This window comes from Lissotriton vulgaris, unplaced genomic scaffold, assembly GCF_964263255.1.
Source record: "Lissotriton vulgaris unplaced genomic scaffold, aLisVul1.2 SCAFFOLD_4612, whole genome shotgun sequence".
In the NCBI taxonomy this organism is placed as follows: Eukaryota; Metazoa; Chordata; class Amphibia; order Caudata; family Salamandridae; genus Lissotriton; species Lissotriton vulgaris.
Window position 1 is genome coordinate 27,380 of NW_028246038.1, and position 71,670 is coordinate 99,049.

The 71,670-nt window shown below is 48.3% G+C and overlaps 1 protein-coding gene across 1 annotated transcript; it reads right to left on the reverse strand.

Moving 5' to 3' along the window:
• Positions 1–582: 582 nt before the first annotated feature.
• On the reverse strand, positions 583–35,027 carry LOC147666161 (uncharacterized). The gene is made up of 5 exons (XM_086949257.1): positions 34,826–35,027; positions 32,287–32,391; positions 2,208–2,267; positions 1,462–1,527; positions 583–716 (listed from the first exon to the last, which is right to left on the reverse strand). The coding sequence occupies exons 1-5, from the start codon at positions 34,847–34,849 to the stop codon at positions 654–656; spliced, it is 318 nt and encodes a 105-aa protein (XP_086805383.1). The 5' UTR covers positions 34,850–35,027; the 3' UTR covers positions 583–653.
• Between the last annotated feature and the right edge of the window lie 36,643 nt (positions 35,028–71,670).

The following is a 71,670-nucleotide window of genomic DNA, read 5'->3' on the forward strand; positions in this document are numbered from 1 at the left end:
CTGGGCTGAAGCCCAGTTGCGTATATCCGCTAGCTTGAAACTGTCCCTAGCTTGCCACCCCTTCCATGTGCCTGGACCATTACATAATACCCATTTAGGATCCACATTCGTAACAACGCTTGCCAGGGCCAGACTGGGAAACCAAAAGCAGCGCTGGCAAACATGCTCCAGGTAGCACTGCTCCCTTAGTCTTTTTGTGGAATCTCCTTCTGTCCCTCTGGTCGCAGAGCTCTACCTACACTCCCTCCTCTTGAAGCCAGACCTTGCCTTTTCCAATTAGCCTCAGGAAGCTGGGAAGTTAGAGGCACCAGGACTCTCAAAAACAAGCCTCCAAGGGCCCCAGAGTACCGAGGAATGTTCAGTGGGAATAAAAGGCCTGTCAAGCAGACTCCTGCCCCCCCCCCCCCCCCCCCCCCAACAAATATCACTGATGAAATCAAGTATATGGAAGGGATTTTAAGTGAAATATTTTTATTAGAAAAATAAATTAATACCTAAATAATCAGCCCTTTAAAAGGGCCTGCTATACCACTGGTTTATTAATATAAATAAAAGTATATATAATATGAGAGTTCCAACAAGGTCATGTCTGCTGTGGTCCTAGAACAGAACAAAACAGATGTCCACAGTGCAAAACAACAAATGTGTTAAAATCAGCAAAGTGCTCTCAGTTTTGCTTTGATTGCAGCCTCGTTAGCTCCTTTCACTGTAGCAACCTAAGGAAAAAAAAAAGTGAGAAAATAAGCTACAAGCTATTGTAGACACCAACATCACAGCTCAAGGACAGGACAAAACATCCTCGTCTCAAATGTTAAGAGTAAACTGGAGTATGAAAACCCTTGCGATACTATTAAAAGATTAACAGTGCTCTTAGCAGCTCACTTCAGGGAGTGAGCGGGCAATTTTCTTTAGAGAATACCATATTACAATCCCTCACGGAAAAATTGGTATGGTAAAAAAAAGCTTAACCCCCCCCCCCACTCCCACAAAAAACCCCACACAATTGTACACCTTGCCGCTTTTCAAGGTTGTTCAGCCCTTACACATCCGAATGGAGATCTGTAAAATTTATAATTTTCTAGTGATTTTCTCCCTGTGAAAGAAAGCAGCTTCTTTGCATAACCGGTCAAGCCCAGCGGCCTCTGAACTATCCATGGACTCAAATTAGTGGAAAGGGACCTCCAAAATAACCCCCCCCCCCCCCCGTCCATTTAGTACCATGGACGTAAAGGGAGCAGTTCATAAAATGCTGATGCCATGAAGGTCCAAGAAGCTTAGTTGGTCTCTAACCAACGTTAGAGCTAAAGAGTCAGAAACCACAATACAGGTATTTTAGTTTCCATGGCTTATTGTGTGGCACTTAATTCCAGTTTTCTACAAGAAACAAAGGGTTCAGCTGATAGCAGGGATCTTAATTTGCTGTTTAAAGAGCTTCAAATTGTGATAGAAATCCACACATACCTTCTTAAAATCCTTGATGAAAAGGAAGGTGGGCATTGCTTCTATTCTGTATCTTTCGGCCAACACCTGTTAGGAAGACACAATATAATTCAAGCACATTAGTTTAATGGTAGACGTAGTTCTAACTGAAATGACAGTTTTACGGGAGTGTCATGCCTTCTACACACAGCAAAGCAAACCACGACTCCAGGCGAGAGTCACCATCTGCACCTGTAGAATGCCACACGTTCAGATGCAGTTACCACCGTACATTAAATTAGGTTAATGGAGGTTGACGCTAATGTATCTTCGAAGTACATGCGTATATTGGCCACACATTTTACAATTAAGTCGTGGAGACTGCCAAGTCAGCCAAGAAAAGGGGACTCAATGCTCAGGTTGTAGAAACAAAATGTAACCCTCTCGTTAATTCAGCCAGTACCTGTGCAGGGCGACTAAAAAAAAAAAATTAAAATAAGGTGCTTTTCGGAGGTCTCCTCAAAACTGCTCTGCTCAATTTGGGAATGCAGAGAATAATTTCTAAACCAAGACCGCGAAAATGTTAAATTAAAGAGAATTTTAAAACTAAACGCAACCTTACTTTGTTCTAGCCTGCGTCAGATCTCTCTGGCTAAGGGCTAACAAGTGGCAACTCCAGGTTAAGGGATTTCAATTCTTTTTTTGTGGGTTGGGCGTGGGGCCTCCCATTTTCGGAGGATTACGTTTACTGACCACAGTATCAGTGTTAAGGGTTCCGTTTCACTTACCGGGCTGTCATCAACGTCCACTTTCAGAAATACTACACCACGGTACTCCGTGCTGAACTTCTACAGAAAGTATATAATGAAAAACAAAGTTATGCACGTCATGGACACTCCCACCTGCTAAGAAGCATGCGTCAAGCCACACTATACACTTCATACCTTTGAACACACAATTTCATGTATGGCATTTATTTACCGGCAAACACCAGCACGAAGTAGGTTGCAGACGGGACGAGTAAATCATTTCAGAATACTAGGAAACAGACATGCAAGAACCGATGCAGACTTAAGACTATCCGAAATTTAACCAGTTCAATTAAAAAGAATTCATGGCAATCAGGCCACAGTAGAAAGGGCCCTTTTAAGGTGCAGCCTCTTTGTGCCTCTAGTTGTTAACAAATGAGTATCGAAGTTTTGACTTGGGCGCACTTTGAGCATTTGCATCAATTGGGCCTCCTTGTCCCGCTCCAAGTACATGTGTGAATCGACCCTTCAGCTAGCTGATAGTACCTGGTGACGACCAATAACAGTGCACTACAGAGGACATGCCTATGAAGCGTAGAGTCAAGTCCTCTCTGATCAGTACCCAATCCATCAGTGGGCTCTACCTTCTGGTGTCCCCCACTTGCAGAAGAGTAAAATGAAGGTTTCACGATGGAAAACATTAGTTTGAGGTTCTGCAGGACACAGGAAGGACACCATTGGAAGTACTGAAGAAATGTTTGGAAATCTTGCCCCCTTAAGTGTCTATAGCAGTGTTTCCCAAACTGGGGTCCATGTACCCCCAGGGGTCCGTGACACATTCCCAGGGGGTCCGTAGGGCAACAATAAAAGTGTCAAGATAATGTCAGTGATTAATGTACCTGCTGGAATGAGAGCAGAGTTTTTTTTCAGTGGCAGCTTTGACTCGACTAATGTAGCACAGAGGGTTAATGTGCCTACTGCAAAGAACGTATAACATGCATTTTAAAAAGCAGTATTTTATGTGCTTAGGTACTGCTTTTGTCACAGATTCTTTTGTTACTGTGCACTTCATAAGTGACAATCGTAATGTAGCAGAGGGACCTATAAAGTGTCAAAGTGCTGCTTGAAAACTGCATGGTACCAGTTAGTAAATTATGTTTTTTCCCCATTTATTCATTATCCTGATGCTGCTAAAAAGATTCGGGTGGAAATACATTTTTTATGTTAAAGTCAGTGCTAGCCACTGTGTTATGTTCTGAATCTTGAGTTTCAGACCAAGCACTCTTTAAACATTTTATATACACACTGATTTACATGTATGGTTCAATGTCTCTATGCGTGTGATGTAAAGTGCTCTGACGTCCTACAGTGGTAGGAGAGATGCTATAAAACAAATGAAATACATGTGACAGAGGGGCTATTTCTTCAATGTAAAATACTAAGGGCCAGATGTACGATCCGGTTTTATATGCGCGAACGGGTTTGTGAACCCGTTTGCGCATGCAAAAACCTATTGGGCCATGTACATTGCCTATTTAGCGAGTCGCAATTTGTTCGCGACTCACTAAATAGGTTTTTCAACTTGCTATTTGAAAGGGGCATTCCCTTCCAAATAGCGAGCATCAAAACCAGGTGCAAATGTTTTGCGGTCGCAAAACTCGCAATTACCACCTACTTCAAGTAGATGGTAATGCATTCGCAAATGGAAAGGGGTCTGCAAATGCATGCAAAATTATTTTTTAATGGCAGGCAGTGGTCCCAGGGACCTCTGCCTGCCCTTAGAAAATAAAACGAAAAAGTTTCATTTTCTTTTTTTTAAATGCATGGTTAACGAGCTGCATTTTTTTTTAACCGCTTTATTTAAAAGCAGTCCCAGACATGGTGGCCTGCAGAGACCAGCAGGCCACCATACCTGGGAGGACCTGCATTCCCAATGAGCTCGCAAATTGTGAGAGTCTCATTAATATTAAAGAACCTCACAATATGCGACCCCATTGGGAATCCCAAACAGTGTTAAACACACTGTTGTACATTTCATTTAGCGACTCAGAATTTGCCACTCGCAATGTGTTGCCAATTGCTAAATTAAATGGTCGTACATCTGGCCCCAAAATCCTTAGTACTTTGAGTATTTATTTTGTGTGCACAAGTGTATTTTTTTTTTTAATTACTGTTTTAATATTTGAAATTTAACTCGTACAAATTGCTTGGGGGTCCCGGCTTCCAGTGGTGACTCAATGGGGGTCCTCAGGAGTCAAAAGTTTAGGAACCACTGGTCTATAGCACAAGAGTATGAAGGTTTGCGTCAATGTAGCAAGTGTTTGATGAGAGCAAAAAGTCCTCGAAATAGAGAAGTTAAATTCAAAATATTGATAATTAGCATGGGTGGATAGATCTCTGCATGTATTACAGAATTCTTACAACCTTCAGGCTATGGTTTGCAGCACCTCTTATCCAAAACACATCTTTACCACCTTTTAATGCAAGTAACTGTCACCACAACTAGTCTAGGATAGAGCAGCCTTTAAGGCATGCTGCCACGAGTCTCAAAGGGTTTAAACAAACTGAGGACCTGGCAGATTATGGATAATTGTCCTACCTCCGTACAAAAAAAATAAAATCCACTCACAAGCGTGGCCATAACAATCACTTAAAAATATATACAAAGCGTTAAAACACCTTGGCTAAAAGCCAGAAACTTGCAATTCTGTAATTACACCAGTTATTTATGTGTCAAAGGAAGTAAATTCCACAGACTTATCTAGCATATAAAGTGCAGGGCATAGTGGCAACACAAAATTGGTACAATAAAGTGCCTACAGCTTCCATCACAGGATTTAACCTTCAAGTTAAAAACTAATGATTTCAGTCTACTAATAGCACTTTAGAAACAGATGTTAACAGTTTGTGGAGACTCTAGTGGTTTCATATACACTAAGGATCTAGAAGTTCTAATCCCTGTTAACATCGTGTAAATTGACAATATTTGTTATAGATATAGATAGTAAAATGAAACAGGATCACATGGACAGATCAGAAATTGAGGGCTCAAGTTGACCAAGCAGGAAACCAAGCTCCCGCATCACTAATCCTAACCTGAACCTGGTGATGAGTTTCCCACTTAAAGTGCAATCAATCCACTCTAGTTTTGGCTCCAGGAATGGAGCAAAGTGAATGTCCATATACTTTTATAGGCCGTTTATTAAAATTGTGGTCCTACCTCACGGCTTTGGACCTTTCCTTAAATGTGGATTTAATCCAAGGAGCCAGCAGGTATTGGCTCGGTTGCTTCAACTTGACTTCACATCTAGGTCGTTACTTGCCACAACAGTTTTGCACACCAAGCAGGACTGGTGCAGGGCTTGGAAGGTCAGGAGAGCGACAGATGGCGCTCTGCCAGCTCAGTGCCTTATGAGACTACTCCCACTGCCTGCTTTAAGCAGTCCAGGAAAGCTCATGTTGCTCCAGAGGAGTCCACCGTGGTCTTGCGCTTTACCATGTTAAACAGAAATCAACACGGGGGATACATTTTTTTTTTTTTTTTTTTTTAAATCGTGTGATCTGAGAACAGGGCCACCATTGACAGGAGCACAGAGTCTAAATGCAAGTGGCCTGACAGGGAACAGGGACAACCTTTTGGACTTTCTAGTGATCTTTTACAAATCGGCCATTGTCTGAGAGCCGTACGCTCTGTAAAAAAAAAAACCAATGGCATCGTTTTGTAGTGTAACATTGATAATTGCAGGCCTGTAGGCACAGTTTGTAAATATGCTTTAATTGTTATTTACATACATAACGTAATTAGACTAAATGTGAAAAAAACATGTTTTTGAATCTTACACAGTCATGCATCAAACAAACAAAGGTTGGACGAAAAAAGTAAAAATAAACTGAATGCTCTTTGCGACATTCCTATTCTCAAAATGAAATTGGACTAATATTGAAATGTACTGGAGACAGGCTGCAAACACACAGCTGTAAGAGCAGATAAATGTCCACTTTCTAAAAGTGGCATATCTTAAATAGTAATGTGCACTCTATCCTTACCAGTAAAAAGGATTTATCATTGCCATTCCAAAGTTATAAAACATGCATCTACTACTCCTTTCTAACCAGGAACTCCACCTTAAAAGAGTGTATTAAGGAATTGCCAATGTCAATCTATGAGAAGAATAGGCATCACATTAGTGAAAAATGAATGTAGATGTTTTTCACTACAAGGACATGCAAAACATAGTACATGTCCTACCTTTTAGCAACATAGCACCCTCCTCCATGTGCTACATAGGGCCTACCTTAGGGGTGACGTATGTATAATATAAGGAAGTTTAAGGCTTGGCAAGGGGATTTTAATACCAAGTCAACCTGGCAGTTAAACTACTCACACAGGCTCTGCAGTGGCAGGCCTGAGACATGTTTAAAGGGCTACTTGTGTGGGTGACACAATCAGTACTGCAGACCCACTAGTAGCATTTAATTTACAGGCCCTGGGTATATGGTTTAACACTGTACAAGGTATTTACAAGTAAATATAAAAGGCCAATTGTGTATACACCAATGTTCACATTTTTAAGGGAGAAACAACTGCACTTTAGCACTGGTGAGCAGAGGTAAACTCCTCAGAGTCCTAAGGCCAACAACATTAATCACAAAAAGAGGAGGTAAGCAGGCAAAAAAGTTTGGGGGAAGTCCACCCTAAGGCTGACAGGTCTAACAGTATGGTGTAGGATTCTGTGTGTCTGTTTGAGTATTGAAGTCAGTCAGACCCTTTTTGGAAGTCCCAGGTTTAGCAGGGCACTAGAAGGAGAGCGAGAATAGTTTCTCAAACACTAAGTTTATCGCCTGCATTCCTGAGGCTGGAGGGTGGAGAAACCCTCAATGCTTCACAAAGTGTACAACGCAATACAAAAACATGTGTGGTCTAATCTATGAGAAGTGCTATTGCAGCTGGATGGCAAGTGTAGAGTGCACTCAAACCACATTATCTTGCATAGGAATATAAGATACCCTACAAGATAAATTTGCAATAAGAATTATCCTTGTGTGGGATGTCACAAAAATTAGATTTACAGTGTTTGTGTGTAAGAGAGATGCTTACCAATGTAAAAAAGCCTGCTGTGAGACACAAATGAGATGCTCACAGAAGATAGATATAGTTAGATATGCAGAATGAATTGTGTGGCAAAGCTCAGATATGAGGTGTTAGTGACGAACACCAGAAACAATGTTTGTTTGTGAAGCTTACACACGAATACAGTGGGTGGAAGGTCACAAATGAGAAGTGAGAGGCATGCAGTAAAGCACAAAAACGCTGTTATATGAGAGGCTCACAAAAACTATAAAAATGACCAAACTAGCAAATATGCCTCATGGTAGGAATCAAGAAGGAGTTGGCCTAGATAAGGACCCCCTAGAAGTGCAGAGGGCTAGGAAGAATTTCGTTTTATAATCCCATGATGGCAGGACTAGTGAATCTAGAGTTAGGGAAGATCTCTTTGACAATTGGACTGGAGCAGGATACTCCCTCCTTACCAGGAGGGTGATGACATCCATAAGTGGGATACTGCTTTAGAGAGGGCCTGTAAAGTTCAGAAGATTCCTCCGGGCAGTGGGCAGCTATCCTTTGGCTCTCCTTTGCAAACAAAGGTAGAGAAAAACTTTTGACTGTAAAAGGGAGAAAATACAGCTTTTCAAGACTAGTGGAGTGCCCCTTGGGTCACCTACTTAGTTGACCTAGGTACTCCAAGAAGCCCCCACAGGGTGCATCATGTGAATCACCTGAAAATGTTTATTGATCAGGTTTACATGAGGATGCTCATGGTCTCGGATGAGGGTGAGGAGGAAGAAAGTGACCCTCTCCCTGATCTTCTCTCAGGACCCTGTTGATGGATCAGTTGAAGGAGTAGTGTTGGCAGACACTTTGATCAACAGCAAGCTGATTACAGAAATATTCTCTATCGGTTTCCTGGTCTCTTTCTCTGAGAACCAGTCAAACCACCTGGTGTAGCCATGAAGTGGACACAGGTGACAGTCTGCCTCTGAAGAGCACCATTTACAGACAGCCTGACCATGTCAGAAATTGCATCAGAAAAGAATCCCTAAAGATGCTGGAGTTGGAGGGGGTCATTGAGCCTTCATATAGCCCTTAGGCTAGCCCTGAAACCATTGTACTAAAAGCTCATATCCAGGATGATGAGAGAGATTAGGTTTTGTGTTGACTATAGAGGTCTCAATGAAGTCACTAGGACTGATGCCTATCCAATTCCCGGGACAGATGAACTGATTGATACGTTGGACTCAGCCAAATGTGTCAGTACATTTGACCTCACTGCTGGTTATTGGCAAATCAGACTTTATGAGGATGTCAAATCAAAAATAGCATTTTCAAACCCCAGTGGGCATCATCAATTTATTGTGATGCCTTTTGGTTTGAAAAATGCACCTGACACATTTCAGAGGCTGGTGAATAAAGTCTTAACAGGACTGGAAATTTATAGAGCAGCATATCTAGATGATATATCTGTCGTTAGCTCCACCTGGGAGGATCACCTGGTCTACCTCAGAAATGTACTTGAGGCTACTCGAGGCCCTGCAGAAGGCAGGCCTCACTATGGAGATCACAAAGTGCCAGATAGGGCAGAGTAAAGTTGTGTACTCAGGCCACCTTGTAGTTGGAGGCCTACTTCCAAAATTGGAAAGCAAAATTTAGACCATCATGGACTGGGTTGCTCCCCCTACTCAGACTCAGGTCAGAGCTTTCTTGGGCCTGAGTGAGTACAACAGAAGGTTTGTTAAGGGCTATGGATCCATAGCAACACCCCTTAATGATCTCACCCCCCAAAGAATGCCTAAGAAAGTTCAGTGGACAGTTAGCGGTCAGAAGACATTTGATGACCTGAAACAATCCATGTGCTCTGCTCCAAATCAGCAATGTCCGGTGCTAGAAATATGATCCCCTATGCTTGGGGGCTCTTTAGGAGACCCCCATGTACTCCCAGTAACAGTTTTAGGGTCTGCCAGCAAGCTAGTGCTGCTGCCAGCCACAGACATGATTCTGCCCTCCTGCCACTAAGCTGAGCCAAAACAGGGGAAGGTAGAACAATAGGTTTTCTGTCACATGAATTGTGACCTCCCAGACAGGATTTTGTGTATTGGGCTGGGTTGGGATCGCCTTCCAGGCATCCAGACTGTTATGAAGGGCATACTTGAGTCCCTCTTTGCATACTCAAGTTTGAGCCAGTTCAGGAACCCTTGTTTCCTGCTCTGGCAAGAAACTGGAGAAAGGCCCAAGGACAGGATTATCCCCTCTGTCCAGCCCCTCCACTAGGAGGGACCATGGTGAAGTTCTAACGCTTTCTATATGGTACCAAAGTTCTCCACTGTGGGAGGGTCCTCATACTCATCGTAGAACAAGAATCACTTCTGAAACCAAGACAACACTCTTCAACCGTCTGGATACTTGAACTTCGTTGGGCTTTGACTGGAACCGAGACTGCATCAAGGAAGAGACCTGCTGCTCCTGGTCTTGCGGTCAAGTCATCTGAGTCGTCTGTGCTTCATCCAGGTTCTCCAGAAGGCCTGTAGGCATCAAGGACATCCCTTGCATCTGCAGGCACTGCAACAAAGCTGACTGGTCTGCTGCTCCTGTTGTTCGGAGGACTTCGCAAGGCCCAGCAACACAGGTGGTGGTTCTGAAGCTCCCTCGAGGCCTGACCTGCCTTCTCTGCAATTTTGACAGTATCCCTCGTTGGAGCCGCTGGGACTGAACCCCTGTGCACCCAGTCTACTTGCCATTGCCAATGCTTGTTATATTCCAGAGATCTTCGAGCAACAAGAAGCTCAAGCCTCCAGTTCCTCATCCGTTGAAGATCAGCATCCTCATTGCATCATCTGCAACCTGGGCCACCATCTTTGCTGAGCTGCCTGAGGTCTTGTGTGTCCTTTCAATAGGAACTGTTTAGTCTATTTGATTTGACCATGTGATTGTGATGTTCAGTGTCAATCCCTAGGTTAACCACCCCTCTATGTATATCTCTTGGACCCTCTAACTAGGGCCTTTATATCTTGAGGCAGGGTACTCTCCTTTTCTATTCAATGGTTTTTCCCCCCTATTTCCTGCCATATCCTTAAGCTGCCCACGGGGAACCCCCTTCGTTGTTCACTTGATTCCCAGCCTTGAGCTGTGGGGGTTAGTCGGGTTCTTCTGATTGAATGGACCTAGAGATAGTGTATCTGAAGTATGATTAGTTGTGGATGAGTGTTAGGATAGTATATGTGGGTTTGAAGATTGATACACGCATGACCTATATCTAAAAAATAACTGTGCCCCAATAAATTGTATAGAAAAAAATATCAGATCTACTACCTAAAGTTCGCCTAAAGCTGCCTTACATCAATTCCTGCCGTAATAAAAACTAAAAAGAATAAGAATGGAGTCTATAAAAACGTTTGGCTTTACGGACGATGACTTCGCTAAAATGCTTGGCCTCCCAGTGGATGGCAATCAAGACTTTACTGTACCAAAAGGACTTAAAGGAGACTGGAATAAACTGCTAAATCTCCGAAAAAAAATCTAAAAGAACAGAGCTACATGCAAAATTCATGTTAGATTACCTACGAGCTGGCACCATCCCCATTGGGCTCAGAGTCCGGAACATACCTGGAATGTTCATCGAAATCAGACAGTTCCTGGAGCGATGGGCACTTATTTCCAACCGTTGCACCAGGGACTGGATGATGCTGATTGTGGAAACGGCACGGACCGTAATGGAGATTCTAGAAAATGAAATCAAAGAATGGAGGATAAGCTTAAGGAGGGGGATTCAGTGGATGAGGGGAAAAGGAAACTGGAAGAAATCCAATTTGAACTGGAATCCTTTTCTGACTACCTGCTAAAAAGAAAAACAGAAAAACTAAGAAAGGACGTTCGAATGTTCTCACAGGAAAGGGCTTATCCCTATTTAGGGACTAACTTCTATAGTGCCCAGGAAGAAAGTGCTCCCCGAGGACAGGCACCGAGATGGGGACAAGGAAGAAAAGTCACCACCTTTTCTGAAACACAGACTCCGAAGGGGATACCCCTGAGGAATATGACCCTGGTTATGAACAAGAACACAACCCTAACCCAGGACACAACCCCATCAGAGGAAATAGAAGAGGAGGATATGACCGTAACTATCAACCAAACCGTTTTTAGGGAACCGCCGGGGCAACACCCGTCCCCCATCGAGAACCCCGCAAACAAGGAATTACCATCAGGGTCGCGGCCAGCCCCAAATGTATGTGCAGACCCGCCATCAGCAATATTGGCGAACATAAGGGGGCTCCCTGTGTTCAACGAAACAGTAGATCCTGAGGCTATCCAACTTCTTTCTAGGGGCCTCTCATTCGTGCCATCATCCAACTTCAACAAATTTGAATTAAATAAAGACTTACAACTATTTTTTAGGAAGATACGCCTCCAGAAATTTTTCCTGGAAGCGCCCCCCTCTAACATTGAAAATAATAGATCTGGTTGTAAACCACCATCCTCTTTCACACCATCCTTGGGGGTGGTAGGACCTGAGGTCAATGTATTTGAAAAAACCGTCATGCATAAAATCACCAAGATGACCAAATATGTGCCCCTTCCAAAGGACAACTTATCAGCCAAAGAAAAGAAGGCCTTAAAGGACTTAGAAACTAATAAAAATATCACAATCAAACCTTGTGATAAAGGTGGAGGGATAACACTGTTAGACACAACTGATTACAAGAGGAGAATGAATGAACTACTATCATCCTCTGGACACTACACTCGGGTGACTAGGAATCCCGAAAATGCCTTGAAAAAACGGATATTGACAATGGTCCAAAAAGCGGTCAGTCGGGACCACATCTGTGAAGCAGAGGCAGAATACCTTACTCCGTCCAATACCAAAATACCCATCATAGACGGTTTACCCAAAACCCACAAGAACAGCACTGATCCCCCTATGCGACCGATAGTCTCGACCATTGGCTCTGCCACCGAGCCATTATCAAAGTATATCGATAAATTTTTAAATCCTATGGTGACAGAACTACAATCATATGTACGGGACACTGGACACTTTATCCAGCAAGTCGAGGGTATTCAATTCCACGAAGAGTCTGAAGTTATGGTCACATTGGATGTGGAGGCATTATATTCGAATATACCACAACAAGGAGCATATGATGCCATTGAGACTGTACTCTCCAGAGATACCACCATAACAAATGCTGAATTCATCTTACAATGTCTCAAAGTAGTATTATTTGATAACTACTTTGAATTTGATAACACCCTATATAGACAGGCATCGGGTGTCAGTATGGGAGCAAGCTGCGCACCTAGCATCGCCTGTCTGTATATGGGGGAATTCGAAAGGACAAATATCTTTAATGAGATGGCCCCCTTTTTCGAGAACGTCATGAACTGGAAACGGTTCATTGACGATATCTTTTTTATTTGGAAGGGGGCAGAAGAACAATTGACTGAATTCATTGAATGGCTCAATATGGCGGACACCAATCTGAAATTTACCAGCCACACCAGCAGATCTAGAATCGAATTTCTAGACATCTGGATTGAACATCAGAACAACACCATCAAAGTATCCCTGTACACCAAACCGACAGCTCGCAACACCTTGCTGCAATATGCCAGCTTCCATCCACGCAGCCAGAGGGACAGTATCCCTTACAGTCAGTTCCTTCGGATTAGGAGGAACTGTACTGACCTTCAAGATTTTCTAACCCAGGCTGACATACTTCAGGAAAAGCTGCGGTTCCGAGGATACCCCCCGAGATTGATCAGAGAGTCTTTTAAACGAGCCAGATACACCAACAGGGAAGCAATGTTCACGGAAAAAGAATCGGAGAAACTAAACCAACTGGTGTGTGTAACACGTCATTCCGAGATGAACCATAAGATCAGACAGGCTGTGAATTCAAGCTGGCACATCTTAAATCTGGAAAGCGAAAAACACACCTAAGACGACCTATCTTTGCTTTAAAAAAAAAACCAGAATTTGAAAAATCATCTGGTAAAGGGGAGAATACAAGAACCCTCAATGAATAAACAGACTACCATGACAGGAATGGATCCAATATATGGCAATCACAAGTGTGGAACATGCCATATTTGCCCTCAAGCCATTATAGGTGATACTGTCATCACCAACACACGCACGATCTCAGTTAGCAGGAACACCACGCTAACGAATTGTCGCACCAGCAATATCATCTACCTCATACTGTGCCCGTGCAATCTCCCATATGTTGGAGAAACTGGAAGAGAATGCCGGGTACGGATAGGGGAGCACAAGTCAAACATAAGAAATAAAAAAATGACAGCCCCTATTGTGGCCCACTGGCTGGAGAAAAACCACAAGGATATAGAAATTCGCTGGTTCATCTTGGAAAAGATAAAGGCCAACCCTGGAACTGACCCAACATGTCTCCGAAAAAAACGGGAGGTCTTTTGGATCTTTTTCCTTGACTCTGTAGAAAAAGGACTGAATGAGGAATGCCCTTGGCATCAGGCTTTTTTGTAATAACAGTATGGGACCTCTACGCCAAAAAATGATGAATCTACATCTTAAAATTCGGCTAAGCTAATCTAGGGTCACTTTCCCCATTAATACTGGCATGATTAGTGACAAAAGTATGACTAACAGCTATGGGAAAAGTTTTTACCCAATCAAAACGGGAGACTCCGAGGCCATCTATTAGAGTCTGATTCAGAATACACTAACTGGGGGTGAACTTAAATGGCTGTCAATCTATCAGAATAACTCGATCCTTGGAAGAATGTGCACCGATGTCTAATATGGGGATGCACTTAACCTCTGTGAGTGAGAAAAGCTTATATATTAACTGTAACTATTTATGGCTCGACATCAATCCTTGGTCCATCAGCGACTTCCTGAAGGAAGATCTAACTATTATTATATATATAAAAATTATGAAAACCCTATAATTGCCTATTTGGCACCTTTATATATGAATATATATACTATCAAACTATATCTATATCATACACTTTATGCCTCAAAAAATCGTATCTCCATGAAGAAAACGAAAACTGACGATCGGTTTTAGTAAGATGGCCGCTACAGCGCCTCAAATGATATCTTAAACAGCGTTTTCATCCACTGTTTGGTATACTCAAGATGGCGACTGAATACAGGGTGGAGAAAATAGTCCGTCTATTCTTTTTATATAAATCAGGAACAGCTGATTTGGTATGTCGAGTGGGCGCGAAAACGACGATCCTCGATAAGGACGCCGGAAACTGCCTCTGAGAATCTTATCTTCGTTTATCGGCCGACAGACCGGGTCGGCGGAATCCCAACTTAAGGAAAACTGCCCGCGAGACGAAGGTAAGCATTGAAAATCGAGCGCTCTATGATTACGAAACCTGTCTAGAGAGACCAGTTTCTTAGCATTCTTTATGCTCCCCTGTTCCAGGTGCAGCATCAGCCAGTCCCTCACTGAGGCAGCTCTATCATTCTGGGACTACACCGTATACCTATACTACCCATGACAGGAAAATGACATAGTGCAGCACTACTGGAACCCCCGTTTAAGAACAAAAAGAAATCTTTCTATAAAAAGGTAAATAACGGGGATAAAATAGATATGTAATATGAAACTGCAGGAGTTGGGCTCTGTAGTTTTACTGAATTGCCATCCTTATCTGTAGGAACGCCAGAGACAAATGTGCCATTCAGCGCCGGTTTTAACATTAAAAAGGAGAACTCCAGCCCTACGAGCCAACCTCCCCGGTATGTACTGGTAGCCACAATAGCATGGCGGAACAGCGAGGCGTGGTGTTAAGTAACCTTCCGAAATACGTTATTACACTATAGTAAGAATAATTAACCACTATCTTGGCCATGATACGTTACTGATTTAGCTTTGCTCTCTTTGACAGGCTCCTTTGTTGCCTACTATCATTTAGACCCTAGAGGACCGCCTAAACAGGAAGGGGGAATAAAGATACCACGCCTAGGTGCCGACCGACCCTGGTAGGTATCTCTAAAACTTATAGCACTAGGTATGTTAGGCAATAACAAGCTCCTTTAAATATTCTAACCCGGTAATCACGATCTCCGTAACCAAAAGAGATCTGTAGAGATGGATACCTGAAAGACCTCTTTGATACCCTATGGCTATAAGCACAGATACCATAAAGGATATGGACTAACAATAAAAAAATCTGACCTGTTTAGAAGCACCCCGAAATGTTGACATAAGAGTTAATCTAATTATCCCCCTGACAGAATCTGAACGGCCTGAAGCTTGGCTTCGGATACTACCAGCAGCATCGGCGCCCCTATACCTGCTAGAAGTCGCGCGATGCCTGATATTCTTGAATAATAAAGCTAAAACCAGGTAAAACAAAGAAGTGAAAAGCCTAGAAAGAATTAAACAACTGTGGGCATGGTTATACTAGACTACTTGGTCTTAGCTGGGATTTATACTAACACATAATGACTAGCTGAACTACCTGTTGACTCTGGACTCGGTCCTTAATTTATACTACAGAATCATGCGTGTACAAAAGAGAGGAGTGCTGAGAGAGACTATGAACTGTCTTGATATGTATGATAAAAGCAGTTTATAGACCTATGTGTGAGTAAAGAATCTGTGTGGTATTGAATGTGCTCTTTGGTCCATACAGTCAAGGCTATCATGATGCCTTTTAGATTTCACCTGTCGGGGAATCTATCTTAGGGAGTGTCTCTAGAAGGTTTGGCACTGCATGGCAATCAATGGTCAGGTGTAGGAGCATTGCTCCAATGTTTATCAGATGGACAAAATAACAGGCTAAAGTCTCTCTAAATGTCTGAAAATATATAGTAACCCTTCTAGGATGATGAATGTTTAATGTTAGCACTGAACTGTAATCTGAAAGGTATATGTACATACATGAAAGTAAAATGCATGTTTTACTCCTTATTTTGCAGAATTTTATCTTTGTGCCCGTCCCAGTATACTGCCCCTTGCCCTGACGAAGGTGCGGCCTCACTGGCCTGTCACCGAAACGCGCGTCGGCGTATGTCTCCAGGAATACGGTTATTGTCCACACCACATCAGGACCCGTAGTTAAAACCACCTATCTGGATTAACATCTTGACATATCCAGCACATGAACCATCGTTGTGCTATACTCGCAAGGAGTAGGAAATTGATTGGTAGAATGAATGATGTATGGTACTAGACTAGTTAGAGTAAGGAAGGATTGAGTGTGAATGATATAGTGTGTGTTAAGTACTGGCCGTTACTGGGTAGGACAAATTTCCCTTCTGTTATTGTCTCTATATATATATGTTTGTTTTATTTATGATATATATGCACTACTGATATACTAAAAAATATATTTCTATACTCTAAGAAGAAACTTTTTATATATATGTGATCAGAAAACAAAAAATAAAAAATATATTTTTCAATATGAACTGTTTAGTCTATTTGATTTGACCATGTGATTGTGATGTTCAGTGTCAATCCCTAGGTTAACCACCCCTCTATGTATATCTCTTGGACCCTCTAACTAGGGCCTTTATATCTTGAGGCAGGGTACTCCTTTTCTATTCAATGGTTTTTCCCCCCTATTTCCTGCCATATCCTTAAGCTGCCCACGGGGAACCCCCTTCTTTGTTCACCTTGTAGTTGGAGGCCTACTTCCAAAATTGGAGAGCAAAATTTAGACCATCATGGACTGGGTTGCTCCCCCTACTCAGACTCAGGTCAGAGCTTTCTTGGGCCTGAGTGAGTACAACAGAAGGTTTGTTAAGGGCTATGGATCCATAGCAACACCCCTTAATGATCTCACCCCCCAAAGAATGCCTAAGAAAGTTCAGTGGACAGTTAGCGGTCAGAAGACATTTGATGACCTGAAACAATCCATGTGCTCTGCTCCAAATCAGCAATGTCCGGTGCTAGAAATATGATCCCCTATGCTTGGGGGCTCTTTAGGAGACCCCCATGTACTCCCAGTAACAGTTTTAGGGTCTGCCAGCAAGCTAGTGCTGCTGCCAGCCACAGACATGATTCTGCCCTCCTGCCACTAAGCTGAGCCAAAACAGGGGAAGGTAGAACAATAGGTTTTCTGTCACATGAATTGTGACCTCCCAGACAGGATTTTGTGTATTGGGCTGGGTTGGGATCGCCTTCCAGGCATCCAGACTGTTATGAAGGGCATACTTGAGTCCCTCTTTGCATACTCAAGTTTGAGCCAGTTCAGGAACCCTTGTTTCCTGCTCTGGCAAGAAACTGGAGAAAGGCCCAAGGACAGGATTATCCCCTCTGTCCAGCCCCTCCACTAGGAGGGACCATGGTGAAGTTCTAACGCTTTCTATATGGTACCAAAGTTCTCCACTGTGGGAGGGTCCTCATACTCATCGTAGAACAAGAATCACTTCTGAAACCAAGACAACACTCTTCAACCGTCTGGATACTTGAACTTCGTTGGGCTTTGACTGGAACCGAGACTGCATCAAGGAAGAGACCTGCTGCTCCTGGTCTTGCGGTCAAGTCATCTGAGTCGTCTGTGCTTCATCCAGGTTCTCCAGAAGGCCTGTAGGCATCAAGGACATCCCTTGCATCTGCAGGCACTGCAACAAAGCTGACTGGTCTGCTGCTCCTGTTGTTCGGAGGACTTCGCAAGGCCCAGCAACACAGGTGGTGGTTCTGAAGCTCCCTCGAGGCCTGACCTGCCTTCTCTGCAATTTTGACAGTATCCCTCGTTGGAGCCGCTGGGACTGAACCCCTGTGCACCCAGTCTACTTGCCATTGCCAATGCTTGTTATATTCCAGAGATCTTCGAGCAACAAGAAGCTCAAGCCTCCAGTTCCTCATCCGTTGAAGATCAGCATCCTCATTGCATCATCTGCAACCTGGGCCACCATCTTTGCTGAGCTGCCTGAGGTCTTGTGTGTCCTTTCAATAGGAACTGTTTAGTCTATTTGATTTGACCATGTGATTGTGATGTTCAGTGTCAATCCCTAGGTTAACCACCCCTCTATGTATATCTCTTGGACCCTCTAACTAGGGCCTTTATATCTTGAGGCAGGGTACTCTCCTTTTCTATTCAATGGTTTTTCCCCCCTATTTCCTGCCATATCCTTAAGCTGCCCACGGGGAACCCCCTTCGTTGTTCACTTGATTCCCAGCCTTGAGCTGTGGGGGTTAGTCGGGTTCTTCTGATTGAATGGACCTAGAGATAGTGTATCTGAAGTATGATTAGTTGTGGATGAGTGTTAGGATAGTATATGTGGGTTTGAAGATTGATACACGCATGACCTATATCTAAAAAATAACTGTGCCCCAATAAATTGTATAGAAAAAAATATCAGATCTACTACCTAAAGTTCGCCTAAAGCTGCCTTACATCAATTCCTGCCGTAATAAAAACTAAAAAGAATAAGAATGGAGTCTATAAAAACGTTTGGCTTTACGGACGATGACTTCGCTAAAATGCTTGGCCTCCCAGTGGATGGCAATCAAGACTTTACTGTACCAAAAGGACTTAATGGAGACTGGAATAAACTGCTAAATCTCCGAAAAAAAATCTAAAAGAACAGAGCTACATGCAAAATTCATGTTAGATTACCTACGAGCTGGCACCATCCCCATTGGGCTCAGAGTCCGGAACATACCTGGAATGTTCATCGAAATCAGACAGTTCCTGGAGCGATGGGCACTTATTTCCAACCGTTGCACCAGGGACTGGATGATGCTGATTGTGGAAACGGCACGGACCGTAATGGAGATTCTAGAAAATGAAATCAAAGAATGGAGGATAAGCTTAAGGAGGGGGATTCAGTGGATGAGGGGAAAAGGAAACTGGAAGAAATCCAATTTGAACTGGAATCCTTTTCTGACTACCTGCTAAAAAGAAAAACAGAAAAACTAAGAAAGGACGTTCGAATGTTCTCACAGGAAAGGGCTTATCCCTATTTAGGGACTAACTTCTATAGTGCCCAGGAAGAAAGTGCTCCCCGAGGACAGGCACCGAGATGGGGACAAGGAAGAAAAGTCACCACCTTTTCTGAAACACAGACTCCGAAGGGGATACCCCTGAGGAATATGACCCTGGTTATGAACAAGAACACAACCCTAACCCAGGACACAACCCCATCAGAGGAAATAGAAGAGGAGGATATGACCGTAACTATCAACCAAACCGTTTTTAGGGAACCGCCGGGGCAACACCCGTCCCCCATCGAGAACCCCGCAAACAAGGAATTACCATCAGGGTCGCGGCCAGCCCCAAATGTATGTGCAGACCTGCCATCAGCAATATTGGCGAACATAAGGGGGCTCCCTGTGTTCAACGAAACAGTAGATCCTGAGGCTATCCAACTTCTTTCTAGGGGCCTCTCATTCATGCCATCATCCAACTTCAACAAATTTGAATTAAATAAAGACTTACAACTATTTTTTAGGAAGATACGCCTCCAGAAATTTTTCCTGGAAGCGCCCCCCTCTAACATTGAAAATAATAGATCTGGTTGTAAACCACCATCCTCTTTCACACCATCCTTGGGGGTGGTAGGACCTGAGGTCAATGTATTTGAAAAAACCGTCATGCATAAAATCACCAAGATGACCAAATATGTGCCCCTTCCAAAGGACAACTTATCAGCCAAAGAAAAGAAGGCCTTAAAGGACTTAGAAACTAATAAAAATATCACAATCAAACCTTGTGATAAAGGTGGAGGGATAACACTGTTAGACACAACTGATTACAAGAGGAGAATGAATGAACTACTATCATCCTCTGGACACTACACTCGGGTGACTAGGAATCCCGAAAATGCCTTGAAAAAACGGATATTGACAATGGTCCAAAAAGCGGTCATTCGGGACCACATCTGTGAAGCAGAGGCAGAATACCTTACTCCGTCCAATACCAAAATACCCATCATAGACGGTTTACCCAAAACCCACAAGAACAGCACTGATCCCCCTATGCGACCGATAGTCTCGACCATTGGCTCTGCCACCGTGCCATTATCAAAGTATATCGATAAATTTTTAAATCCTATGGTGACAGAACTACAATCATATGTACGGGACACTGGACACTTTATCCAGCAAGTCGAGGGTATTCAATTCCACGAAGAGTCTGAAGTTATGGTCACATTGGATGTGGAGGCATTATATTCGAATATACCACAACAAGGAGCATATGATGCCATTGAGACTGTACTCTCCAGAGATACCACCATAACAAATGCTGAATTCATCTTACAATGTCTCAAAGTAGTATTATTTGATAACTACTTTGAATTTGATAACACCCTATATAGACAGGCATCGGGTGTCAGTATGGGAGCAAGCTGCGCACCTAGCATCGCCTGTCTGTATATGGGGGAATTCGAAAGGACAAATATCTTTAATGAGATGGCCCCCTTTTTCGAGAACGTCATGAACTGGAAACGGTTCATTGACGATATCTTTTTTATTTGGAAGGGGGCAGAAGAACAATTGACTGAATTCATTGAATGGATCAATATGGCGGACACCAATCTGAAATTTACCAGCCACACCAGCAGATCTAGAATCGAATTTCTAGACATCTGGATTGAACATCAGAACAACACCATCAAAGTATCCCTGTACACCAAACCGACAGCTCGCAACACCTTGCTGCAATATGCCAGCTTCCATCCACGCAGCCAGAGGGACAGTATCCCTTACAGTCAGTTCCTTCGGATTAGGAGGAACTGTACTGACCTTCAAGATTTTCTAACCCAGGCTGACATACTTCAGGAAAAGCTGCGGTTCCGAGGATACCCCCCGAGATTGATCAGAGAGTCTTTTAAACGAGCCAGATACACCAACAGGGAAGCAATGTTCACGGAAAAAGAATCGGAGAAACTAAACCAACTGGTGTGTGTAACACGTCATTCCGAGATGAACCATAAGATCAGACAGGCTGTGAATTCAAGCTGGCACATCTTAAATCTGGAAAGCGAAAAACACACCTAAGACGACCTATCTTTGCTTTAAAAAAAAACCAGAATTTGAAAAATCATCTGGTAAAGGGGAGAATACAAGAACCCTCAATGAATAAACAGACTACCATGACAGGAATGGATCCAATATATGGCAATCACAAGTGTGGAACATGCCATATTTGCCCTCAAGCCATTATAGGTGATACTGTCATCACCAACACACGCACGATCTCAGTTAGCAGGAACACCACGCTAACGAATTGTCGCACCAGCAATATCATCTACCTCATACTGTGCCCGTGCAATCTCCCATATGTTGGAGAAACTGGAAGAGAATGCCGGGTACGGATAGGGGAGCACAAGTCAAACATAAGAAATAAAAAAATGACAGCCCCTATTGTGGCCCACTGGCTGGAGAAAAACCACAAGGATATAGAAATTCGCTGGTTCATCTTGGAAAAGATAAAGGCCAACCCTGGAACTGACCCAACATGTCTCCGAAAAAAACGGGAGGTCTTTTGGATCTTTTTCCTTGACTCTGTAGAAAAAGGACTGAATGAGGAATGCCCTTGGCATCAGGCTTTTTTGTAATAACAGTATGGGACCTCTACGCCAAAAAATGATGAATCTACATCTTAAAATTCGGCTAAGCTAATCTAGGGTCACTTTCTCCATTAATACTGGCATGATTAGTGACAAAAGTATGACTAACAGCTATGGGAAAAGTTTTTACCCAATCAAAACGGGAGACTCCGAGGCCATCTATTAGAGTCTGATTCAGAATACACTAACTGGGGGTGAACTTAAATGGCTGTCAATCTATCAGAATAACTCGATCCTTGGAAGAATGTGCACCGATGTCTAATATGGGGATGCACTTAACCTCTGTGAGTGAGAAAAGCTTATATATTAACTGTAACTATTTATGGCTCGACATCAATCCTTGGTCCATCAGCGACTTCCTGAAGGAAGATCTAACTATTATTATATATATAAAAATTATGAAAACCCTATAATTGCCTATTTGGCACCTTTATATATGAATATATATACTATCAAACTATATCTATATCATACACTTTATGCCTCAAAAAATCGTATCTCCATGAAGAAAACGAAAACTGACGATCGGTTTTAGTAAGATGGCCGCTACAGCGCCTCAAATGATATCTTAAACAGCGTTTTCATCCACTGTTTGGTATACTCAAGATGGCGACTGAATACAGGGTGGAGAAAATAGTCCGTCTATTCTTTTTATATAAATCAGGAACAGCTGATTTGGTATGTCGAGTGGGCGCGAAAACGACGATCCTCGATAAGGACACCGGAAACTGCCTCTGAGAATCTTATCTTCGTTTATCGGCCGACAGACCGGGTCGGCGGAATCCCAACTTAAGGAAAACTGCCCGCGAGACGAAGGTAAGCATTGAAAATCGAGCGCTCTATGATTACGAAACCTGTCTAGAGAGACCAGTTTCTTAGCATTCTTTATGCTCCCCTGTTCCAGGTGCAGCATCAGCCAGTCCCTCACTGAGGCAGCTCTATCATTCTGGGACTACACCGTATACCTATACTACCCATGACAGGAAAATGACATAGTGCAGCACTACTGGAACCCCCGTTTAAGAACAAAAAGAAATCTTTCTATAAAAAGGTAAATAACGGGGATAAAATAGATATGTAATATGAAACTGCAGGAGTTGGGCTCTGTAGTTTTACTGAATTGCCATCCTTATCTGTAGGAACGCCAGAGACAAATGTGCCATTCAGCGCCGGTTTTAACATTAAAAAGGAGAACTCCAGCCCTACGAGCCAACCTCCCCGGTATGTACTGGTAGCCACAATAGGCGTGGTGTTAAGTAACCTTCCGAAATACGTTATTACACTATAGTAAGAATAATTAACCACTATCTTGGCCATGATACGTTACTGATTTAGCTTTGCTCTCTTTGACAGGCTCCTTTGTTGCCTACTATCATTTAGACCCTAGAGGACCGCCTAAACAGGAAGGGGGAATAAAGATACCACGCCTAGGTGCCGACCGACCCTGGTAGGTATCTCTAAAACTTATAGCACTAGGTATGTTAGGCAATAACAAGCTCCTTTAAATATTCTAACCCGGTAATCACGATCTCCGTAACCAAAAGAGATCTGTAGAGATGGATACCTGAAAGACCTCTTTGATACCCTATGGCTATAAGCACAGATACCATAAAGGATATGGACTAACAATAAAAAAATCTGACCTGTTTAGAAGCACCCCGAAATGTTGACATAAGAGTTAATCTAATTATCCCCCTGACAGAATCTGAACGGCCTGAAGCTTGGCTTCGGATACTACCAGCAGCATCGGCGCCCCTATACCTGCTAGAAGTCGCGCGATGCCTGATATTCTTGAATAATAAAGCTAAAACCAGGTAAAACAAAGAAGTGAAAAGCCTAGAAAGAATTAAACAATTGTGGGCATGGTTATACTAGACTACTTGGTCTTAGCTGGGATTTATACTAACACATAATGACTAGCTGAACTACCTGTTGACTCTGGACTCGGTCCTTGATTTATACTACAGAATCATGCGTGTACAAAAGAGAGGAGTGCTGAGAGAGACTATGAACTGTCTTGATATGTATGATAAAAGCAGTTTGTAGACCTATGTGTGAGTAAAGAATCTGTGTGGTATTGAATGTGCTCTTTGGTCCATACAGTCAAGGCTATCATGATGCCTTTTAGATTTCACCTGTCGGGGAATCTATCTTAGGGAGTGTCTCTAGAAGGTTTGGCACTGCATGGCAATCAATGGTCAGGTGTAGGAGCATTGCTCCAATGTTTATCAGATGGACAAAATAACAGGCTAAAGTCTCTCTAAATGTCTGAAAATATATAGTAACCCTTCTAGGATGATGAATGTTTAATGTTAGCACTGAACTGTAATCTGAAAGGTATATGTACATACATGAAAGTAAAATGCATGTTTTACTCCTTATTTTGCAGAATTTTATCTTTGTGCCCGTCCCAGTATACTGCCCCTTGCCCTGACGAAGGTGCGGCCTCACTGGCCTGTCACCGAAACGCGCGTCGGCGTATGTCTCCAGGAATACGGTTATTGTCCACACCACATCAGGACCCGTAGTTAAAACCACCTATCTGGATTAACATCTTGACATATCCAGCACATGAACCATCGTTGTGCTATACTCGCAAGGAGTAGGAAATTGATTGGTAGAATGAATGATGTATGGTACTAGACTAGTTAGAGTAAGGAAGGATTGAGTGTGAATGATATAGTGTGTGTTAAGTACTGGCCGTTACTGGGTAGGACAAATTTCCCTTCTGTTATTGTCTCTATATATATATGTTTGTTTTATTTATGATATATATGCACTACTGGTATACTAAAAAATATATTTCTATACTCTAAGAAGAAACTTTTTATATATATGTGATCAGAAAACAAAAAATAAAAAATATATTTTTCAATATGAACTGTTTAGTCTATTTGATTTGACCATGTGATTGTGATGTTCAGTGTCAATCCCTAGGTTAACCACCCCTCTATGTATATCTCTTGGACCCTCTAACTAGGGCCTTTATATCTTGAGGCAGGGTACTCCTTTTCTATTCAATGGTTTTTCCCCCCTATTTCCTGCCATATCCTTAAGCTGCCCACGGGGAACCCCCTTCTTTGTTCACCTTGTAGTTGGAGGCCTACTTCCAAAATTGGAGAGCAAAATTTAGACCATCATGGACTGGGTTGCTCCCCCTACTCAGACTCAGGTCAGAGCTTTCTTGGGCCTGAGTGAGTACAACAGAAGGTTTGTTAAGGGCTATGGATCCATAGCAACACCCCTTAATGATCTCACCCCCCAAAGAATGCCTAAGAAAGTTCAGTGGACAGTTAGCGGTCAGAAGACATTTGATGACCTGAAACAATCCATGTGCTCTGCTCCAAATCAGCAATGTCCGGTGCTAGAAATATGATCCCCTATGCTTGGGGGCTCTTTAGGAGACCCCCATGTACTCCCGGTAACAGTTTTAGGGTCTGCCAGCAAGCTAGTGCTGCTGCCAGCCACAGACATGATTCTGCCCTCCTGCCACTAAGCTGAGCCAAAACAGGGGAAGGTAGAACAATAGGTTTTCTGTCACATGAATTGTGACCTCCCAGACAGGATTTTGTGTATTGGGCTGGGTTGGGATCGCCTTCCAGGCATCCAGACGGTTATGAAGGGCATACTTGAGTCCCTCTTTGCATACTCAAGTTTGAGCCAGTTCAGGAACCCTTGTTTCCTGCTCTGGCAAGAAACTGGAGAAAGGCCCAAGGACAGGATTATCCCCTCTGTCCAGCCCCTCCACTAGGAGGGACCATGGTGAAGTTCTAACGCTTTCTATATGGTACCAAAGTTCTCCACTGTGGGAGGGTCCTCATACTCATCGTAGAACAAGAATCACTTCTGAAACCAAGACAACACTCTTCAACCGTCTGGATACTTGAACTTCGTTGGGCTTTGACTGGAACCGAGACTGCATCAAGGAAGAGACCTGCTGCTCCTAGTCTTGCGGTCAAGTCATCTGAGTCGTCTGTGCTTCATCCAGGTTCCCCAGAAGGCCTGTAGGCATCAAGGACATCCCTTGCATCTGCAGGCACTGCAACAAAGCTGACTGGTCTGCTGCTCCTGTTGTTCGGAGGACTTCGCAAGGCCCAGCAACACAGGTGGTGGTTCTGAAGCTCCCTCGAGGCCTGACCTGCCTTCTCTGCAATTTTGACACTATCCCTCGTTGGAGCCGCTGGGACTGAACCCCTGTGCACCCAGTCTACTTGCCATTGCCAATGCTTGTTATATTCCAGAGATCTTCGAGCAACAAGAAGCTCAAGCCTCCAGTTCCTCATCCGTTGAAGATCAGCATCCTCATTGCATCATCTGCAACCTGGGCCACCATCTTTGCTGAGCTGCCTGAGGTCTTGTGTGTCCTTTCAGAGGTCTTCCTTTGCTGCAGTGGGCTCCTCTGCTTGCTCAGGGCCTGCTTTGATTCTCCTGCTGTTGGCGAGTCCCTTGGACCTTGCTGGTCCCAACTTTTGCATCTTTTTGCTTTCTACGCCAATTGCGGCTACCAAGGCTTGTTGCTGCTGCCGCCAGACACCAGACACCTGGACACTGACACCTGATGTGGGCCAGCTTATGCACAGCTCCTGGTCTTCTTCAGCATTGCCTGGTCCTCACAGCTGCAGGGACAAGGTAACTGTCTTCACTCCTAAACCTCCAGGCATGGGTGGGCGTTGTGCTTCCATGCCTCCTGGTCACTTCCAAGTGGCATAGACTCTGTCCCCTCTGCTTGCAGGTTCTCCTCTTGAAGAGTCTACCCTTGGATTCCACCAAACTCCTTCACAGGCTTCTCCAGAGTCATTTTCAAAGTATTCTATTGTCGTCTACGGCAGGTTCCAATGTCACTTCACCCTATGCACCTGGCTTTCCTAGTGCAAGTAACCTGATTCCAGGTGGGGCGGGTCTTCAACTTCCAAACTTCTAAAGGGTTTCTTTTGAGTCCTCTGGGATGGGTTCTTCTTTAAAACTGCAACTGACTTCTCCATTGACTTCCATTGGGCATGTGGCTGTGTTTCCACTCTGCACACAGCATCTAGGGGGTCCTGGGTACTTACCTTGGGTGGTTCCTTGTGTCCCCAGCTCCTCTGAGTCTTCTGGTCCAAGTCCCATTCTCCTTTGCAGTTTATATTCCACTTACTTTCTTAGTATATGGGTTGGTCTTCCCCTGGAGACCAGTGTATATTTGTACTACTGACTTCATTATTTTGAAGTATTCGTGTGTGTATTATTGATATCTCTGGATAGGAGATATGCCAATTTGTTAGTGATTGTGTTGCATAATAAATAGATCTATTTTTATAAACACTGTGTGGTTATTTTTCATCTAATCTTTACACTCCTTCAAGATAAGCCTGAAGGTTGCTCTACACAGCTACCACTTTGAGAGCTTTCTATGGTTATCAAAGACCACTAAAATCACCATAAGGGTTGTCTTGATAAGTGTAAGGTGCATCACTCCTGGGCGTACACTATATACTAAACCAGCCTCCTACAACCACCAACACTAATTCTCCATTGTCCTTTTCCCACCAGGATACAAGTCCTAAAAAAGAAGTGCGGCACTAACCAAGTTAAACAGTATGTAAGTGACTATCACAAAAAATGACAGATTTTAAGACCTCATATATGTTAAGGAGGTCTGTCATGAGTACATTTGAGCATATTACAATATTTAACAAGTTAGATCTTGCGTCGGAGTTGTACCAAAAAGTGTTGCAACCCCAGCGCAAGATCTAGGCCTCAGATTACACATTTATTTATTAAAACTCTGCCAGAAAGAAATTGGCAACAATGAGAAACGTGGCAGTGTATCGGTTCTGCTTAATTGCTTGCAAAGTCTGTCTTCTATGCAGCAGGCACCTTTACGCCATAAGATATTTTAGATCTTTAATTACCCAGTAAATCTGAGGGAATAATACTGGTAAAATAACTCTGGAGGTTAATGCACTTGCTGGAGAGTCAGGTGTTTTGTCTAGTTCCAGTTTTGTCAAAGTAGCATGGAGGGTTAATGTGCCTCCCACAAAGAACATCATGTGACACGCAGATGATGGATCTTTTTTATATGGATGGGTAAGTAGATTATTGCTTTTAACAGAGATCCTTTCGTTACTTACAGTTCATAAATTGTAATCCTTCTATTATAGCACAGTGAACTATGAAGGAAAAGATGTGAATCCTCAAATTGTAACCCTGTCTTATGTAACACATCCACTAAATTGATTTAAAAACATATGGGGCCATATGTATCATAGTTCCGTTTTGCGATTTCTAAATAGCGATTTTTAAGGAATCGCTATGTATGTAAAAAAAAAAAAAAAAAAAAAAAACGCATTTTTTTGAGATTCCTTAATCTTCCTGATTTGCGAATTCGCAAGTTGCGAATTCGCAAGTTGCGAATTCGCAAATAAGGAATAATTTCCCATTCATTCCTATGGGCCAGGAGGCCCATAGGAATGATTGTGAAATTAATTTTATTTTGCGATTCGCAATTTGCTAATCGCAAAATGAGATTGATTTCAAGGGTGCAGGGGTGTCTCAAGGACACCCTGCTGCACCCCTGAAATCAGCATGTGTGTGCATATGGTGCACATACATGCCCTATGGGCATGTATGTGCGTCACATGCCACATTCAAAAATGGCAATTTGTGCATTTTTACAAGAAATCGCAAATTACCACCAATTGAAAGTTGGTGGTAAATTGCGATTTCTTAAGCTTAATTCGCTATAGAAAAATGCTTCATACATAGCATTTAAGGAATCGCAAAATTGTGATTCCTTAAATGCTATAGCAAAATAAGGAATCGCAAATTTATGCGATTCCTTATGATGCGATTTTTTGATACATATCAAAAAATGCTTAACAACCTTTTGCGATTCGCAAAGGCCGGAATTTGCCGAATTCCAGCCTTTGCGAATCGAAAAAAAAAAAAAAAAAAAAAAAAAAAAAGGCTTGATACATATGGCCCATGCTTTATTGCCAATGTGCATGTGTGATGTAAGGCGCTCTGACACTCTGGATTGGGTTGAGTGGTGCAATAAGAGAAATCAGACAAACTAGTGACATCTAAATTGTTATTTACGTAAATACAGACCAAAACATCTGACACCCAACAGAAGTGGGCTCAGAGGTGTCTGATACTAATTGTTTTTTCATGGTCCCTGGCGAGGTTCAACTGCTCAAAATATAAATTTCACCAAACATTACCCTTTGAGCGGCTAAATTACGGAGTCAAAATAACTAAGTAGGGTCAGGGCTGAGGAGGTGCAGCATGCAGACAGCAATTAACAAACTGTCCTCCTCCTTTGTCCTAGAAGTACAGAGTGCAGGCAGAACGAGGTGTGAACATTTCTGGAGGTTTGCAGCACAACAAAAGGGAGGGCCATCGGCACCTGAAAGCAAGCATGGGCGAATTTTGCGGATCTCGCGTTCGCGAATTTTGCGGATTTGCGAACTCGCAATCCGCAAAATCCGCGAATTCCTGCGAATTTGCGGATTTTTTTTTTGTGTGTTCGCCCGTGTTTCTGCCAGTTCGCGAGGGTTTTTACAATTTCGCAATTTGCGAACTTACCTGTCGGGTCGCAAGTTTTGCGAACTTGTTGTTTCTACGTGTCCAGCCTGTTTGGGACACTCTTCTTCATCACTGCCACTCTGTCACCACTGCCACTCTCTGACTACTCATGCCACCCTCTGGCCCACCCATGCCACCCTCTGTTTCATCACCACACCCTCTGGTTGTCCAGTGTACATTATTTTCGGCAAAGCAAAGCACACCTTCCCTGCCTCAAGTGACCTGAATTAATTTGGGGCTGATTAATGTGTCACAGAATATTTTTTTAGCTGGCACCTGCTTCCTTAGTGCGCCCTGATTAGTGATCTTTTGCACTTGCTAAGTGCTTTCATTGTTGCAAAATTAGTTACAACACCTGCCCTGCCCCAACTGACAATAATGAATTAGGGGCTGATTAATGGATTTTAACTTCCAGCCTGGCTCCTGCTTGTCTCCCTTAGCTGTAATTCAGGACCTTTGTGGCATATGTGTAACTATTCTGAGGTTCAGAGCAGGGTCACATAATAGTTTCAACTGGCAACTGAACTCTGGAGGGGCCCCTCAGGAAGCACTACAGGAAATGGCTACTAATGATGAGCCTGAACTTTTGAACCTGGTAAGTAGTTACTTTCAGTTTTGCTAAGATCGTATTTCTGCAATTTTGCACTTATTCGCGGGGCGCGAACTCACGCGAACAGTGCGAGCAAAATCCGCTGCTCGCGGATTTTGCGGGAGATTCGCGAATCTCGCGGATTGCGAATTTCCCGAAAATCCGCAAAATCCGCGAGCGGAACGGATTTTCCGCCCATACCTACCTGAAAGGCTTTGACAAAAGAATCTCCCCTCTCCCGTCTATCAGTAGCAGGGCCATTGGCACCTTAAAGCACTTATTGGCACCTGAAATCACCAGTGCTTTGAGGCATCAATGGCCCTGCGACTGACAGAAGGGAGAGGGGAAATTCTTTTGTCCCCTCCACCCTTGTCCCCCCCACTACAAAATCTGGGGGGGATATATCCCCCGCGTCCCCCACACTTCCTACGCCCATGCGTAAACCGGCACTTTAGAGACAAAGTGCCAGCACCCAGTAAGGCTTCTGGGGAAAGAAAGTTTGCTATTTCTTTACTTGTTACTACAACCGCTTTGTGTGAACGGTTAAAATCAAGACTGATGTTTGTGTAGTATGTGTTGGAACGGGGGAGGGGCACACATCAAAACTAAAAGCGCGGTGGATAGAAACTCACTGTACGAGTAGGCAAGCAGCAGGTTATCCACTGAAACAAACAAGCATTAGCAACGCAATAGGTATTGCATTTTTGAGTTAGAGCCATTGACGTAAATGGCAATGTCTTTTAAGCTTGTGTTATAGAGTGGAGGTTTGTGGTTTGAGTGGAATTATGTGGATTGAAATGGTTAGTTGTGCAATGGTGTGGTGTGAATTTGTGTAGTGCAAATGTGCAGTGGAAAGGTGTTTAGTAATTTTGTGATGGAGATCACAGTGGTGTAAAGTTGTCTATGGTTGCACTGCTTATATTACAGTGTAATAGAGAGGAGCGGTGCAGACTGTAAATGTGGCGTAGTATAGAGTGGAGTGGTAAAGAGTAGAGTGGATTGGCATAGAGTGCAGTGAGACATCAGCAGTCTTTAAAATCCCAAAAGTGTAAACTCAATCACTAGTTACAACTAAAATAATCAATGGCAATGCAAAACTAGTTATGGCTAAAGTTAAGAGGTTTTGTCCTTGATGTTGCTTGTTCCACCTGCATCCAGTCGAAGCATTGCATATTGGGACCCCTTAACTTAAGTTGGAGGATGAAGCGCTATAGGAAAGGTCTCAAAACATTTGCTTTGTATGCTTAATTTGAGTGGAGAAGTAGGTGGTCGGGGGGGGGGTGGAAGATGTGTTGCAGTGCTCAGACAGAACAGCTGACATCAGGCCTGGGGAATAAAGTGTTGAGTCTCAGCTGTTGTCTCAACAACATTCTGTGATTGAGCAAATCACTTAAGTGACATCAGTAAGGTCATCAGAAAAACGGGGTTTTGGCAAAGTGCTTTCCCCTAGTTGTGGGTACTACCGAAAACGAAGACTGCTTGTAACTAACAGTCTGTACACGTTCTCACTTGTAGACGCCCTTGTGTCTCATTCAGTCTGCACCCCCTGTGAAGTCTGGGGTTTAAAGCCAGGGCATTTCACTAGTGAGAGAAGCCAAGAGATGCTGCCCTTAACCCTCTTTTAGCTGACCGGATTCGTTCCTCACTGATGTGCTCTAAATGTTGTTTGGTGCAAGCCAAAGAAAGCTCACCAGACCTAAAAAGAACTTGTGTGCACTGAAGTAATACATGTTCAAATGTTGGTGCCACTGAAATGCGGAGGCAGAAAGCAAATGCTTTTACAAAATTCACATGCTGCTCAAATGTGCTCCCTAGCAACCCAGGGTCCTCCTATAAAAGTTTATAAACTTCAGCACTTTAATGCTTGCTTTACTGTGATGGGGTAAACCCTTTAGCGTACGAGCCGAGAGGAGCCACTGTGAATAAAGAGTTCCAATGCCTTTCAGATGACGCAAGTGAGGGGAACTAGAAAATACACCTTAAGAGGGGGGCAAATCGCCACCTGTTTTTCGGGTTCCACGATATTCCCCCGACCACCCTGCCTATATTCGATTCGGGAACCCTCCTCTTGAAGATAGGAAGCAAGTGGGGTGGCCTAGCCCAGCCACAGACAGGCCCACCCTTCTCCCTGGCATGTCCTCCATTGCGAGAGAGCCGGGCAGAGTTGGAGTACCTTGTGGGCAACCCTTCGCTACCCACTGCGGCTCCACCAAGTGCAGTGGATTGTAGGGCTGCCGATCCCATTTATGGGGACTGGTGATGCCATAGGGAGGTCAGGCTCCCATCAGATTCAGCAGGGCACAAAGCCAGACCGATTTGAAGTCAGGAGATGCCTTGATAACTGGGTCCTACCATATATAGCATTAAAGAGGGGCTTACTTACCTGAAACACAGGTGCGATCGTTCTGCATGGCCCACACCAAGACGCCGTGAAGTCAACGACGACCAGCTTCGAGTGGGACAGAGCCAGGATGTCATCAAACTGAGCCTGGAAAAAAAAAAATTAACACAACAGATTGTTAAGGTAATCATTGATCAGTTAGAAAGACTTCTTCAAATTACCTTTCTAGCTCATCTGGCCTGTAGCAGCCATGACAGATGCCCGCCTCCTACCCTACACAGAGCACTCTAGCCAAGGTTCAGCATTTGAGCTGCAAACAAGTGATATGAGGAAACCGCCCGGGATTTTACATACGAGTTTTACCCCAAGAAAGATTGCTACCTGCAAGTTAAAACAACATACACTAGTTGGCATAAGGAACAAGGCCCTGGTGATATTCAATACAACTCTAATCTTTAACGAATTCACCAAGTGCTAAATTATGGCATTCCACCATGTGGAGCAATTCCACCTGCAACAACATCTTTGCTTTTAAGAACGTATAACCAGAAATAACTTCGTTTGCAGCATGTGTTCAGCACTACCCAAGGAGAAGCAGGTCAAGTTCAAATGAAACTTGTGAAAACGAAACATTTATGTACTTTACAGATTCACTTAATTATGCAAAAGCAAATTAAGTGAGTTTTACACACCTATGTTTGGAACCTGGAAGTTGCATTGAGACTAATCTACCTGTAAATGTAAATGTTGTATACTTGTAAAGTGCACAGCTGCCCGCACCGCAGGCGTCCCGGCGCTGTATACTGAACCCGTCCTGGCTTTCCCTGTGAGATGGTCCCTTCCGGGCACCCCCAAGGTGAGCCCAGAGTTGCAGAATGGAACCCAAGGTTAGAGTAGGCACCGAGGTGAGAATTATCAGGCGCGCAGACATGTTTTAACCCAAGACCCTGCCACGTTGGGAATCGAACCCTGGTCCCGGGCCGATCTCAGCTTCTGGTCCCGGGCCGATCTCAGCTTCTGGGTCTGCCGCCTCTAACCATTGAGCCACACTTCTTCACAATCGTAATCCTCAGGGTACTCCCGATGAATGTGCAGAGACCCATGACATGCACCCCTTGTTCTACGCCGAGCCTCCGATATCTGATGAGTGCTGTTTATTACAGACTTAACGAGATCTTCTGTAGAGAAGCAGATGTTAGGGACGGCCCTAGGACACTGCGTAAAAGCCACACTTGTGACAAATCTAATTAGTGGTCTCCCATGGATGAGCGTGATAGCAAACTGGTTTACTAAGGACCAGACCAACTTAAAACATAGCGCCTAGCAACAGAGGGAAGGTCAAATAGAAACTTCAAATTGGTCATTGACTGGCAAAATATCGGATAAACTATTAGAACATTAACTTAGTCGCCTGCGGAAACTTAAACCCAACGCCCCCTAAAGCCCAGTGTGCCTGAAACTGACTGGAGCGTCACAAACGCGGCTATGAACATGAAGATGCGGTTTATTGCGCGCTCGCGATCCCATTGGCTAAAAGCCCAAACTGCTGCTAGCCTGGAGAAACTTGGCAGCTGCGTCTAAAAGAGACAGGCGAGCCAACAAATTAACAGGAAGAGCCGAGTCAAGGATATGGCTCGGATCTCAGAGCACGAGCCTTGAAAAGGTTTGCTAAGAAAATCATACAACAACCATCACTTAAAATATGATAAAGTCTATTAAAACTCAATTTGTGTATTTCTTCAGCATGGAAAGGCTTTGAAATAAATCACGACACCGCATCATTAAGAATGTATCAAGAGTGATGTCCTCGAATGGTGCATGTTTAAATAGGGTCACTCATTTACACCCTGTACTGGGCCCAGATTATTCAGCAACCACAGAGTTATCAAGTCAAACAGGTATTTGTACAACTTGTGGTCTGAACCGATCTTTCAAAGTGCTTTCATATGCATGCAAGAATGAAGAAAATTGTGCGCAAGATCACATAATTAAGCAGGTTTTCTGGTTTCACTTTCTACAAACCGACCAGTCAATCGGTATTCATTGGATTTCATTATGTTAAGGCGTTGCTTTTACCTCCATGCTGGTATCATTTAGAGCTCTTTACATGAACACCAGTTACATGAGGTCACATTCATTGCGTATACACGGGTGAGACGAAGGCTTTGATGGGAATCACAGGATGTGGAGCCGACGCCGAGATGGGGCCCAGGTCCCCGGCTCCAGAATCGGCAGCGCTGGTCCCAAGATCACACATCCTGGGTAGAGCGAGGAGGCAAGCAGTAGCCACATAAAAACTCGAGATTCCAACAGTACCACGAGCTGGGCTTCAGCTCTCGGGGGCTCCCCAATCGCCACCTCTACTAATCAATACCAAATTAGAGAAACAGTTTACTACTACTACGAGGAATCACAATTTAAAGAAAAACCTGGCCAAGTGAGCAGCTACGCCCCTCTCGCTTTCAATGGGTTGTTTCCCGTTTGAACAAACGAGCACTAGTTCTCCCTCGCACTCCTCCTGGCCTCTCTCCAGAAAGAAAAAAAAAATAACTCCACAGCCCCGATTTAACAAGAGACTTACCACGCTCCTGATCTTCCTCACCATGCTGATAACAGGCCGAGCGAAAAAAAGTACAATAGAAAATCTGCTCGAGCAGCGACCGGACAAACAACACTGAGCCAATACAAGATAAGTACTGGAGACGCGCTACCCGAGGGGCTTTTAAACCTGTGAAAGTGGGCGGAGCCGCGCCGCGGGGCCTTCTGTGGGGACGGGATTTCCGTTTATCTTTAAAAAAAAAAAATCAGCTCAACTTTTTTTTATCCGACAAAGACGTTGGGAATTGAATATATAAACAAGCATTTACAATGCAATGGTTTTGCCTTTGTTAAAGTTAGAGCTATTGGCATTGCTCTTGACACTCTGAAGCTCCACTCTGCATTCTGAAGCTCCACTCTGCACTCTGAAGCTCCACTCTGCACTTTGAAGCTCCACTCTGAAGCTCCACTCTGAAGCTCCACTCTGAAGCTCCACTCTGCACTCTGAAGCTCCACTCTGAATCTGAACTCTGAAGCTCCACTCTGAATCTGCACTCTGAAGCTCCACTCTGCACTCTGAAGCTCCACTCTGAATCTGAACTCTGAAGCTCCACTCTGAATCTGCACTCTGCACTCTGAATCTGCACTCTGAATCTCCACTCTGCACTCTGAAGCTCCACTCTGCACTCTGAAGCTCCACTCTGCACTCTGAAGCTCCACTCTGCACTCTGAAGCTCCACTCTGAAGCTCCACTCTGAAGCTCCACTCTGCACTCTGAAGCTCCACTCTGAAGCTCCACTTTGAAGCTCCACTCTGAAGCTCCACTCTGCACTCTGAAGCTCCACTCTGAAGCTCCACTCTGCACTCTGAAGCTCCACTCTGAAGCTCCACTCTGCACTCTGAAGCTCCACTCTGCACTCTGAAGCTCCACTCTCCACTCTGCACTCTGAATCTCAACTCTGAAGCTCCACTCTCCATCTCCACTCTGAAGCTCCACTCTCCACTCTGAATCTCCACTCTGAATCTCCACTCTCCACTCTGAATCTCCACTCTGAATCTCCACTCTCCACTCTGAATCTCCACTCTGAATCTCCACTCTCCACTCTGAAGCTCCACTCTGAATCTCCACTCTCCACTCTGAAGCTCCACTCTGAAGCTCCACTCTGAAGCTCCACTCTGAAGCTCCACTCTGAAGCTCCACTCTGAAGCTCCACTCTGAAGCTCCACTCTGCACTCTGAAGCTCCACTCTGAATCTGAACTCTGAAGCTCCACTCTGAATCTGCACTCTGAAGCTCCACTCTGCACTCTGAAGCTCCACTCTGAATCTGAACTCTGAAGCTCCACTCTGAATCTGCACTCTGCATTCTGAATCTGCACTCTGAATCTCCACTCTGCACTCTGAAGCTCCACTCTGCACTCTGAAGCTCCACTCTGAATCTCCACTCTGCACTCTGAATCTCCACTCTGCACTCTGAAGCTCCACTCTGCACTCTGAAGCTCCACTCTGCACTCTGAAGCTCCACTCTGAAGCTCCACTCTGAAGCTCCACTCTGCACTCTGAAGCTCCACTCTGAAGCTCCACTCTGAAGCTCCACTCTGAAGCTCCACTCTGCACTCTGAAGCTCCACTCTGAAGCTCCACTTTGAAGCTCCACTCTGAAGCTCCACTCTGCACTCTGAAGCTCCACTCTGAAGCTCCACTCTGCACTCTGAAGCTTCACTCTGAAGCTCCACTCTTCACTCTGAAGCTCCACTCTGAAGCTCCACTCTGCACTCTGAAGCTCCACTCTCCACTCTGCACTCTGAATCTCAACTCTGAAGCTCCACTCTCCACTCTGAATCTCCACTCTGAAGCTCCACTCTCCACTCTGAATCTCCACTCTGAATCTCCATTCTCCACTCTGAATCTCCACTCTGAATCTCCACTCTCCACTCTGAATCTCCACTCTCCACTCTGAATCTCCACTCTGAATCTCCACTCTGAATCTCCACTCTGAATCTCCACTCTCCACTCTGAATCTCCACTTTCCACTCTGAAGCTCCACTCTGAATCTCCACTCTCCACTCTGAAGCTCCACTCTGAAGCTCCACTCTGCACTCTGAAGCTCCACTCTGAAGCTCCACTCTGAAGCTCCACTCTGAAGCTCCGCTCTGAAGCTCCGCTCTGAAGCTCCGCTCTGAAGCTCCACTCTGAAGCTCCGCTCTGAAGCTCCACTCTGAAGCTCCACTCTGAAGCTCCACTCTGAAGCTCCACTCTGCACTCTGAAGCTCCACTCTGAAGCTCCACTCTGAAGCTCCACTCTGAAGCTCCACTCTGAAGCTCCACTCTGAAGCTCCACTCTGAAGCTCCACTCCGAAGCTCCACTCTGCACTCTGAAGCTCCACTCTGCACTCTGAAGCTCCGCTCTGAAGCTCCGCTCTGAAGCTCCGCTCTGAAGCTCCGCTCTGAAGCTCCACTCTGAAGCTCCACTCTGCACTCTGAAGCTCCGCTCTGAAGCTCCGCTCTGAAGCTCCGCTCTGAAGCTCCACTCTGAAGCTCCACTCTGCACTCTGAAGCTCCACTCTGAAGCTCCACTCTGCACTCTGAAGCTCCACTCTGAAGCTCCACTCTGAAGCTCCACTCTGCACTCTGAAGCTCCACTCTGAAGCTCCACTCTGAAGCTCCACTCTGAAGCTCCACTCTGAAGCTCCACTCTGAAGCTCCACTCTGCACTCTGAAGCTCCACTCTGAAGCTCCACTCTGAAGCTCCACTCTGAAGCTCCACTCTGCACTCTGAAGCTCCACTCTGAAGCTCCACTCTGAAGCTCCACTCTGCACTCTGAAGCTCCACTCTGAAGCTCCACTCTGAAGCTCCATTCTGAAGCTCCACTCTGAAGCTCCACTCTGAAGCTCCACTCTCCACTCTGAAGCTCCACTCTGAAGCTCCACTCTGAAGCTCCACTCTGCACTCTGAAGCTCCACTCTGAAGCTCCACTCTGCACTCTGAAGCTCCACTCTGAAGCTCCACTCTGAATCTGCACTCTGAAGCTCCACTCTGAAGCTGCACTCTGAAGCTCCACTCTGAAGCTCCACTCTGAAGCTCCACTCGGAAGCTCCACTCGGAAGCTCCACTCGGAAGCTCCACTCGGAAGCTCCACTCTGAAGCTCCACTCGGAAGCTCCACTCTGCACTCTGAAGCTCCACTCGGAAGCTCCACTCTGCACTCTGAAGCTCCACTCTGAAGCTCCACTCTGCACTCTGAAGCTCCACTCTGAAGCTCCACTCTGAAGCTCCACTCTGAAGCTCCGCTCTGAAGCTCCGCTCTGAAGCTCCGCTCTGAAGCTCCACTCTGAAGCTCCACTCTGAAGCTCCACTCTGCACTCTGAAGCTCCACTCTGAAGCTCCACTCTGCACTCTGAAGCTCCACTCTGAAGCTCCGCTCTGAAGCTCCGCTCTGAAGCTCCACTCTGAAGCTCCGCTCTGAAGCTCCACTCTGAAGCTCCACTCTGAAGCTCCACTCTGAAGCTCCACTCTGCACTCTGAAGCTCCACTCTGAAGCTCCGCTCTGAAGCTCCACTCTGAAGCTCCACTCTGAAGCTCCACTCTGAAGCTCCACTCTGCACTCTGAAGCTCGACTCTGAAGCTCCACTCTGCACTCTGAAGCTCCACTCTGAAGCTCCACTCTGCACTCTGAAGCTCCACTCTGCACTCTGAAGCTCCACTCTGAAGCTCCACTCTGAAGCTCCGCTCTGAAGCTCCGCTCTGAAGCTCCGCTCTGAAGCTCCACTCTGAAGCTCCACTCTGAAGCTCCACTCTGCACTCTGAAGCTCCACTCTGAAGCTCCGCTCTGAAGCTCCGCTCTGAAGCTCTGCTCTGAAGCTCCACTCTGAAGCTCCTCTCTGCACTCTGAAGCTCCACTCTGAAGCTCCTCTCTGCACTCTGAAGCTCCACTCTGAAGCTCCACTCTGCACTCTGAATCTCCACTCTGAATCTGCACTCTGAATCTGCACTCTGAAGCTCCACTCTGAATCTGCACTCTGAAGCTCCACTCTGAAGCTCCACTCTGAAGCTCCACTCTGAATCTGCACTCTGAAGCTCCACTCTGAAGCTCCACTCTGAAGCTCCACTCTGAAGCTCCACTCTGAAGCTCCACTCTGAAGCTCCACTCTGAAGCTCCACTCTGCACTCTGAAGCTCCACTCTGAAGCTCCACTCTGCACTCTGAAGCTCCACTCTGAAGCTCCACTCTGAAGCTCGACTCTGAAGCTCCACTCTGAAGCTCCACTCTGCACTCTGAAGCTCCACTCTGCACTCTGAAGCTCCACTCTGAAGCTGCACTCTGAAGCTCCACTCTGCACTCTGAAGCTCCACTCTGAAGCTCCACTCTGAAGCTCCACTCTGAAGCTCCACTCGGAAGCTCCACTCGGAAGCTCCACTCGGAAGCTCCACTCTGCACTCTGAAGCTCCACTCGGAAGCTCCACTCTGCACTCTGAAGCTCCACTCTGAAGCTCCACTCTGCACTCTGAAGCTCCACTCTGAAGCTCCACTCTGCACTCTGAAGTTCCACTCTGAAGCTCCACTCTGAAGCTCCAGTCTGAAGCTCCACTCTGCACTCTGAAGCTCCACTCTGCACTCTGAAGCTCCACTCTGAAGCTCCGCTCTGAAGCTCCGCTCTGAAGCTCCACTCTGAAGCTCCACTCTGAAGCTCCACTCTGAAGCTCCACTCTGCACTCTGAAGCTCCACTCTGAAGCTCCGCTCTGAAGCTCCGCTCTGAAGCTCCGCTCTGAAGCTCCACTCTGAAGCTCCGCTCTGAAGCTCCGCTCTGAAGCTCCGCTCTGAAGCTCCGCTCTGAAGCTCCACTCTGAAGCTCCACTCTGAAGCTCCTCTCTGCACTCTGAAGCTCCACTCTGAAGCTCCTCTCTGCACTCTGAAGCTCCACTCTGAAGCTCCTCTCTGCACTCTGAAGCTCCACTCTGAAGCTCCACTCTGCACTCTGAATCTCCACTCTGAATCTGCACTCTGAATCTGCACTCTGAAGCTCCACTCTGAATCTGCACTCTGAAGCTCCACTCTGAAGCTCCACTCTGAATCTGCACTCTGAAGCTCCACTCTGAAGCTCCACTCTGAAGCTCCACTCTGAAGCTCCACTCTGAAGCTCCACTCTGAAGCTCCACTCTGCACTCTGAAGCTCCACTCTGAAGCTCCACTCTGCACTCTGAAGCTCCACTCTGAAGCTCCACTCTGCACTCTGAAGCTCCACTCTGAAGCTCCACTCTGAAGCTCCAGTCTGAAGCTCCACTCTGCACTCTGAAGCTCCACTCTGCACTCTGAAGCTCCACTCTGAAGCTCCGCTCTGAAGCTCCGCTCTGAAGCTCCGCTCTGAAGCTCCACTCTGAAGCTCCACTCTGAAGCTCCACTCTGAAGCTCCACTCTGCACTCTGAAGCTCCACTCTGAAGCTCCGCTCTGAAGCTCTGCTCTGAAGCTCCACTCTGAAGCTCCACTCTGAAGCTCCACTCTGAAGCTCCACTCTGAAGCTCCACTCTGCACTCTGAAGCTCCACTCTGAAGCTCCGCTCTGAAGCTCCGCTCTGAAGCTCCACTCTGAAGCTCCACTCTGAAGCTCCACTCTGAAGCTCCACTCTGCACTCTGAAGCTCCACTCTGAAGCTCCACTCTGCACTCTGAAGCTCCACTCTGAAGCTCCACTCTGCACCATGAAGCTCCACTCTGAAGCTCCACTCTGAAGCTCCAGTCTGAAGCTCCACTCTGCACTCTGAAGCTCCACTCTGCACTCTGAAGCTCCACTCTGAAGCTCCGCTCTGAAGCTCCGCTCTGAAGCTCCACTCTGAAGCTCCACTCTGAAGCTCCACTCTGAAGCTCCACTCTGCACTCTGAAGCTCCACTCTGAAGCTCCGCTCTGAAGCTCCGCTCTGAAGCTCTGCTCTGAAGCTCCACTCTGAAGCTCCGCTCTGAAGCTCCGCTCTGAAGCTCCGCTCTGAAGCTCCACTCTGAAGCTCCACTCTGAAGCTCCACTCTGAAGCTCCTCTCTGCACTCTGAAGCTCCACTCTGAAGCTCCTCTCTGCACTCTGAAGCTCCACTCTGAAGCTCCACTCTGCACTCTGAAGCTCCACTCTGAAGCTCCACTCTGCACTCTGAATCTCCACTCTGAATCTGCACTCTGAATCTGCACTCTGAAGCTCCACTCTGAATCTGCACTCTGAAGCTCCACTCTGAAGCTCCACTCTGAATCTGCACTCTGAAGCTCCACTCTGAAGCTCCACTCTGAAGCTCCACTCTGAAGCTCCACTCTGAAGCTCCACTCTGCACTCTGAAGCTCCACTCTGAAGCTCCACTCTGAAGCTCCACTCTGAAGCTCCACTCTGAAGCTCCACTCTGAAGCTCCACTCTGCACTCTGAAGCTCCACTCTGCACTCTGAAGCTCCACTCTGCACTCTGAAGCTCCACTCTGAAGCTGCACTCTGAAGCTCCACTCTGCACTCTGAAGCTCCACTCTGAAGCTCCACTCTGAAGCTCCACTCTGAAGCTCCACTCTGAAGCTCCACTCTGAAGCTCCACTCTGCACTCTGAAGCTCCACTCTGCACTCTGAAGCTCCACTCTGAAGCTCCACTCTGCACTCTGAAGCTCCACTCTGCACTCTGAAGCTCCACTCTGCACTCTGAAGCTCCACTCTGAAGCTCCACTCTGCACTCTGAAGCTCCACTCTGAATCTGCACTCTGAAGCTCCACTCTGCACTCTGAAGCTCCACTCTGAAGCTCCACTCTGCACTCTGAAGCTCCACTCTGCACTCTGAAGCTCCACTCTGCACTCTGAAGCTCCACTCTGAAGCTCCACTCTGCACTCTGAAGCTCCACTCTGAATCTGCACTCTGAAGCTCCACTCTGCACTCTGAAGCTCCACTCTGAAGCTCCACTCTGAAGCTCCACTCTGAAGCTCCACTCTGAAGCTCCACTCTGAAGCTCCACTCTGCACTCTGAAGCTCCACTCTGAAGCTCCGCTCTGAAGCTCCGCTCTGAAGCTCTGCACTGAAGCTCCACTCTGAAGCTCCGCTCTGAAGCTCCGCTCTGAAGCTCCGCTCTGAAGCTCCACTCTGAAGCTCCACTCTGAAGCTCCTCTCTGCACTCTGAAGCTCCACTCTGAAGCTCCTCTCTGCACTCTGAAGCTCCACTCTGAAGCTCCACTCTGCACTCTGAAGCTCCACTCTGAAGCTCCACTCTGCACTCTGAATCTCCACTCTGAATCTGCACTCTGAATCTGCACTCTGAAGCTCCACTCTGAATCTGCACTCTGAAGCTCCACTCTGAAGCTCCACTCTGAATCTGCACTCTGAAGCTCCACTCTGAAGCTCCACTCTGAAGCTCCACTCTGAAGCTCCACTCTGAAGCTCCACTCTGAAGCTCCACTCTGCACTCTGAAGCTCCACTCTGCACTCTGAAGCTGCACTCTGAAGCTCCACTCTGAAGCTCCACTCTGAAGCTCCACTCTGAAGCTCCACTCTGAAGCTCCACTCTGCACTCTGAAGCTCCACTCTGCACTCTGAAGCTCCACTCTGCACTCTGAAGCTCCACTCTGAAGCTGCACTCTGAAGCTCCACTCTGCACTCTGAAGCTCCACTCTGAAGCTCCACTCTGAAGCTCCACTCTGAAGCTCCACTCTGAAGCTCCACTCTGAAGCTCCACTCTGCACTCTGAAGCTCCACTCTGCACTCTGAAGCTCCACCCTGAAGCTCCACTCTGCACTCTGAAGCTCCACTCTGCACTCTGAAGCTCCACTCTGCACTCTGAAGCTCCACTCTGCACTCTGAAGCTCCACTCTGAAGCTCCACTCTGCACTCTGAAGCTCCACTCTGAATCTGCACTCTGAAGCTCCACTCTGCACTCTGAAGCTCCACTCTGAAGCTCCACTCTGCACTCTGAAGCTCCACTCTGCACTCTGAAGCTCCACTCTGCACTCTGAAGCTCCACTCTGAAGCTCCACTCTGCACTCTGAAGCTCCACTCTGAATCTGCACTCTGAAGCTCCACTCTGCACTCTGAAGCTCCACTCTGAAGCTCCACTCTGAAGCTCCACTCTGAAGCTCCACTCTGAAGCTCCACTCTGCACTCTGAAGCTCCACTCTGAAGCTCCACTCGGAAGCTCCACTCGGAAGCTCCACTCGGAAGCTCCACTCTGCACTCTGAAGCTCCACTCTGAATCTGCACTCTGAAGCTCCACTCTGCACTCTGAAGCTCCACTCTGAAGCTCCACTCTGAAGCTCCACTCTGAAGCTCCACTCTGAATCTGCACTCTGAAGCTCCACTCTGCACTCTGAAGCTCCACTCTGAAGCTCCACTCTGCACTCTGAAGCTCCACTCTGAACTCTGAAGCTCCACTCTGAAGCTCCACTCTGAAGCTCCACTCTGAAGCTCCACTCTGAATCTGCACTCTGAAGCTCCACTCTGAATCTGCACTCTGAAGCTGCACTCTGAAGCTCCACTCTGAAGCTCCACTCTGAAGCTCCACTCTGAAGCTCCACTCTGAAGCTCCACTCTGCACTCTGAAGCTCCACTCTGAAGCTCCACTCGGAAGCTCCACTCGGAAGCTCCACTCGGAAGCTCCACTCGGAAGCTCCACTCTGCACTCTGAAGCTCCACTCGGAAGCTCCACTCTGCACTCTGAAGCTCCACTCGGAAGCTCCACTCTGCACTCTGAAGCTCCACTCTGCACTCTGAAGCTCCACTCTGAAGCTCCACTCTGAAGCTCCACTCTGAAGCTCCGCTCTGAAGCTCCGCTCTGAAGCTCCGCTCTGAAGCTCCACTCTGAAGCTCCACCCTGAAGCTCCACTCTGAAGCTCCACTCTGCACTCTGAAGCTCCACTCTGCACTCTGAAGCTCCACTCTGAAGCTCCGCTCTGAAGCTCCGCTCTGAAGCTCCACTCTGAAGCTCCGCTCTGAAGCTCCGCTCTGAAGCTCCGCTCTGAAGCTCCACTCTGAAGCTCCTCTCTGCACTCTGAAGCTCCACTCTGAAGCTCCTCTCTGCACTCTGAAGCTCCACTCTGAAGCTCCTCTCTGCACTCTGAAGCTCCACTCTGAAGCTCCACTCTGCACTCTGAATCTCCACTCTGAATCTGCACTCTGAATCTGCACTCTGAATCTGCACTCTGAATCTGCACTCTGAATCTGCACTCTGAATCTGCACTCTGAATCTGCACTCTGAAGCTCCACTCTGAAGCTCCACTCTGAAGCTCCACTCTGAAGCTCCACTCTGAAGCTCCACTCTGCACTCTGAAGCTCCACTCTGCACTCTGAAGCTCCACTCTGAAGCTCCACTCTGAAGCTCCACTCTGAAGCTCCACTCTGAAGCTCCACTCTGCACTCTGAAGCTCCACTCTGAAGCTCCACTCGGAATCTCCACTCGGAAGCTCCACTCGGAAGCTCCACTCGGAAGCTCCACTCGGAAGCTCCACTCTGCACTCTGAAGCTCCACTCGGAAGCTCCACTCTGCACTCTGAAGCTCCACTCGGAAGCTCCACTCTGCACTCTGAAGCTCCACTCTGAAGCTCCACTCTGCACTCTGAAGCTCCACTCTGAAGCTCCACTCTGCACTCTGAAGCTCCACTCTGAAGCTCCACTCTGCACTCTGAAGCTCCACTCTGAAGCTCCACTCTGAAGCTCCACTCTGCACTCTGAAGCTCCACTCTGAAGCTCCACTCTGAAGCTCCACTCTGAAGCTCCACTCTGAAGCTCCACTCTGAAGCTCCACTCTGCACTCTGAAGCTCCACTCTGAAGCTCCACTCTGAAGCTCCACTCTGAAGCTCCACTCTGCACTCTGAAGCTCCACTCTGAAGCTCCACTCTGAAGCTCCACTCTGCACTCTGAAGCTCCACTCTGAAGCTCCACTCTGAAGCTCCACTCTGAAGCTCCACTCTGAAGCTCCACTCTGAAGCTCCACTCTCCACTCTGAAGCTCCACTCTGAAGCTCCACTCTGAAGCTCCACTCTGCACTCTGAAGCTCCACTCTGAAGCTCCACTCTGCACTCTGAAGCTCCACTCTGAAGCTCCACTCTGAATCTGCACTCTGAAGCTCCACTCTGAAGCTGCACTCTGAAGCTCCACTCTGAAGCTCCACTCTGAAGCTCCACTCGGAAGCTCCACTCGGAAGCTCCACTCGGAAGCTCCACTCGGAAGCTCCACTCTGAAGCTCCACTCGGAAGCTCCACTCTGCACTCTGAAGCTCCACTCGGAAGCTCCACTCTGCACTCTGAAGCTCCACTCTGAAGCTCCACTCTGCACTCTGAAGCTCCACTCTGAAGCTCCACTCTGAAGCTCCACTCTGAAGCTCCGCTCTGAAGCTCCGCTCTGAAGCTCCACTCTGAAGCTCCACTCTGAAGCTCCACTCTGCACTCTGAAGCTCCACTCTGAAGCTCCACTCTGCACTCTGAAGCTCCACTCTGAAGCTCCGCTCTGAAGCTCCGCTCTGAAGCTCCACTCTGAAGCTCCGCTCTGAAGCTCCACTCTGAAGCTCCACTCTGAAGCTCCACTCTGAAGCTCCACTCTGCACTCTGAAGCTCCACTCTGAAGCTCCGCTCTGAAGCTCCACTCTGAAGCTCCACTCTGAAGCTCCACTCTGAAGCTCCACTCTGCACTCTGAAGCTCCACTCTGAAGCTCCACTCTGCACTCTGAAGCTCCACTCTGAAGCTCCACTCTGCACTCTGAAGCTCCACTCTGAAGCTCCACTCTGAAGCTCCACTCTGAAGCTCCACTCTGCACTCTGAAGCTCCACTCGGAAGCTCCACTCGGAAGCTCCACTCGGAAGCTCCACTCGGAAGCTCCACTCTGCACTCTGAAGCTCCACTCGGAAGCTCCACTCTGCACTCTGAAGCTCCACTCTGAAGCTCCACTCTGCACTCTGAAGCTCCACTCTGAAGCTCCACTCTGAAGCTCCACTCTGCACTCTGAAGCTCCACTCTGCACTCTGAAGCTCCACTCTGAAGCTCCACTCTGAAGCTCCGCTCTGAAGCTCCGCTCTGAAGCTCCGCTCTGAAGCTCCACTCTGAAGCTCCACTCTGAAGCTCCACTCTGCACTCTGAAGCTCCACTCTGAAGCTCCGCTCTGAAGCTCCGCTCTGAAGCTCTGCTCTGAAGCTCCACTCTGAAGCTCCTCTCTGCACTCTGAAGCTCCACTCTGAAGCTCCTCTCTGCACTCTGAAGCTCCACTCTGAAGCTCCACTCTGCACTCTGAATCTCCACTCTGAATCTGCACTCTGAATCTGCACTCTGAAGCTCCACTCTGAATCTGCACTCTGAAGCTCCACTCTGAAGCTCCACTCTGAAGCTCCACTCTGAATCTGCACTCTGAAGCTCCACTCTGAAGCTCCACTCTGAAGCTCCACTCTGAAGCTCCACTCTGAAGCTCCACTCTGAAGCTCCACTCTGCACTCTGAAGCTCCACTCTGAAGCTCCACTCTGCACTCTGAAGCTCCACTCTGAAGCTCCACTCTGAAGCTCCACTCTGAAGCTCCACTCTGAAGCTCCACTCTGCACTCTGAAGCTCCACTCTGCACTCTGAAGCTCCACTCTGAAGCTGCACTCTGAAGCTCCACTCTGCACTCTGAAGCTCCACTCTGAAGCTCCACTCTGAAGCTCCACTCTGAAGCTCCACTCGGAAGCTCCACTCGGAAGCTCCACTCTGCACTCTGAAGCTCCACTCGGAAGCTCCACTCTGCACTCTGAAGCTCCACTCTGAAGCTCCACTCTGCACTCTGAAGCTCCACTCTGAAGCTCCACTCTGCACTCTGAAGTTCCACTCTGAAGCTCCACTCTGAAGCTCTAGTCTGAAGCTCCACTCTGCACTCTGAAGCTCCACTCTGCACTCTGAAGCTCCACTCTGAAGCTCCGCTCTGAAGCTCCGCTCTGAAGCTCCACTCTGAAGCTCCACTCTGAAGCTCCACTCTGAAGCTCCACTCTGCACTCTGAACCTCCACTCTGAAGCTCCGCTCTGAAGCTCCGCTCTGAAGCTCCACTCTGAAGCTCCGCTCTGAAGCTCCGCTCTGAAGCTCCGCTCTGAAGCTCCGCTCTGAAGCTCCGCTCTGAAGCTCCACTCTGAAGCTCCACTCTGAAGCTCCTCTCTGCACTCTGAAGCTCCACTCTGAAGCTCCTCTCTGCACTCTGAAGCTCCACTCTGAAGCTCCTCTCTGCACTCTGAAGCTCCACTCTGAAGCTCCACTCTGCACTCTGAATCTCCACTCTGAATCTGCACTCTGAATCTGCACTCTGAAGCTCCACTCTGAATCTGCACTCTGAAGCTCCACTCTGAAGCTCCACTCTGAATCTGCACTCTGAAGCTCCACTCTGAAGCTCCACTCTGAAGCTCCACTCTGAAGCTCCACTCTGAAGCTCCACTCTGAAGCTCCACTCTGAAGCTCCACTCTGCACTCTGAAGCTCCACTCTGAAGCTCCACTCTGCACTCTGAAGCTCCACTCTGAAGCTCCACTCTGCACTCTGAAGCTCCACTCTGAAGCTCCACTCTGAAGCTCCAGTCTGAAGCTCCACTCTGCACTCTGAAGCTCCACTCTGCACTCTGAAGCTCCACTCTGAAGCTCCGCTCTGAAGCTCCGCTCTGAAGCTCCGCTCTGAAGCTCCACTCTGAAGCTCCACTCTGAAGCTCCACTCTGAAGCTCCACTCTGCACTCTGAAGCTCCACTCTGAAGCTCCGCTCTGAAGCTCTGCTCTGAAGCTCCACTCTGAAGCTCCACTCTGAAGCTCCACTCTGAAGCTCCACTCTGAAGCTCCACTCTGCACTCTGAAGCTCCACTCTGAAGCTCCGCTCTGAAGCTCCGCTCTGAAGCTCCACTCTGAAGCTCCACTCTGAAGCTCCACTCTGAAGCTCCACTCTGCACTCTGAAGCTCCACTCTGAAGCTCCACTCTGCACTCTGAAGCTCCACTCTGAAGCTCCACTCTGCACCATGAAGCTCCACTCTGAAGCTCCACTCTGAAGCTCCAGTCTGAAGCTCCACTCTGCACTCTGAAGCTCCACTCTGCACTCTGAAGCTCCACTCTGAAGCTCCGCTCTGAAGCTCCGCTCTGAAGCTCCGCTCTGAAGCTCCACTCTGAAGCTCCACTCTGAAGCTCCACTCTGAAGCTCCACTCTGCACTCTGAAGCTCCACTCTGAAGCTCCGCTCTGAAGCTCCGCTCTGAAGCTCTGCTCTGAAGCTCCACTCTGAAGCTCCGCTCTGAAGCTCCGCTCTGAAGCTCCGCTCTGAAGCTCCACTCTGAAGCTCCACTCTGAAGCTCCACTCTGAAGCTCCTCTCTGCACTCTGAAGCTCCACTCTGAAGCTCCTCTCTGCACTCTGAAGCTCCACTCTGAAGCTCCACTCTGCACTCTGAAGCTCCACTCTGAAGCTCCACTCTGCACTCTGAATCTCCACTCTGAATCTGCACTCTGAATCTGCACTCTGAAGCTCCACTCTGAATCTGCACTCTGAAGCTCCACTCTGAAGCTCCACTCTGAATCTGCACTCTGAAGCTCCACTCTGAAGCTCCACTCTGAAGCTCCACTCTGAAGCTCCACTCTGAAGCTCCACTCTGAAGCTCCACTCTGCACTCTGAAGCTCCACTCTGAAGCTCCACTCTGAAGCTCCACTCTGAAGCTCCACTCTGAAGCTCCACTCTGAAGCTCCACTCTGAAGCTCCACTCTGCACTCTGAAGCTCCACTCTGCACTCTGAAGCTCCACTCTGCACTCTGAAGCTCCACTCTGAAGCTGCACTCTGAAGCTCCACTCTGCACTCTGAAGCTCCACTCTGAAGCTCCACTCTGAAGCTCCACTCTGAAGCTCCACTCTGAAGCTCCACTCTGAAGCTCCACTCTGCACTCTGAAGCTCCACTCTGCACTCTGAAGCTCCACTCTGAAGCTCCACTCTGCACTCTGAAGCTCCACTCTGCACTCTGAAGCTCCACTCTGCACTCTGAAGCTCCACTCTGAAGCTCCACTCTGCACTCTGAAGCTCCACTCTGAATCTGCACTCTGAAGCTCCACTCTGCACTCTGAAGCTCCACTCTGAAGCTCCACTCTGCACTCTGAAGCTCCACTCTGCACTCTGAAGCTCCACTCTGCACTCTGAAGCTCCACTCTGAAGCTCCACTCTGCACTCTGAAGCTCCACTCTGAATCTGCACTCTGAAGCTCCACTCTGCACTCTGAAGCTCCACTCTGAAGCTCCACTCTGAAGCTCCACTCTGAAGCTCCACTCTGAAGCTCCACTCTGAAGCTCCACTCTGCACTCTGAAGCTCCACTCTGAAGCTCCGCTCTGAAGCTCCGCTCTGAAGCTCTGCACTGAAGCTCCACTCTGAAGCTCCGCTCTGAAGCTCCGCTCTGAAGCTCCGCTCTGAAGCTCCGCTCTGAAGCTCCACTCTGAAGCTCCACTCTGAAGCTCCACTCTGAAGCTCCTCTCTGCACTCTGAAGCTCCACTCTGAAGCTCCTCTCTGCACTCTGAAGCTCCACTCTGAAGCTCCACTCTGCACTCTGAAGCTCCACTCTGAAGCTCCACTCTGCACTCTGAATCTCCACTCTGAATCTGCACTCTGAATCTGCACTCTGAAGCTCCACTCTGAATCTGCACTCTGAAGCTCCACTCTGAAGCTCCACTCTGAATCTGCACTCTGAAGCTCCACTCTGAAGCTCCACTCTGAAGCTCCACTCTGAAGCTCCACTCTGAAGCTCCACTCTGAAGCTCCACTCTGCACTCTGAAGCTCCACTCTGCACTCTGAAGCTGCACTCTGAAGCTCCACTCTGAAGCTCCACTCTGAAGCTCCACTCTGAAGCTCCACTCTGAAGCTCCACTCTGAAGCTCCACTCTGCACTCTGAAGCTCCACTCTGCACTCTGAAGCTCCACTCTGCACTCTGAAGCTCCACTCTGAAGCTGCACTCTGAAGCTCCACTCTGCACTCTGAAGCTCCACTCTGAAGCTCCACTCTGAAGCTCCACTCTGAAGCTCCACTCTGAAGCTCCACTCTGAAGCTCCACTCTGAAGCTCCACTCTGCACTCTGAAGCTCCACTCTGCACTCTGAAGCTCCACCCTGAAGCTCCACTCTGCACTCTGAAGCTCCACTCTGCACTCTGAAGCTCCACTCTGCACTCTGAAGCTCCACTCTGAAGCTCCACTCTGCACTCTGAAGCTCCACTCTGAATCTGCACTCTGAAGCTCCACTCTGCACTCTGAAGCTCCACTCTGAAGCTCCACTCTGCACTCTGAAGCTCCACTCTGCACTCTGAAGCTCCACTCTGCACTCTGAAGCTCCACTCTGAAGCTCCACTCTGCACTCTGAAGCTCCACTCTGAATCTGCACTCTGAAGCTCCACTCTGCACTCTGAAGCTCCACTCTGAAGCTCCACTCTGCACTCTGAAGCTCCACTCTGAAGCTCCACTCTGAAGCTCCACTCTGAAGCTCCACTCTGAAGCTCCACTCTGAAGCTCCACTCTGCACTCTGAAGCTCCACTCTGAACTCTGAAGCTCCACTCTGAAGCTCCACTCTGAAGCTCCACTCTGAAGCTCCACTCTGAATCTGCACTCTGAAGCTCCACTCTGAATCTGCACTCTGAAGCTGCACTCTGAAGCTCCACTCTGAAGCTCCACTCTGAAGCTCCACTCTGAAGCTCCACTCTGAAGCTCCACTCTGCACTCTGAAGCTCCACTCTGAAGCTCCACTCGGAAGCTCCACTCGGAAGCTCCACTCGGAAGCTCCACTCGGAAGCTCCACTCTGCACTCTGAAGCTCCACTCGGAAGCTCCACTCTGCACTCTGAAGCTCCACTCGGAAGCTCCACTCTGCACTCTGAAGCTCCACTCTGCACTCTGAAGCTCCACTCTGAAGCTCCACTCTGAAGCTCCACTCTGAAGCTCCGCTCTGAAGCTCCGCTCTGAAGCTCCGCTCTGAAGCTCCACTCTGAAGCTCCACCCTGAAGCTCCACTCTGAAGCTCCACTCTGCACTCTGAAGCTCCACTCTGCACTCTGAAGCTCCACTCTGAAGCTCCGCTCTGAAGCTCCGCTCTGAAGCTCCACTCTGAAGCTCCGCTCTGAAGCTCCGCTCTGAAGCTCCGCTCTGAAGCTCCACTCTGAAGCTCCTCTCTGCACTCTGAAGCTCCACTCTGAAGCTCCTCTCTGCACTCTGAAGCTCCACTCTGAAGCTCCTCTCTGCACTCTGAAGCTCCACTCTGAAGCTCCACTCTGCACTCTGAATCTCCACTCTGAATCTGCACTCTGAATCTGCACTCTGAATCTGCACTCTGAATCTGCACTCTGAATCTGCACTCTGAATCTGCACTCTGAATCTGCACTCTGAAGCTCCACTCTGAAGCTCCACTCTGAAGCTCCACTCTGAAGCTCCACTCTGAAGCTCCACTCTGCACTCTGAAGCTCCACTCTGCACTCTGAAGCTCCACTCTGAAGCTCCACTCTGAAGCTCCACTCTGAAGCTCCACTCTGAAGCTCCACTCTGCACTCTGAAGCTCCACTCTGAAGCTCCACTCGGAATCTCCACTCGGAAGCTCCACTCGGAAGCTCCACTCGGAAGCTCCACTCGGAAGCTCCACTCTGCACTCTGAAGCTCCACTCGGAAGCTCCACTCTGCACTCTGAAGCTCCACTCGGAAGCTCCACTCTGCACTCTGAAGCTCCACTCTGAAGCTCCACTCTGCACTCTGAAGCTCCACTCTGAAGCTCCACTCTGCACTCTGAAGCTCCACTCTGAAGCTCCACTCTGAAGCTCCACTCTGCACTCTGAAGCTCCACTCTGAAGCTCCGCTCTGAAGCTCCGCTCTGAAGCTCCGCTCTGAAGCTCCGCTCTGAAGCTCCGCTCTGAAGCTCCGCTCTGAAGCTCCACTCTGAAGCTCCACTCTGAAGCTCCACTCTGCACTCTGAAGCTCCACTCTGAAGCTCCACTCTGCACTCTGAAGCTCCACTCTGAAGCTACGCTCTGAAGCTCCACTCTGAAGCTCCGCTCTGAAGCTCCACTCTGAAGCTCCGCTCTGAAGCTCCACTCTGAAGCTCCGCTCTGAAGCTCCACTCTGAAGCTCCACTCTGAAGCTCCTCTCTGCACTCTGAAGCTCCACTCTGAAGCTCCTCTCTGCACTCTGAAGCTCCACTCTGAAGCTCCTCTCTGCACTCTGAAGCTCCACTCTGAAGCTCCTCTCTGCACTCTGAAGCTCCACTCTGAAGCTCCACTCTGCACTCTGAATCTCCACTCTGAATCTGCACTCTGAAGCTCCACTCTGAAGCTCCACTCTGAAGCTCCACTCTGAAGCTCCACTCTGAAGCTCCACTCTGCACTCTGAAGCTCCACTCTGCACTCTGAAGCTCCACTCTGAAGCTCCACTCTGCACTCTGAAGCTCCACTCTGAAGCTCCACTCTGAAGCTCCACTCTGCACTCTGAAGCTCCACTCTGAAGCTCCACTCTGAATCTGCACTCTGAAGCTCCACTCTGAATCTGCACTCTGAAGCTGCACTCTGAAGCTCCACTCTGAAGCTCCACTCTGAAGCTCCACTCTGAAGCTCCACTCTGAAGCTCCACTCTGAAGCTCCACTCTGCACTCTGAAGCTCCACTCGGAAGCTCCACTCGGAAGCTCCACTCGGAAGCTCCACTCGGAAGCTCCACTCTGCACTCTGAAGCTCCACTCGGAAGCTCCACTCTGCACTCTGAAGCTCCACTCGGAAGCTCCACTCTGCACTCTGAAGCTCCACTCAGAAGCTCCACTCTGCACTCTGAAGCTCCACTCTGAAGCTCCACTCTGAAGCTCCACTCTGCACTCTGAAGCTCCACTCTGAAGCTCCACTCTGAAGCTCCGCTCTGAAGCTCCACTCTGAAGCTCCACTCTGAAGCTCCACTCTGAAGCTCCACTCTGAAGCTCCACTCTGCACTCTGAAGCTCCACTCTGAAGCTCCACTCTGCACTCTGAAGCTCCACTCTGAAGCTCCGCTCTGAAGCTCCGCTCTTAAGCTCCACTCTGAAGCTCCACTCTGAAGCTCCGCTCTGAAGCTCCACTCTGAAGCTCCGCTCTGAAGCTCCACTCTGAAGCTCCATTCTGAAGCTCCTCTCTGCACTCTGAAGCTCCACTCTGAAGCTCCTCTCTGCACTCTGAAGCTCCACTCTGAAGCTCCTCTCTGCACTCTGAAGCTCCACTCTGAAGCTCCACTCTGCACTCTGAATCTGCACTCTGAATCTGCACTCTGAATCTGCACTCTGAATCTGCACTCTGAAGCTCCACTCTGAAGCTCCACTCTGAAGCTCCACTCTGAAGCTCCACTCTGCACTCTGAAGCTCCACTCTGAAGCTCCACTCTGCACTCTGAAGCTCCACTCTGAAGCTCCACTCTGAAGCTCCACTCTGAAGCTCCACTCTGAAGCTCCACTCTGCACTCTGAAGCTCCACTCTGAAGCTCCACTCTGAAGCTCCACTCTGAAGCTCCACTCTGAAGCTCCACTCTGCACTCTGAAGCTCCACTCTGAAGCTCCACTCTGAAGCTCCACTCTGAAGCTCCACTCTGAAGCTCCACTCTGAAGCTCCACTCTGCACTCTGAAGCTCCACTCTGAAGCTCCGCTCTGAAGCTCCGCTCTGAAGCTCCACTCTGAAGCTCCACCCTGAAGCTCCACTCTGAAGCTCCACTCTGAAGCTCCACTCTGCACTCTGAAGCTCCACTCTGAAGCTCCACCCTGAAGCTCCACTCTGAAGCTCCACTCTGAAGCTCCACTCTGAAGCTCCACTCTGAAGCTCCACTCTGAAGCTCCACTCTGCACTCTGAAGCTCCACTCTGAAGCTCCACTCTGCACTCTGAAGCTCCACTCTGAAGCTCCGCTCTGAAGCTCCGCTCTGAAGCTCCACTCTGAAGCTCCACTCTGAAGCTCCACTCTGAAGCTCCACTCTGCACTCTGAAGCTCCACTCTGAACTCTGAAGCTCCACTCTGAAGCTCCACTCTGCACTCTGAAGCTCCACTCTGAAGCTCCACTCTGAATCTGCACTCTGAAGCTCCACTCTGAAGCTGCACTCTGAAGCTCCACTCTGAAGCTCCACTCTGAAGCTCCACTCTGAAGCTCCACTCTGAAGCTCCACTCTGAAGCTCCACTCTGCACTCTGAAGCTCCACTCTGAAGCTCCACTCGGAAGCTCCACTCGGAAGCTCCACTCGGAAGCTCCACTCTGCACTCTGAAGCTCCACTCGGAAGCTCCACTCTGCACTCTGAAGCTCCACTCGGAAGCTCCACTCTGCACTCTGAAGCTCCACTCTGAAGCTCCACTCTGCACTCTGAAGCTCCACTCGGAAGCTCCACTCTGCACTCTGAAGCTCCACTCTGAAGCTCCACTCTGCACTCTGAAGCTCCACTCTGAAGCTCCACTCTGCACTCTGAAGCTCCACTCTGAAGCTCCACTCTGAAGCTCCACTCTGCACTCTGAAGCTCCGCTCTGAAGCTCCGCTCTGAAGCTCCGCTCTGAAGCTCCACTCTGAAGCTCCACTCTGCACTCTGAAGCTCCACTCTGAAGCTCCACTCTGCACTCTGAAGCTCCACTCTGAAGCTCCGCTCTGAAGCTCCGCTCTGAAGCTCTGCTCTGAAGCTCCACTCTGAAGCTCCACTCTGAAGCTCCACTCTGAAGCTCCGCTCTGAAGCTCCACTCTGAAGCTCCGCTCTGAAGCTCCGCTCTGAAGCTCCACTCTGAAGCTCCACTCTGAAGCTCCTCTCTGCACTCTGAAGCTCCACTCTGAAGCTCCTCTCTGCACTCTGAAGCTCCACTCTGAAGCTCCTCTCTGCACTCTGAAGCTCCACTCTGAAGCTCCTCTCTGCACTCTGAATCTGCACTCTGAATCTGCACTCTGAATCTGCACTCTGAAGCTCCACTCTGAAGCTCCACTCTGAAGCTCCACTCTGAAGCTCCACTCTGAAGCTCCACTCTGCACTCTGAAGCTCCACTCTGCACTCTGAAGCTCCACTCTGAAGCTCCACTCTGAAGCTCCACTCTGAAGCTCCACTCTGAAGCTCCACTCTGAAGCTCCACTCTGCACTCTGAAGCTCCACTCTGAAGCTCCACTCTGAAGCTCCACTCTGAAGCTCCACTCTGAAGCTCCACTCTGAAGCTCCACTCTGAAGCTCCACTCTGCACTCTGAAGCTCCACTCTGAAGCTCCACTCGGAAGCTCCACTCGGAAGCTCCACTCGGAAGCTCCACTCTGCACTCTGAAGCTCCACTCGGAAGCTCCACTCTGCACTCTGAAGCTCCACTCGGAAGCTCCACTCTGCACTCTGAAGCTCCACTCTGAAGCTCCACTCTGCACTCTGAAGCTCCACTCTGAAGCTCCACTCTGCACTCTGAAGCTCCACTCTGAAGCTCCACTCTGAAGCTCCACTCTGCACTCTGAAGCTCCACTCTGAAGCTCCGCTCTGAAGCTCCGCTCTGAAGCTCCGCTCTGAAGCTCCACTCTGAAGCTCCACTCTGAAGCTCCACTCTGAAGCTCCACTCTGCACTCTGAAGCTCCACTCTGAAGCTCCACTCTGCACTCTGAAGCTCCGCTCTGAAGCTCCGCTCTGAAGCTCCACTCTGAAGCTCCACTCTGAAGCTCCACTCTGAAGCTCCACTCTGAAGCTCCGCTCTGAAGCTCCACTCTGAAGCTCCATTCTGAAGCTCCTCTCTGCACTCTGAAGCTCCACTCTGAAGCTCCTCTCTGCACTCTGAAGCTCCACTCTGAAGCTCCTCTCTGCACTCTGAAGCTCCACTCTGAAGCTCCACTCTGCACTCTGAATCTGCACTCTGAATCTGCACTCTGAATCTGCACTCTGAATCTGCACTCTGAATCTGCACTCTGAAGCTCCACTCTGCACTCTGAATCTGCACTCTGAATCTGCACTCTGAATCTGCACTCTGAATCTGCACTCTGAAGCTCCACTCTGCACTCTGAATCTGCACTCTGAATCTGCACTCTGAATCTGCACTCTGAATCGGCACTCTGAAGCTCCACTCTGCACTCTGAATCTGCACTCTGAATCTGCACTCTGAAGCTCCACTCTGAAGCTCCACTCTGAAGCTCCACTCTGAAGCTCCACTCTGAAGCTCCACTCTGCACTCTGAAGCTCCACTCTGAAGCTCCACTCTGCACTCTGAAGCTCCACTCTGAAGCTCCACTCTGAAGCTCCACTCTGAAGCTCCACTCTGAAGCTCCACTCTGAAGCTCCACTCTGCACTCTGAAGCTCCACTCTGAAGCTCCACTCTGAAGCTCCACTCGGAAGCTCCACTCGGAAGCTCCACTCGGAAGCTCCACTCGGAAGCTCCACTCTGCACTCTGAAGCTCCACTCTGAAGCTCCACTCTGCACTCTGAAGCTCCACTCTGAAGCTCCACTCTGCACTCTGAAGCTCCACTCTGAAGCTCCACTCTGAAGCTCCACTCTGAAGCTCCACTCTGCACTCTGAAGCTCCGCTCTGAAGCTCCGCTCTGAAGCTCCGCTCTGAAGCTCCGCTCTGAAGCTCCACTCTGAAGCTCCACTCTGCACTCTGAAGCTCCACTCTGAAGCTCCACTCTGAAGCTCCACTCTGCACTCTGAAGCTCCACTCTGCACTCTGAAGCTCCACTCTGCACTCTGAAGCTCCACTCTGAAGCTCCACTCTGAAGCTCCACTCTGAAGCTCCACTCTGAAGCTCCACTCTGAAGCTCCACCCTGAAGCTCCACTCTGAAGCTCCACTCTGAAGCTCCACTCTCCACTCTGAAGCTCCACTCTGAAGCTCCACTCTGAAGCTCCACTCTGAAGCTCCACTCTGAAGCTCCACTCTGAAGCTCCACTCTGAAGCTGCACTCTGAAGCTCCACCCTGAAGCTCCACTCTGAAGCTCCACTCTGCACTCTGAAGCTCCACTCTGAAGCTCCACTCTGAAGCTCCACTCTGAAGCTCCGCTCTGAAGCTCCGCTCTGAAGCTCCGCTCTGAAGCTCCGCTCTGAAGCTCCACTCTGAAGCTCCGCTCTGAAGCTCCACTCTGAAGCTCCACTCTGAAGCTCCTCTCTGCACTCTGAAGCTCCACTCTGAAGCTCCTCTCTGCACTCTGAAGCTCCACTCTGAAGCTCCTCTCTGCACTCTGAAGCTCCACTCTGAAGCTCCTCTCTGCACTCTGAAGCTCCACTCTGAAGCTCCACTCTGCACTCTGAATCTCCACTCTGAATCTGCACTCTGAATCTGCACTCTGAATCTGCACTCTGAAGCTCCACTCTGAAGCTCCACTCTGAAGCTCCACTCTACACTCTGAATCTGCACTCTGAAGCTCCACTCTGAAGCTCCACTCTGAAGCTCCACTCTGCACTCTGAAGCTCCACTCTGAAGCTCCACTCTGAAGCTCCACTCGGAAGCTCCACTCGGAAGCTCCACTCGGAAGCTCCACTCGGAAGCTCCACTCTGCACTCTGAAGCTCCACTCGGAAGCTCCACTCTGCACTCTGAAGCTCCACTCTGAAGCTCCACTCTGCACTCTGAAGCTCCACTCTGAAGCTCCACTCTGAAGCTCCACTCTGCACTCTGAAGCTCCACTCTGAAGCTCCGCTCTGAAGCTCCGCTCTGAAGCTCCACTCTGAAGCTCCACTCTGAAGCTCCACTCTGAAGCTCCACTCTGCACTCTGAAGCTCCACTCTGAAGCTCCACTCTGCACTCTGAAGCTCCACTCTGAAGCTCCGCTCTGAAGCTCCGCTCTGAAGCTCCGCTCTGAAGGTCCGCTCTGAAGCTCCACTCTGAAGCTCCACTCTGAAGCTCCGCTCTGAAGCTCCACTCTGAAGCTCCATTCTGAAGCTCCTCTCTGCACTCTGAAGCTCCACTCTGAAGCTCCTCTCTGCACTCTGAAGCTCCACTCTGAAGCTCCTCTCTGCACTCTGAAGCTCCACTCTGAAGCTCCACTCTGCACTCTGAATCTGCACTCCGAATCTGCACTCTGAATCTGCACTCTGAAGCTCCACTCTGAAGCTCCACTCTGAAGCTCCACTCTGAAGCTCCACTCTGAAGCTCCACTCTGAAGCTCCACTCTGCACTCTGAAGCTCCACTCTGAAGCTCCACGCTCCACTCTGAAGCTCCACTCTGAAGCTCCACTCTGAAGCTCCACTCTGAAGCTCCACTCTGAAGCTCCACTCTGAAGCTCCACACTGCACTCTGAAGCTCCACTCTGAAGCTCCACTCGGAAGCTCCACTCGGAAGCTCCACTCGGAAGCTCCACTCGGAAGCTCCACTCTGCACTCTGAAGCTCCACTCTGAAGCTCCACTCTACACTCTGAAGCTCCACTCTGAAGCTCCACTCTGCACTCTGAAGCTCCACTCTGAAGCTCCACTCTGCACTCTGAAGCTCCACTCTGAAGCTCCACTCTGAAGCTCCACTCTGAAGCTCCACTCTGAAGCTCCACTCTGCACTCTGAAGCTCCACTCTGAAGCTCCGCTCTGAAGCTCCGCTCTGAAGCTCCGCTCTGAAGCTCCGCTCTGAAGCTCCACTCTGCACTCTGAAGCTCCACTCTGAAGCTCCACTCTGAAGCTCCACTCTGAAGCTCCACTCTGCACTCTGAAGCTCCACTCTGAAGCTCCACTCTGCACTCTGAAGCTCCACTCTGCACTCTGAAGCTGCACTCTGAAGCTCCACTCTGAAGCTCCACTCTGAAGCTCCACTCTGAAGCTCCACTCTGAAGCTCCACCCTGAAGCTCCACTCTGAAGCTCCACTCTGAAGCTCCACTCTGAAGCTCCACTCTGAAGCTCCACTCTGAAGCTGCACTCTGAAGCTCCACCCTGAAGCTCCACTCTGAAGCTCCACTCTGCACTCTGAAGCTCCACTCTGAAGCTCCACTCTGAAGCTCCACTCTGAAGCTCCGCTCTGAAGCTCCGCTCTGAAGCTCCACTCTGAAGCTCCGCTCTGAAGCTCCGCTCTGAAGCTCCACTCTGCACTCTGAAGCTCCACTCTGCACTCTGAAGCTCCACTCTGAAGCTCCGCTCTGAAGCTCCGCTCTGAAGCTCCGCTCTGAAGCTCCGCTCTGAAGCTCCACTCTGCACTCTGAAGCTCCACTCTGAAGCTCCACTCTGAAGCTCCACTCTGAAGCTCCACTCTGCACTCTGAAGCTCCACTCTGAAGCTCCACTCTGCACTCTGAAGCTCCACTCTGCACTCTGAAGCTCCACTCTGAAGCTCCGCTCTGAAGCTCCGCTCTTAAGCTCCACTCTGAAGCTCCACTCTGAAGCTCCGCTCTGAAGCTCCACTCTGAAGCTCCGCTCTGAAGCTCCACTCTGAAGCTCCATTCTGAAGCTCCTCTCTGCACTCTGAAGCTCCACTCTGAAGCTCCTCTCTGCACTCTGAAGCTCCACTCTGAAGCTCCTCTCTGCACTCTGAAGCTCCACTCTGAAGCTCCACTCTGCACTCTGAATCTGCACTCTGAATCTGCACTCTGAATCTGCACTCTGAATCTGCACTCTGAAGCTCCACTCTGAAGCTCCACTCTGAAGCTCCACTCTGAAGCTCCACTCTGCACTCTGAAGCTCCACTCTGAAGCTCCACTCTGCACTCTGAAGCTCCACTCTGAAGCTCCACTCTGAAGCTCCACTCTGAAGCTCCACTCTGAAGCTCCACTCTGCACTCTGAAGCTCCACTCTGAAGCTCCACTCTGAAGCTCCACTCTGAAGCTCCACTCTGAAGCTCCACTCTGCACTCTGAAGCTCCACTCTGAAGCTCCACTCTGAAGCTCCACTCTGAAGCTCCACTCTGAAGCTCCACTCTGAAGCTCCACTCTGCACTCTGAAGCTCCACTCTGAAGCTCCGCTCTGAAGCTCCGCTCTGAAGCTCCACTCTGAAGCTCCACCCTGAAGCTCCACTCTGAAGCTCCACTCTGAAGCTCCACTCTGCACTCTGAAGCTCCACTCTGAAGCTCCACCCTGAAGCTCCACTCTGAAGCTCCACTCTGAAGCTCCACTCTGAAGCTCCACTCTGAAGCTCCACTCTGAAGCTCCACTCTGCACTCTGAAGCTCCACTCTGAAGCTCCACTCTGCACTCTGAAGCTCCACTCTGAAGCTCCGCTCTGAAGCTCCGCTCTGAAGCTCCACTCTGAAGCTCCACTCTGAAGCTCCACTCTGAAGCTCCACTCTGCACTCTGAAGCTCCACTCTGAACTCTGAAGCTCCACTCTGAAGCTCCACTCTGCACTCTGAAGCTCCACTCTGAAGCTCCACTCTGAATCTGCACTCTGAAGCTCCACTCTGAAGCTGCACTCTGAAGCTCCACTCTGAAGCTCCACTCTGAAGCTCCACTCTGAAGCTCCACTCTGAAGCTCCACTCTGAAGCTCCACTCTGCACTCTGAAGCTCCACTCTGAAGCTCCACTCGGAAGCTCCACTCGGAAGCTCCACTCGGAAGCTCCACTCTGCACTCTGAAGCTCCACTCGGAAGCTCCACTCTGCACTCTGAAGCTCCACTCGGAAGCTCCACTCTGCACTCTGAAGCTCCACTCTGAAGCTCCACTCTGCACTCTGAAGCTCCACTCGGAAGCTCCACTCTGCACTCTGAAGCTCCACTCTGAAGCTCCACTCTGCACTCTGAAGCTCCACTCTGAAGCTCCACTCTGCACTCTGAAGCTCCACTCTGAAGCTCCACTCTGAAGCTCCACTCTGCACTCTGAAGCTCCGCTCTGAAGCTCCGCTCTGAAGCTCCGCTCTGAAGCTCCACTCTGAAGCTCCACTCTGCACTCTGAAGCTCCACTCTGAAGCTCCACTCTGCACTCTGAAGCTCCACTCTGAAGCTCCGCTCTGAAGCTCCGCTCTGAAGCTCTGCTCTGAAGCTCCACTCTGAAGCTCCACTCTGAAGCTCCACTCTGAAGCTCCGCTCTGAAGCTCCACTCTGAAGCTCCGCTCTGAAGCTCCGCTCTGAAGCTCCACTCTGAAGCTCCACTCTGAAGCTCCTCTCTGCACTCTGAAGCTCCACTCTGAAGCTCCTCTCTGCACTCTGAAGCTCCACTCTGAAGCTCCTCTCTGCACTCTGAAGCTCCACTCTGAAGCTCCTCTCTGCACTCTGAATCTGCACTCTGAATCTGCACTCTGAATCTGCACTCTGAAGCTCCACTCTGAAGCTCCACTCTGAAGCTCCACTCTGAAGCTCCACTCTGAAGCTCCACTCTGCACTCTGAAGCTCCACTCTGCACTCTGAAGCTCCACTCTGAAGCTCCACTCTGAAGCTCCACTCTGAAGCTCCACTCTGAAGCTCCACTCTGAAGCTCCACTCTGCACTCTGAAGCTCCACTCTGAAGCTCCACTCTGAAGCTCCACTCTGAAGCTCCACTCTGAAGCTCCACTCTGAAGCTCCACTCTGAAGCTCCACTCTGCACTCTGAAGCTCCACTCTGAAGCTCCACTCGGAAGCTCCACTCGGAAGCTCCACTCGGAAGCTCCACTCTGCACTCTGAAGCTCCACTCGGAAGCTCCACTCTGCACTCTGAAGCTCCACTCGGAAGCTCCACTCTGCACTCTGAAGCTCCACTCTGAAGCTCCACTCTGCACTCTGAAGCTCCACTCTGAAGCTCCACTCTGCACTCTGAAGCTCCACTCTGAAGCTCCACTCTGAAGCTCCACTCTGCACTCTGAAGCTCCACTCTGAAGCTCCGCTCTGAAGCTCCGCTCTGAAGCTCCGCTCTGAAGCTCCACTCTGAAGCTCCACTCTGAAGCTCCACTCTGAAGCTCCACTCTGCACTCTGAAGCTCCACTCTGAAGCTCCACTCTGCACTCTGAAGCTCCGCTCTGAAGCTCCGCTCTGAAGCTCCACTCTGAAGCTCCACTCTGAAGCTCCACTCTGAAGCTCCACTCTGAAGCTCCGCTCTGAAGCTCCACTCTGAAGCTCCATTCTGAAGCTCCTCTCTGCACTCTGAAGCTCCACTCTGAAGCTCCTCTCTGCACTCTGAAGCTCCACTCTGAAGCTCCTCTCTGCACTCTGAAGCTCCACTCTGAAGCTCCACTCTGCACTCTGAATCTGCACTCTGAATCTGCACTCTGAATCTGCACTCTGAATCTGCACTCTGAATCTGCACTCTGAAGCTCCACTCTGCACTCTGAATCTGCACTCTGAATCTGCACTCTGAATCTGCACTCTGAATCTGCACTCTGAAGCTCCACTCTGCACTCTGAATCTGCACTCTGAATCTGCACTCTGAATCTGCACTCTGAATCGGCACTCTGAAGCTCCACTCTGCACTCTGAATCTGCACTCTGAATCTGCACTCTGAAGCTCCACTCTGAAGCTCCACTCTGAAGCTCCACTCTGAAGCTCCACTCTGAAGCTCCACTCTGCACTCTGAAGCTCCACTCTGAAGCTCCACTCTGCACTCTGAAGCTCCACTCTGAAGCTCCACTCTGAAGCTCCACTCTGAAGCTCCACTCTGAAGCTCCACTCTGAAGCTCCACTCTGCACTCTGAAGCTCCACTCTGAAGCTCCACTCTGAAGCTCCACTCGGAAGCTCCACTCGGAAGCTCCACTCGGAAGCTCCACTCGGAAGCTCCACTCTGCACTCTGAAGCTCCACTCTGAAGCTCCACTCTGCACTCTGAAGCTCCACTCTGAAGCTCCACTCTGCACTCTGAAGCTCCACTCTGAAGCTCCACTCTGAAGCTCCACTCTGAAGCTCCACTCTGCACTCTGAAGCTCCGCTCTGAAGCTCCGCTCTGAAGCTCCGCTCTGAAGCTCCGCTCTGAAGCTCCACTCTGAAGCTCCACTCTGCACTCTGAAGCTCCACTCTGAAGCTCCACTCTGAAGCTCCACTCTGCACTCTGAAGCTCCACTCTGCACTCTGAAGCTCCACTCTGCACTCTGAAGCTCCACTCTGAAGCTCCACTCTGAAGCTCCACTCTGAAGCTCCACTCTGAAGCTCCACTCTGAAGCTCCACCCTGAAGCTCCACTCTGAAGCTCCACTCTGAAGCTCCACTCTCCACTCTGAAGCTCCACTCTGAAGCTCCACTCTGAAGCTCCACTCTGAAGCTCCACTCTGAAGCTCCACTCTGAAGCTCCACTCTGAAGCTGCACTCTGAAGCTCCACCCTGAAGCTCCACTCTGAAGCTCCACTCTGCACTCTGAAGCTCCACTCTGAAGCTCCACTCTGAAGCTCCACTCTGAAGCTCCGCTCTGAAGCTCCGCTCTGAAGCTCCGCTCTGAAGCTCCGCTCTGAAGCTCCACTCTGAAGCTCCGCTCTGAAGCTCCACTCTGAAGCTCCACTCTGAAGCTCCTCTCTGCACTCTGAAGCTCCACTCTGAAGCTCCTCTCTGCACTCTGAAGCTCCACTCTGAAGCTCCTCTCTGCACTCTGAAGCTCCACTCTGAAGCTCCTCTCTGCACTCTGAAGCTCCACTCTGAAGCTCCACTCTGCACTCTGAATCTCCACTCTGAATCTGCACTCTGAATCTGCACTCTGAATCTGCACTCTGAAGCTCCACTCTGAAGCTCCACTCTGAAGCTCCACTCTACACTCTGAATCTGCACTCTGAAGCTCCACTCTGAAGCTCCACTCTGAAGCTCCACTCTGCACTCTGAAGCTCCACTCTGAAGCTCCACTCTGAAGCTCCACTCGGAAGCTCCACTCGGAAGCTCCACTCGGAAGCTCCACTCGGAAGCTCCACTCTGCACTCTGAAGCTCCACTCGGAAGCTCCACTCTGCACTCTGAAGCTCCACTCTGAAGCTCCACTCTGCACTCTGAAGCTCCACTCTGAAGCTCCACTCTGAAGCTCCACTCTGCACTCTGAAGCTCCACTCTGAAGCTCCGCTCTGAAGCTCCGCTCTGAAGCTCCACTCTGAAGCTCCACTCTGAAGCTCCACTCTGAAGCTCCACTCTGCACTCTGAAGCTCCACTCTGAAGCTCCACTCTGCACTCTGAAGCTCCACTCTGAAGCTCCGCTCTGAAGCTCCGCTCTGAAGCTCCGCTCTGAAGGTCCGCTCTGAAGCTCCACTCTGAAGCTCCACTCTGAAGCTCCGCTCTGAAGCTCCACTCTGAAGCTCCATTCTGAAGCTCCTCTCTGCACTCTGAAGCTCCACTCTGAAGCTCCTCTCTGCACTCTGAAGCTCCACTCTGAAGCTCCTCTCTGCACTCTGAAGCTCCACTCTGAAGCTCCACTCTGCACTCTGAATCTGCACTCCGAATCTGCACTCTGAATCTGCACTCTGAAGCTCCACTCTGAAGCTCCACTCTGAAGCTCCACTCTGAAGCTCCACTCTGAAGCTCCACTCTGAAGCTCCACTCTGCACTCTGAAGCTCCACTCTGAAGCTCCACGCTCCACTCTGAAGCTCCACTCTGAAGCTCCACTCTGAAGCTCCACTCTGAAGCTCCACTCTGAAGCTCCACTCTGAAGCTCCACACTGCACTCTGAAGCTCCACTCTGAAGCTCCACTCGGAAGCTCCACTCGGAAGCTCCACTCGGAAGCTCCACTCGGAAGCTCCACTCTGCACTCTGAAGCTCCACTCTGAAGCTCCACTCTACACTCTGAAGCTCCACTCTGAAGCTCCACTCTGCACTCTGAAGCTCCACTCTGAAGCTCCACTCTGCACTCTGAAGCTCCACTCTGAAGCTCCACTCTGAAGCTCCACTCTGAAGCTCCACTCTGAAGCTCCACTCTGCACTCTGAAGCTCCACTCTGAAGCTCCGCTCTGAAGCTCCGCTCTGAAGCTCCGCTCTGAAGCTCCGCTCTGAAGCTCCACTCTGCACTCTGAAGCTCCACTCTGAAGCTCCACTCTGAAGCTCCACTCTGAAGCTCCACTCTGCACTCTGAAGCTCCACTCTGAAGCTCCACTCTGCACTCTGAAGCTCCACTCTGCACTCTGAAGCTGCACTCTGAAGCTCCACTCTGAAGCTCCACTCTGAAGCTCCACTCTGAAGCTCCACTCTGAAGCTCCACCCTGAAGCTCCACTCTGAAGCTCCACTCTGAAGCTCCACTCTGAAGCTCCACTCTGAAGCTCCACTCTGAAGCTGCACTCTGAAGCTCCACCCTGAAGCTCCACTCTGAAGCTCCACTCTGCACTCTGAAGCTCCACTCTGAAGCTCCACTCTGAAGCTCCACTCTGAAGCTCCGCTCTGAAGCTCCGCTCTGAAGCTCCACTCTGAAGCTCCGCTCTGAAGCTCCGCTCTGAAGCTCCACTCTGCACTCTGAAGCTCCACTCTGCACTCTGAAGCTCCACTCTGCACTCTGAAGCTCCACTCTGAAGCTCCACTCTGAAGCTCCACTCTGCACTCTGAAGCTCCACTCTGCACTCTGAAGCTCCACTCTGCACTCTGAAGCTCCACTCTGAAGCTCCACTCTGAAGCTCCACTCTGCACTCTGAAGCTCCACTCTGAAGCTCCACTCTGAAGCTCCACTCTGAAGCTCCACTCTGCACTCTGAAGCTCCACTCTGAAGCTCCACTCTGCACTCTGAAGCTCCACTCTGAAGCTCCACTCTGCACTCTGAAGCTCCACTCTGAAGCTCCACTCTGCACTCTGAAGCTCCACTCTGAAGCTCCACTCTGAAGCTCCACTCTGAAGCTCCACTCTGAAGCTCCACTCTGAAGCTCCACTCTGCACTCTGAAGCTCCACTCTGAAGCTCCACTCTGCACTCTGAAGCTCCACTCTGAATCTGCACTCTGAAGCTCCACTCTGCACTCTGAAGCTCCACTCTGAAGCTCCACTCTGAAGCTCCACTCTGAAGCTCCACTCTGCACTCTGCAGCTCCACTCTGAAGCTCCACTCTGAAGCTCCACTCTGCACTCTGAAGCTCCACTCTGAAGCTCCACTCTGAAGCTCCACTCTGAAGCTCCACTCTGCACTCTGAAGCTCCACTCTGAAGCTCCACTCTGCACTCTGAAGCTCCACTCTGAAGCTCCACTCTGAAGCTCCACTCTGCACTCTGCAGCTCCACTCTGAAGCTCCACTCTGGCGCTCCACTCTGAAGCTCCACTCTGAAGCACCACTCTGAAGCACCACTCTGCACTCGGTATAATCTTCATGCCTCCTACTTTCCCTGCAGCCAACCATCTCCTCGGATGACGGGCTGCCGGCGATACCTCCCTGCAGCTTGGTTTGACCTTCATGCCCTTTCCCGGCGGGTGCCCTCAATCCCGGACCAGATTCGGGGGCGTTCCCGAGAAGAGGCTTTCGGCTGACGTAGCCAAAAGCCAAAGAATCTCGGGAACGCCCCCGTGTCTGGTCCGGCATTGACGGACAGGCCCCTCGTCCAATGGCTAGGCTCCATTTACGGAGCCAGCCAATGAATGACGAGGGCCGACCCAAAGCACACTACAGTTCTCATCAGGTTTTCGCCTGCGCCGAAAAAGATGCGCAGAGCGCATCTTTTTGGCGAGGCAAAACCTAAAATATGTTTTAAAAGCTTCGTTTTGTAAATATACAACTGGAATGCACACCGATAGCATTGTTGAGTGGGTGGAGTGCTTCCGACCGGCACCTGCGCTTCTGGAGTGAAGAAAGTTGCCGCTTAGGTGAGAGTGTTTCCAGGCACCTTTTCCAACTGCATTCTGGTCCTCGTTGTTTGTCTTTCACCATCATTAATCCAGGCCTTGAGGTCCGGTGCACTTCGGCCCCTCAGAACGGGGTACAAGCGCTTTAAAATGACAGAGCACAATCACTGAATGAAGACAAAAGACGAGGACTAAACACCATCACTCAGCAGAATTCAGTGAGTTATGCCTGCTGGTTTATATTTTTTATCTGTTTGTAACTCAAGAATGCAGATGCAGTACATCACAGAGTCTAGAGGTGGGACAGTAGTAGAGGCAGTGTCTGATCCTGTCGGTATCCAACAAGCCTGACCTTTCCCCAGAGCAACAATGGCGATCTCACCTCTGTTGGGCAGGGAAGAAATGTGTTCAATTTCCTTCTGTGAACCTTGAAAGTGCCATTTATATCAAGAGCAGTTCCAGTGGTGCTTACAAACATCAACTGTAAACTATTAGGTCTGTCTACATGTTTAGGTAACGTTTTATAAACTAATATCAAAATATGATTGGGAAAGTATATGTGAAAATATGACATCTAAAATGACATGTACATTTTTAGTAGACTTCCTTCTGTTAATTAGAAGTTATGATTTCAGGGCTTATGTTGAATAATGTTACTTTCAAATATATTTTTTCTGAAGGCACTGTGTGCAGATTGAAACATTTCATGACCAACTTTATTTGTACAAACATGGTACTGGTAATTATAATAATAATCATAATAATAATAGTAATACATCTTTATTCTGAAGCAATCACAACCATAAGATACAACCATGCAATAGGAAAATCATCATTCCAATTCCAATTCAAAGTTCAGATAAAACACAGCACATCAAGTTTAAAAGTTAAGATAAAATGCCACTCTTGGTCACAGGTGATTAAACAAGTATTGGCATAGCCGATAGGTCTCGCCTTTGGAACCTTATAAGTGTTTAGCCATGCAACAGTTAATGTTGTTGCACCAAGAATATTGTGCTGCATAACAAAATACTTATAAGGTCCTAAAGCCGAGACCTATTGGCTATGCCAATCGCGCACTGAAAGTTGACCAGATTGGCTGATGTTAACTGAAACGAAAACCAGTTACTAACAGGGTCTGTTCAGTAAGCGGAGAAAGGGTTGGGTGTCAGGCTGACTGTGGGGAGAGTACAAGCCTCAAAATGTTGCAGTAGCCAAATGAGGGCTCCAACCCATAGACCAAAGAAGCACAGGACACAGATGGACAGTAAAAGACAAGAATAGAAGGGGATACTTCCCGTTGTGCTATAACTTACACAGCAGAAAAAAAGGTTTTCGCCAGCAACAGAATGACATCTTTTACAGGTTGTTCAGCTTCTGACTTGCAATATGGTGGTTTATCAGTAGCCTAGAGACTTCATGACCCAGATGTGGACACAATAAAGGGATTCGAACCAAGGAATGCAGAGGATTACAACGGATTTTAACTGTAGACATTACTTATGTTAAAGCTGTACAGCCTGTAACAATGTAAAGGTGGTGCCGCCTCTCCTTTCAATTTAATGGCTTACACACAGGCATAAACGGGGGGGGAGAAATAAAAAGCACTGGGCTGGCTGCTTGGAAGAGGTGGCATGCATGCCTTGAATGCTGCCTCCTGTGAATGCCCCCGGGCTATAATGCACTACGTTGCCGCCACCGCTCCCAGTGGTATGCATGCTTTAAATGCTGCCTGCTGTGAATGCCCCCCAGGGCTATAATGCACTACGTTGCCGCGCCCGCTCCCGGTGGTATGCATGCTTTAAATGCTGCCTCCTGTGAACACCCCCAGGGCTACAATGCACTAAGTTGGCGCCCTCGCTCCCAATGGTATGCATGCCTTGAACGCTGCCTTCTGTAAACGCCCCCAGGGCTATAATGCAGTAAATTGTTGCCCCGCTCAGCTGCCTTCTGCATTTCTGTTGTGATGTTTAGTTAGCAAGTTAACAAATCTTCTGCCGCTGTCCGTAATGGCTGCAGGGACTCTAGGGATGTTGGAGGAACGTCCAGGTAAGAGAACAGCGCCGATGCGGTCACGTAGCTAAAGCGGCCGAAAATGTTGGAAGCCGTCAAAATGCTTATAATAGGCGCATCCTTTAAGTGTAATGGGGTAACCCTGTAAACCTCAGAACCTGGGCGGGTAATTAAACAAACAACAATGGTTCTGTCAGATCACGGTTCAATTGAACATAGTACTTAATACATGAATATAGCCATATACCCCATGAAGGATATATGCAATAATGAACACACTGACCACAAACAAAAGTGACTTCTTTAGTATCCAATCTTAACAAGCGTTTGGTTTCTGCAAAGAATCAGATATGCTGTCCAATATACATAAAAAAACATAAACTGTGAATAAACAAAGTGTCTAGGTCATTTCGGGTGACTCAGTGTTACAGGTGACAAAACCTGTAACACTGAGTCACCCGTCATGACCTAGACACTTTGTTTATTCACAGTTTATTTTTTTTATGTATATTGGACAGCATATCTGATTTATTGCAGAAACCAAACGCTTGTTAAGATTGAATACTAAAGAAGTCACTTTTGTTTGTGGTCAGTGTGTTCATTATTGCATATATCCTTCATGGGGTATATGGCTATAATAGGCGCAAGGCGCCATTGTTAAAGTTAACATGTGATCACGTATCTAAAGCGACTGAAAATGTTGGAAGCCGCCAAAATGCTGATAATAGGCGCAGTGCGCCATTGTTAAAGTTAATGTGTGACATTTTGCCGCTGTTGAAAAGAACAAGCGCAGGCGGCCAATCAAACAAAGATGGGATCCGCCTGTTCAGATAGGCCATCCGAAAAGTGGAAAAGGAGGTAACCCAAAAGCCCGCTTTCCAATTACGCGCCATCGCTTAACATAAATGACGACCCAAGCCAATGGAAAAGAGGGGTGGGGCTCAAAGTACACTTCTGGAATCATATCGATTACAAAAGGCCTTGCATGGCTAGAGCAGTGCATGTGCGCTGCTATCGCGAGGCGAGACCTAAAAGGAGTGAGAAAAAAAATAGTGCAAAATTACAGATAGCCAGTCAATGGTCAATCGGGTCTAGATAATCTTGATCTATAAGCAGCCTGCAAGAAACTTGTCACTGCACAAAGTGGGAGTTCTTTAAGCAACAGCTGTAAATACATAATAGCCACCCTGGCTTGCCTAAACTTCAGGCTCTTTAAAAGGGGGCGTAAAGTTGACTGACAGGTCCTGTCTATCCATAAAATTGTATAATCAGTTGGAGGGGGAGAGAGAGATCGGATCCTTTCAGTCTCCATTCAGTTATTTATAATCAATTAAGGGAAAGGATCACTAGTCCTGCGTGAACCAAGGTCTGCAGGTAGATAACTGGGTGTCTCCCAATAAAGACCCTCATACACGTGTTTTTTTTTATTTCTCGTAGCGGTATGTGATGTGTCCCCGCTTCTTTTAACACGTGAGTGCGTAATCCTTGGGTCAGTTCTCTTGTGTGCACCCTCCGCCAGGAGGCTTTACCTTTGGTTAAGGCAGTAGTGATCGTGGAAAAGTGGGAAGGTGGGTGGGAAGGTGGTGATATATTAAAAATTGCCCGGAAAGCCAGTAAGTGGACTTTAATGAGTCTGGATTCGGACAATTATAAAATTAGTTCGTGCAGCTGTGGAATTAATTATGGATTCTAGCGCACTAAGATAGTTTGGTAAAAAGCGGTCGACATGTTTCAGCCTCGGTTGACAATTGGTCAGTAGGCTTCCTTCAGGACCAGTAGGTGGTAAAGTGAACAAAAGTGAAAGAATAGGTAAAATTATAACCTGATTCTTCGGGTGGTAGAAGGTCGCATTGTACCTGCAAAGAAAGAGAAATGTGCACACAACAACAAATAGGGGGAGGGGGGGGGGGAAGACACACGATTATGTACAATTTGTACAATCTCAAAATCACTCGATTTTGAAAAGAAACTAAAAAATGGCAATACTTTGCGCAGAAACACGTTCATTTCAGGCGTCAACTCTCCCATTTTCACTCTGCAACGACGGAAAGTGATTTTGCTATACTGTAGTGCAGTGCCCTTAGTTTTAATTGCCTTAGTGTCATGGTGGCCTCCACAGTACTCATACATTGTGTAGTGACATGCTTGGTATCAGAAGAGTAGGTGATAGTGATGTGTTCATTTATGGGGGTTCATTATGTTGGATAAATTCAACGGTGTCTTTACATTGATCTTGTTGATATGATCACCGATGGAAAAGACCGCAATGACGTGTTGGTCATGTGACAGTGATCTATTTGGTATGCGGCGTTCGTAATTTGCGTTTCTCTATTAATCCCTTCTAACCGTGCCTATGAGAGCGTGCTTTGCGGAAATTAAGCCCGATGTAAAGTGCTCCCTTAATTTTCGTATTGTTATCTCATTTGCTAGTAGAGTTGAGTGCAAAGTCGCGTAATGACTTATGGATTCGTATTAAAGCCTACCTCTACGGGTTGAAGTTTTTTGCTTCATCAGGGAAGGGGCGTACAGAGGGAGGTAATGCTGTTAAGGGTAAAGAAGGCAGCCGTTAATTCATGAGGAGTATACTTGCGATTTGGGTCTCCGAGTATCGGGCGGTTCTGCTTCATACCTCAAGCCTTCGCCTCTGCTCTTGCAGCATGTGCTGTCTCTGCCACTCTTCACCCGGAAAGGGTGACGAGTGTGAATCCGGTTGTTTTTACTACCGATTCATAGAGATAGATGAAGTATGTACGTTGTGACTATAATGGCAACAATTGTTGCAATATATATGAAAATATTTCGAAAGCATTTGAAAATTGATTTCTGAAGCCTCATTGCATCGAAATGTATGTGTCAAATATATGGGAAGTGTAGAGTTCATACATGTCGTTCATTACTTTTCGGAGATGTATTTAGGGGTTGGTTAGTGGATGGAATTGTTAAACCTTGATAATAAAGGGCTTCATTCCATATAGCACTGAAGGGTATCATTGACATTATGAATGTTCATGGTTTAAGGGCATTGAGTTTGCACTCTTGTAATTGGTAGTATAAAGTATAGAAGAAAGTCAATGTTTTATGTGGGGGCGAAATAACTATTAGATATGCCACAGTTAATTTACATAGTCTCGATCATTTATTGAGGGATAGCCATGGAATGGAATCATTGAGGCCGGTAGTATCTGTCTTTAGTCTGTGCACCCAACGTTGTTCTTTTTCGAACAGGATTTTAGCTGCATTTCTGTCTATAATGTCTAAGGTCTCAAGGATGACCCACTGTAGGTCATTCACAGTGTCACCTGATTCTTTATAGTGGGTGGACATCTTGGTGGTGGTTCGTTTGCAGTTCACATTGTTGCGGTGCTCATATAGTCGCTGTTTTGCTTTCCGGCAGGTCATGCCGATGTACCTCATCTCGCAGGTTATCA

What these genes read in the sequence shown, in the direction of transcription:
- LOC147666161 (XM_086949257.1), bottom strand. Translation starts at nt 34,849, where the DNA reads ATGGTGAGGAAGATCAGGAGCGTG. An exon ending in TGAGGAAGATCAGGAGCGTG is followed by an intron (nt 32,392 to 34,825) that starts GTAAGTCTCTTG and finishes TTTTTTTTCCAG; the next exon opens with GCTCAGTTTGATGACATCCT. An exon ending in TGGACGTTGATGACAGCCCG is followed by an intron (nt 1,528 to 2,207) that starts GTAAGTGAAACG and finishes TCTTCCTAACAG; the next exon opens with GTGTTGGCCGAAAGATACAG.